We start from the raw sequence: 72,089 nt of genomic DNA on the forward strand, positions 1-72,089 counted from the left end.
TTATTCACCACTGCAGCTCCGTAACTAAGAGAGCATCTGATACATATGTGTGAAGGGAATTGGTTAAATATAGACCACTAGGTCCAGTGGAGTCCACAGCCTATTCACTTCATGTAGTTTCCAAGAAACAAATGCTTCTCAACATATATTAATGAATGAGATATGGGCCAGGGTATCTGGTCTGGCTGGAGATGGCTTAACTTTGAGTTCACTTGAGAGGGTATCAGTGTGAGCAGGAATGCTTTCACTCACTTCAAGAATTGCATGGTGTTGGCCGGGCGCGTTGGCTCTCGCTTGTAATCCCAGCACTTTGGGAGGCCGAGGCGGGCGGATCACGAGGGCAGAAGATCGAGACCACGGTGAAACCCCGTCTCCACTAAAAATACAAAAAAAATTAGCCAGTCGTGGTGTCGGACGCCTGTAGTCCCAGCTACTTCGAGAGGCTGAGGCAGGAGAACGGCGTGGACACAGGAGGCGGAGCTTGCAGTGAGCCGAGATTGCACCACTGCACTCCAGCCTGGGTGACAGAGCGAGACTCCGTCTCAAAAAAAAAAAAAAGAAGAAGAATTGCATGGTGTTTAGGGGGAAGAATCACCCCGCTTCTCTGGGGAGACATGAGGCCTCTGTGGCTCCTGTGGGCTCTCAAACTGTTGGAAGATGATTGCTGAACCTGAGTTTTCAGGTCTCCTAGTTATATTCATTTAAACTTATAGATGATTTGTCACTATTTTAAGTTGTTTTTCACTGAAAAGTCAGTCTGAATATAGAGCCTTATTTCATTCAGATCAGAAAACCTGGGTTTTGGTAAAATCTGTTTATCTATAATTTTTAAGTAAGTACAATTTTATAAACCAGTTATTCCTAACTTGAGAGGCCTGGAGGATTTATTACAATGTGTATTTCAGGGCCACATCTGCAGAAGTTTTGATACAACATTTCCTTACTAATACCCCTGACAGCACATTTTAGCAGGCATCCTGTGTTATTCAGAAGCAGAACGTTTATGCACTACACTTTGGGAGAGAGAAGTGCATGTTATGTTACCATTTAAAGATGGCTGGTTCTTGTGGGGCAAATTGGCAAATGATTTATCTGAACTAATGGCAGAGTGGAATTTTAATACTTTAGGGTTTTCAGGAATCTTAGAGCTGTTTTCATTTGTCTCACACATACAGCCTGAACCTTGAAGACATTAATGAATTTGTCACAGAAATTAAATTGGGCCAAAATTTACATTTGCAACCCATGTCTGTGCTCTTCATTCTAAAGCACAATGGCCTAGAGTCATATTTTAACCTCTAAGTTTCATCTTATTAAAAAATAAAATAAAATAAATAATTGTAAATACATGCATGTATTATACCTATATATACAATTTATATACATTACAATATTAATTTGAATTACACATGACATCACTAGTAAAGGCCAGTTACAGTTTAGACTGAGATAAGCCCTGTGAGAATTTACTAAGGTCAAAAAGACTCCTTTTAATAGTGACTCAGTGGCACCTACTCTAAGGACAAAGGCTCCAGTATGTATCCCAATCTAAGTTATTACTGAATGTGAGTCCTGTGATAGCTTCTAATGAAAATTTTCCATTGAAAAAAATCAATGTTAATAACTGGAACTCGAGAGCTGTAATGGGTTCTGCTGTGTTTTTCGGGCTTAGACTGTGTGCTATAATATGCTAAGAAGAGGAGTTGATGACCTGTGAGCTCTGGTCACTTCCTGATCTCATTTGACTCTTTGGTCTTTAGTTTTAAAAGGGTGATCAGAGAGGTTGCTTTATAATGGAGAAGTTGAACAAAAGGACCATCAACCTGCAGGCTCACTGGCACAGCGCAAGTTTCACCGGATAAGCATTTTAGTAAACAGGACTATTGCCAACAGCAATACTTGCAAGGAAGCTTTGTTACAGAGAGGATTTTTTTTTTTTTAAAGAAGCTGCTAGGAAAACTGACACTAGAAGCTAACTAGAGTCACTCTTTATAGATATCAATGAAATTGTAAGTCTGAAGACATTACTTACCTAGATACAGAAATGGACTTTATTTAAGAACCAACTTTATACATACCTAATATACCTAGGCTTGTTGATCAAGTTGGCTGGCTGGGGAAGAATAAAACCATCTAGAAGATCCACATGATGAGAGAAAGCATTCGGGGAGGGCAGACAGAGACATGATGCTGGCCACAGATAGAACCCAGAGACGCTCTGTGATTGAAGTGGTTCTAATACCTGGAAGCTTCGATTTGCTCTTATAACGTGTCTAAAGCCATTTAATTCAAGACTACCCTTCCTAGTTGGTACCTGTAGATGTAATGCATCTCCTAAGGTATTAGTCTAGGCTCCACCGGACAGAACAACTACCTGGAGGTAGGTGGTGGAGCCTCCGGACTCCGCGACACATTTCACAATGCTGTTTACTCCAAAACACTGGCCTTATTGAACTAATCTAGCTATTGGGTAAGACGAGAAGTAATACACGAACATTCTTAAAGTCTGTTCTCTTTTGCCTTGTGACCTTAAACATTTCAAAGACCAACATGAACACTATTGAATAGAATTGTGTTTCCATCGTCATAACTAATCTGAAAGCCTAAGTTATACCTCTTTCACTGCACATCCAATCTATTTTATGGGCAGAAGAGCACAATGGGCTCAGCTATGCAGGCTTTAGGAGTTATTTTAACCTTTAAAGAACAATAGACACAAGTAAAAGTACATACATAAAGTAGGCATTTTATATTTAATTTTTATTTTCATATGCATGAAAAGTGTGTTCCAAAAAAAGATTAGAGAAATCCATGGCATGTCTTTCTGGTTAATGTTACTTTATTTTTTGGTTCATCTACGCTACTACTTACAAGTTACTTGTTTTTTTTTTCATGGAAAATTTTTTTTAAATGAATTGATTTTACTTTTCGTCAGCACAGTTGTTGACTAATACCAAAGTTAGTTAGAAGGTTATGATTTTTACATTTATAGAATGTCAGGGGCAGCATTTAGACAATACATCATAGTAACTTGGCATTTATGAAATATTAGTTTTCCATAAACATGAACTCAGAGAGTAAGGTTACATTTTTTTAAATTATAATAACATTTTGAAAACCATCTGTCCTTTAAAATGTTACTAAAATATATATTGGAACTGGTGTTTTAGATGCCAGTCCTTCCTGAAGAGTGTTTTGAGATTTTTTTCAAATACTGCCTCAGTTCTATATAAAATAGAAAATATTCTGCCTTGTAAAATGACTACTGGATGTAGGTAAGAAGAAGTTAAGGAAATATTACATAAAAGTAGATTTGCAAAGATAATTTGCTGAAGGATTATTTACACTTTGATGAGTGGATCTGGATATTTTGATACTAAGTGAAAGTGGTTCCACTGGAATTAGAAGGGAATAGAGATCTGAAAGCAGGAGTGAAAAGAATGTGTGTAAGCCGGGCACGGTGGCTCATGCCTGACCTCAGGTGAGCCGCCCACCTCAGCCTCCCAAAGTGCTGGGATGACACGCTTGTTAAGTGGTACTCTAATTAATCAGTAACTTAAACCTCAAAAGAGATTCATTATGTACACAAAATTGATCTTGTGTAATCAAGTGTATAAGTAAAATTAATTGAAGAAATCAAAAAACGCAAGGTGGCTGACACCTGTAATCTCAGTGCTTTCGGAAGTCTAGGTGGGAGGATCCCTTGACTTAAGGAGGCTGAGACCAGTCAAGCAACACGGTGGGACCCCATCTCTGTAAAACAATTAGCCGGGGATGGTGGTGCGTGCCTGTAGTCCGAGCTACTTGAGAGGCTGAGGCAAAAGTATCGCTTGAGCCTAGGACTTGGAGTCTGCAGTGAGCTATGATCACACCACTGACTCCAGCCAGAGCAACAGAGGGAGACAATGAGAACACGTGGACACAGGAAGGGGAACATCACACTCTGGGGACTGTTGTGGGGTGGGGGGAGGGGGCAGGGACAGCATTAGGAGATACACCTAATGCTAAATGACGAGTTAATGGGTGCAGCACACCAACATGGCACATGGATACATATGTAACAAACCTGCACGTTGTGCACATGTACCCCAAAACTCAAAGTATAATAATAAATAAATAATAAACCACAAAACACTTGTAATTCCAAATCCAGATATATAAACCACAGGAATACTTAGATAAACACACGTTATACACACATATAGTATATGTATGATAAAATATACTTGTATGTTCAACTTGGGAAAGGTTGATGATTTTAGAAACAAACTAATAATTCTATTGCCTTGTGCTCTAATGATTTTCAATTTGAAGATTTATTTGGGATCAAATATATGAGGCTCCATATTCAAGACATCTTTCTTTCCCCTCTTCTCAGCACCATTTTTTGGCTGATTATTGGACTACAACTGGGAGATCTAGAACTAAATTCCTGCTTAGTGTTTACTTGTTCAGAGCATAGGCTTTGAAATCGTCCTGTTTTGCCTCAGTCTCCACAGTGGTACCTACTATCCTCATGACTAGGGGATCGTGTAGCATTTCTCTAAGCCTTGTTTTCTTAGCTGTGAAGTGGTAAATTTTGGAAGTGCTTTGTTCATAGGATTTCTGTGGAAACTGAATTGGGTAAAGAATGTAAGGCATTTAGCACAGTAAAATAACCTGGATTACAGTAACTTTTCAAGGAGTGTTTACTAGTACTTAAACTGCCATTGTCATCAAAATTCTGTTTTTACATATGAACTTAGAAATGCCATTGTAACCTTCTGAACTCATTTGGTCATTTAAAATAGAGAGGTTGAGTTAGGTGTTTCTTAAATTTCTCTTTAGCTCTGATACTATGTGTCTGACGTTAAGTAATGCAAAGTTGGTAATTAAATCTTCCCCCTTCGTGATGTAGGAGAAAGGCATAAAAAATTTCTGGGTGACTGGATTCCCTTGCAAGTTTATTAGAATTGTAATTACGTAGCATTTTGAATAAAGCGTTCATTCTGGAAATCATTAAGTTTATTTTTCTTAACTCCGTATTTTGTCAACTGTGGAAAAATTGGGATTTAGGAGTAACCTCTGATTTAAAATTCCACCTAGTAACCATCTAAATTGTAGTCTTGTAATTTCCTAACTTTGGTCTTGAAGGTGTTTATCATTCTTATGCGTTATTATACTGTATTATATATTTATGCAACATAAAATGTATAGTTTTAACTATTGCACATGTTTACATATGAAAGGTGTAGTTTTGAACTTATCATTATTAAATTTGCTAATTTTGCTTCACTATTCATTTTGGACACTTATCCATATTAGTACATGCAACTCAAGTTTATTCTTTTGAGCTACTGTATATCATTCAAATGTATGAATAAATAACCTTGCTTTGGTGGACATTTAAGTATTTTCATGTATCAGTATGAAAAACAGTTTCAAAATGAACATTCAAATATACATTGCATATATGTGTATAATATTTGTATATATGAAGGTTCCTGTGGGTCATATATCTGAAATCAAAATTACAAGTGTTTTGTACCTTCTATAATTAATTTTACTCTCAATTTTAAGTAAACAAGATTAGTTTTTGCACATGATGCATCTCTTTATTCAGTTAAAATTACTGACATAATTAGAATACCACTTAAAACTTGAGAATATTTTCAAGGGTATTTATGCAAAACTTACATAAATGTGTTGAAAAGTCCTTTTGTATATATGTAGAGATTACATGGTATGTTAAATTCATCAATTTGCCTAAATATCAAGTTATACTTAAGTAGTGTCCATACACCATGCTTTTGCTTGACTGAACTCCAATATGTATATCCGGAGTACTTTTTAAAATTCATAGGTTAAGTGGCCTGTTTTGGAAAATGATATTAAAAATGGAATTCAGATGAATGCTTAAAGATTAAAAATGAATGAGCTTTCGTATTAATCATCAATATGACAACCCTAAAGGGAAGCATGATTTTCAAATATACCTCCTTGTAGGCAGGATAATTCAGAAATGCACAGTGCATATTAGATATGGGATTTGAGTCATAGTGTATTTCTCTAAGAATGTAATTTATTGTACTTTCACATCCACCCCACTGAATATGCAGAGTTTAAGATGCAATGGCCAGAAGACATGAGCGTGTCACTAGAAGGATGTGGACGTGGGCTCCGGGGCTGTTGATGATGACGGTGGTCTTTTGGGGTCATCCGGGGAATGGACAAGGCCAAGGTAAGTGCAAGGATTTTCTAATTCTTTGCGAGTTGGATGCGAATTTCACTTTGTGATGAAATTATGTTTAGTGTTTGGTTTGATGTTTAAGCAATTTGTTACAATCTTCCGTCAGGTTTTTGTTACAGGGTATTGTAATATCTCTGCAACAGTTAAATTGAAATAGAATTAGGTGTGAGTAAATGCATCAAAATTGAAGCCATCTTTCTGAAATTGGCTTTTCTCTGTTGTAATTGATGATATGTATATATGTGAGGTTTTATGAAGCCATATATATGCGTGTGTCTCTGTTGTAGTTGGTGATATGTATATATATGTGAGGTGTTACGAGGCCATAAATATGCGTGTGTGTGGGTTTTGGGTGGGTGGGTGTGCCTGTGAGTTTGTGTGTGTGGTATTTTACAAGAACACGTAGCATATAAAGTTGTCGTGATTTTGAAGAAAAGTTTTTGGACGTTTGTCTGTTTAGGGTTTTTATGTTTTTGGATGTTTGTCTCTTTAGGGTTTTTATGTTTTACATTTTAAAATTTCAAGAACCTATTCTTAAAGGATGCGATGTTCTTTAGAAATTAAATGAAAAATGTGACGTTTCTCATTCTTCTGCCAAGTGTATTTAGGGGAAGTTAATGAGAGAGTGGAGCTGCAAGGTTGCGGCATCCTGAAATGTCTGTTGGAGCGTAGAAAAAGGCCATAGATTTTGTAATAAGGCTTTCAATACTGATTTCATCAATAGCTGTATGGAGTGGTTTGTGCCAAATCTAGTATCTGTGAATGTATTTTGTGATAAGTATTGTATTATTTTTGGAGGTGTGTTGCCTGCTCAGATACAAATTGCAATTCTGTATTTTATGTGATAAAACATCCTGACATCGCTGAAATTTTCTTTTCCTTTCGGGGCAAGTATATTCGGCATTGATTTCCTGCATTTTCAAGGCTTGAAATGAAATCTGTGAGCAGGAAGTTTACAGAGTTATTTCAAGGGATAGGTATATTTCTCCAGATAAAATTGAAAGTGTGCAGTGTTATTATATAATTGTGATGAAGTTGAGCTTTGCTAGTTTGAAGTATCTAATAAAGTTTAACACTTTTTAAAAGATCCTTCAAAAAAAGCAGTTTTCTTGCCATATGTAATATTGTTCAATGAAGTTTTGAAATGAAATAGATATTTTTCAAAACCACAAATGCATCTGTGCCTTTATATGAACAGTTGCATATACATGTAAGCAGATAATACATTTTGTTAATTAAGATCAGCTTTGATTTTAATTTTTCTTTCCTGTCATTCAGAATTTGTATTCGCATCTAATAGAATTCTCATTTTTCTTTTTTGTGATAAAACTAATGTAAAATATATTCAATACACATAGTAGTTTTTTTCACCAAAGGTCTGAAACAAGAATATGTAGACAGTAGCTACGTTGGATTTCTGTGGCTATAAGAGTTGTCTATTTCTCTGGTAATGTGTAGAATTACTAAAATGCAGCATGACAACTGTTTCTCTGTAATAGCCATCCAACATGACATGTAGTATTACACAGGGTTGCTAAAACCTTCCTCTGACCATCATTTCCAGTAATTGTGGCTTGTTTTAGATGAGGAATAGGTTATTAGATATTTAAAATATTTGAGAAAAATAGGTATCTTCTCTCTTATTTACCCAAACCCTTTTATTTACTCAATATTGATGGCTCAAGTATTCTATCTTTCACTAGGGACAATCATTTATTAAAAAATGGCCTGAAATCAATTCCAAGTCTAGCTGTAGTGAAGCTTCTAGTGGGAAATGCAAATTAAGTAATTTGTTTTCTTTCTAAAAGGATAAATTAAAATAGACAATGATTCAAAGAACAAAACAACTTAATAGAAAACATAATGGAATGCTTTGATATTATGATTCAGGGAATTTTGCTTCCTTTGTGGTAGCTAGATTGAGTGAAGGAGATTGCTTAGGTATAATGAGCAAATCTTATAATTGCAAGTATAACCCAAGCTGCATATCATCATTTAGCTCAATAAGCCTCATTAAATATTAAATATTACCTTTTAACTTTTATGCAATTAAGCAGAATTTAAAATTAAAAGTTTTAAAAATTAAAGTTTTTATTACTAAGTATCTTTTAAAATACAAATCTCACAGCTCCTTATTGTCAAGAAAAGAACACATGAAAATTTATAAATAAGGTTTTCTCTCTATTAAGTTTACAGTCTTGCATGAAATACTGGTTATTGGGACCCACCATATCCAAGATTATGATTAAGTATCAATGAATTATGACTCTTGCAGCAAATATGCATGCAAATGTTATAAGATTATTTTCACATTATTTCACATAATTTCTTAAGCATAATAGGATAAGTAAATTATAGTTTCTACACAAGCTCTTCATATTTATGAATAGACCATGTTCTAAATGTTTCAGTCATTGGGGAATCCCAATGTCATATTTATGAATGGACCATGTTCTAAATGTTTCAGTCATTGAGGAATCCCAATGTCATATTTATGAATGGACCATGTTCTAAAAGTTTCTGTCATTGGGGAATCCCAATGTCATATTTATGAATGGACCATGTTCTAAATGTTTCAGTCGTTGGGGAATCCCAATGTCTTATTTATGAATGGACCATGTTCTAAATGTTTCAGTCTTTGGGGAATCCCAATGTCATATTTATGAATGGACCATGTTCTAAATGTTTCAGTCGTTGGGGAATCCCAATGTCATATTTATGAATGGACCATGTTCTAAATGTTTCAGTCGTTGGGGAATCCCAATGTCATATTTATGAATGGACCATGTTCTAAATGTTTCAGTCGTTGGGGAATCCCAATGTCATATTTATGAATGGACCATGTTCTAAATGTTTCAGTCATTGGGGAATCTTCCTAGAGAAACCATGTGAGAAATTGTAGCTAAGCTCAAAAAATGGAAGGCAAAAATCGATTTAACGAGGAATGTAGATTAATGTCATAGTATTATCACAACTGTGTGCAACCACTACTTATAAACAATGATAGAAGAAATGCAGTCTGAAATCTGAATTCCAAATAAGAATGTAGGGCCATTATCCGTCTTGGACCCTTAGGGTCAAAATAAGAGAAAAGGGATGAATGGTGAGTTGGAAGTAAGTCAATGATCCTTGTCAATTTTTTGTATCGGTCAAGAAAAGCATCTGCTTGAGGACATCCATTTTCCTACTTCTGAATTACAGAATAATAGGTGCTTATCCTGAATGTGACATTCCCTGACGTGGACTCTGTGTCTTTGCTGCTTAGGTGGTGTGTGCATGAGAAAGTGCTTAACATCTGGAAACGGAGACAATCCTTAGAGAAAGATATATATGAATTTTAAAAGGAAATATACCTACGATGGAAATAAAACAAATAGCATAAATATCTAGCTGTATTTGGTCTTTTTGGTAACTATTACAATATATACATTTTCAAACAACTAAGTTCAGCACTGACTTTGGGAGAATCTAGATAAAACTGAACTGACATATAATAAGCATTGGTGTAATTAATAGCACAGCGGGCAGAACCATGAGGGTATTTCCTGAGGAAGAGGGACTATAGAGAGGCAAAAGAAAACCCAGCTCATTCTGGGGAGTGCCAGGAGCAGTTATTATATTCAGAACTGAGAACTTATTTCTAACTCACCAACCCATAGTTCTGGCTGAAGTGCAGTGGTGCAGTCATAGCTCATTCTCAGCCCCAAACTCCTGGGTTCATATGGTCCTCTCATCTCAGCCTCCTGGTAGCTATGACCACAGGTGTGCACTACTTTGTCCAGCCAGTTTATTTTATATTTTATTTTCATTTCATTTGTAAAGACTGGGTCTTGCTATGTTGCCCAGGCAGGTCACAAACTCCTATCCTCAAGCAGTCCTCTAACCTAGGCCTCCCAAAGTACTGACATTACAGGCATGAGCCATTGCATCTGGCTCAAAAATATTTCTGTCCTAATGGCTTTAACAAAGAAGTGCCGTTTTGGGGATATATACAATGGTGTGCTGCTTGGGAGTGACAAAAAAATAATTATAAGAAGAATGGAACGAATATATCAGTATGTTTTCAAAAGCAAGTTAGCCCAAGTTTTTAAACAAGCATAATTTTAGGGTTTTTGTAACTAACTTAGGGTTTAAATGTAGCAAAAATTTTAAACATTATCATGAATACACAGAAAATTTTAATCAATTTGGTTTCCATGATGAATTTACATGCTTAAATTCCTAATTTCAATTTGCTGCTAGATATGAGAAAGTTTGAGATTTTGAAGAAGCAAGTGGTTCTTACAAATGTAGCAAACTTAAATTTTGAGGACAATTTAATTTAACTTCCATTTTTATGACCAGATTTTGGGTCAGCTGTTAAGCATTCAAAAAATAAAATCTGATAATATCTGGCAATTCCAATTTTCAGTTTTATTGATCTTCACCATGAAATAATATATAAGGTAAGGGGCAAAATTTTGGAAAAGCATATCACTTTGTTGTCCTATTTAGCAGGTTCCCAAATTATGCCATCTTGGAATCATTACAAGTAATTATACGAAGACAGTATCTTGTGTTTTGTATTTCATTGTTACCCATCCAATTGTTCTCTAGAGATATCAGAGAAAACCCACTCAAGAAGGGAAGGTTAGATAAACAGCCCTCTCTCTCTCTCTCTCTGTCTTTGCCTCCATTTGGTTCCTTATGTTCATTTCTCAGTGCATTTCAGTTACTTTTATTGTTCCCTTCATTTTCTCTTTCATTCCAGAATTTTAAGTGATTGCATAATTCTTTTGACAGCTGAAAGTAGTATCCGACTTTGAATGAAAGGTTTACAGCTACAGCTTTTCAATTAGAAAATCTCAGATCATGTGATCTATGAGTTTTAATATCTTAGGATCTCGACCAGTAAGGAATAATCACTTTGAAAAACCTTGATGCTACCTAGAGTTTGTGTTTTGTGAGGTTGCTTGGTAAATTATTTTCCTTTGATAATTGAATATTGCTTCAAGAGAGGTGAGCTCAGACGTTTGGCAATGAATATTGAATGTGTATTCCAAGAGACATGACCTTAAAATATCATCAAGCTAAGTAGTAGTGAAATTGAACTCTGCTGTATAATAGAAGTCAGTGTTTCTTACATCTTTGTGATATATAAATATTTTTACATTGTGGTAGATAATAATTTGTATGGGAACATTTAATTGAATTTAATTTATCCTATGGCAGAATTATGTTGCATAGGTCATTTTAGTTTTTGATTTAAGCATCTTAAAATTACAAATGCAAATATTCAACACGTAAAACCCACATGAATACACACTCCCAAACATTTGAAATCCTAACAGTCATTTCCAACAGCTTTTTCCTACAAAAGAAGTCAGCTCTTCTTAGAGAAGACATGCATTCCCATAGCTTGAGAGGTGCACACTATAAGGTAAACAGAGAAAGGATTACAGCAGTTTAAGTATACCAGCGGATTTACTTTATAGACAATAGACTTTTGAATTACTTGTCTTCAAAATTTGGTTTCTTGAGAAAATTATCTGTGTAGATTAATCAAGCATTTCAGATACTTTCCAGACATCTGAATGTTGTTTTCTTAAAAGTAGCCAGCACGCCTTTTTATGCAGTCTGCATGGGAGATAGTAAGAGATGTGTATGCTGTATATCTACTAGTAGAGATTGGTTTTTGAGTGCTTCCTTAAAAAATTATTTTTTCTGAAGAAAGGGATTTCTTTTTTATAATTTAGATTAGATGATTTTAAATGTTTTTAGGTTTTAACCTCTCTGATCATCAGGGTCATTGCCATGGAAAAAATGCAAGTTATAGCATATTTCATTTTTATAAGGAAAGAAGTTGATAATTTAGACTTTTTTCTTTTACTAAATTGAATTACATCACTCAATATTTGGATGGCATTAATTCACAATAGCAACAAAAAAATCTTACTATTCAACAAAATAAAGTATGATTTCCTTCACATTTAACTTAATTTGTTCTTTAAAACATCTCCTAACGAAGGTTTTCTCATCCTCTGAAGCTGAATTTATTTAGGAAAAAATATTTTAAACACCATCCCAAGTGATATAACTATTTTTATTGAGCTTTGATGTTCTATTTGAACATATTTGAAGACTGTACAAGCACTCAATTTAGAATTAAGATTTTATTTGGAGATTTTGGTTGTATTTGAAATCTGTTGTGGAATTAAACATGAAGAATACGTCAATTTACTAGATGTCATTGTCTATGACACATTTTAGTCTTATCTTTCTGCCTATATGTAAAGAGGGATAGAAATAATTGGTATAAACAGGAAAAAAGAAGTAAAGTGGTAGGATCAGATGTGAGAAATATATAAGCTAAGATACTCTTTTTTTGTTTGTTTGTTTTTTGTTTTTGTGAGACAGAGTCTTGCTCTGTTGCCCAGGCTGGAGTGCAGTGACACAATCTTGGCTCACTGCGGCCTCCACTTCCCAGGCTCAATGGTTCTCCTGCCTCAGCCTCCTGCGTAGCTGGGATTACAGGTACGCATCACCACACCCGGCTAATTTTTGGATTTTTAGTAGAGACTAGGTTTGACCATGTTGGCTAGGCTAGTCTCAAACTCCTGACTTCAGTTGATCCGCCCACTTCAGCCTCCCAAAATTCTGGGATTTCAAGTGTGAGCCACCAGGGCCAGCCTAAGCTAAGATATTCTAGAAGCTATTAATAGTAAAATATAATGTAAATTGTTTAAAATTAATCTGTATATGAAATTTTTTCTAGGACTTTCCTGCCAGAAAAGTAGGAATAGAATGGCAAAAGGAACGAGGTTCCTTCTACAAGTAGGCACACATCCTATTTCACTTTATCCTGTGATCAGTCTCATAACCATCTCCTGGTGTGAAGTGCTAAAACTGTGCTTTAAGAATAACTTAAGTCCTTTATGTACAAACTAAAGTATGAGAGCCTGAACCTTGGAAACCAAGAGATTCCAAAAAGCCTTATGTGTGAGACTGGGTGTCACAGATCTTGGCAGAAATTACTGCTTATTCTTAATTCTTATTGTTCCTTTCTAACACTTCAACTTATAATGCCAATATCTACCTCAGCCTAAAGACAAGCTCTAGAATCACTTGTGTTACTTATTACATTTCTTTTAAAAAACTCATGAATTACACATGAATTTCAAAGTTGCCAACTGAGATTCCAAGTACTTGAAAAAAAATCCTGGCACCTTTCCATTATAAAGGCTGTACGCAGTCTTCATAGTGTTTGTCTTTAAGGGACGTGCCTCATCCATCAGCAACTTTTCTTCCTTAAATCATCATATCTTGCCTAAAAATGTTTTCTCAAAAGTTAGGAAGCACTAAGATTTGCAGATTGTTATATCACATCTTAATCTACGTATCAACTTTAGCATTATCAAAGCATGAACTGTTCTGGGTTTTCATAGTTAATTATGTTTGTGGTAATAACTGGGATGCAATTGTTTTTCTTCTGATGATTTTGTACTTGCTTTTCTTATGGTAACTTCTGATGCTTGTTTGTAAGATCTTCCTCTCTTTTCTCCATCTGGTTATCTTCTTACCTTCTGTCCTTTAACTCAGATGTCACCCACACTGTGTGTCTTTCTGGATTGCTTCTTATTTAACTGTTGCTTCTCATAGTTTACATACCTCCTCCTGTACCACACTATCAACATTTCTCAAGCTGCACTATATGCTGGGTTGTGTCTTTATTTATTTATAAGTTCCTTGATAATTCAGACTATATATTAGTATATTCAAAAAATACTTATGAAGTGTTTACTTTGGGTCAGGAATTATTGAGTGAAGGAAATTGACCAAAACTCTGCCATCATGAAGCTCGCATTCTAACTTAGAGAGACAGATAACAGACAATGAGCCACATAAATATGCAAAGTATCGTAAGTTAGATGGTGAAAAGTAATCCTGGATGGGGATCAGATAATTTTGATAGGATAATTTTTAACTGGGTAGTCAAGAAAGGCCGCACAGAGAAGATGGCAATTGGAAGAACAAGGTGGTGAGAACTGCTGAGTCTGGAGCAAACACACAATTTGGAGTAGTAGAAGATTCCAGAAGTAACAGAATAGAGGCGAAGAAGTGGGAATTGTGTGGAGTCTTTTACTTGCTGTTGTAATGACCTTGGCTATGCTTTGAAGTGAGGTGGAAAGTTGGCAGGGACCTTAGTTTTCTTTTTAATAATTCACTATGAATTTTGAACGGTCACTATTATAGACTCAATAATTTTGCTTTATTACTCTTGCAATTGACTACAAAAGAGCGTATTGAAGAAATGTTAAATTCTAATTTAAACTGATTGAAATAGGTTTTTATCTTTTTATATTTCTCATCACTGAATATCTCATTTTTAATTAGTTTGAAAGCATTCTAGGATAGTGAGCCAATGCAATTTAGCATAATGCATAACTTATTATTCATCAGATTTAGGTATTTAACCGAGGATGCTAATTAGGAAAGTAACTTGTTCTGTTGGATGATTTTGATAAAGCTACTTTCAAATGATTATCACATCCATTGATGTCATATTAAGTTGTGTTTCTGGAAACCAAATTTAGGCAGTGGTAATGAGTTAATATCTCTAAGTGGATACCTTTTATCTCTACAGTCAAGGATACTTGAAAGTGGAAAAACATACTGGCTTCAAGTCTTGGGAACTAGGACTTACCGGAAATGTGTGTGTTTGTTTTGTTTCCTGGTGGAATTGTCTTCTCGGAAAGATGGTGTTTCCTTTTCAATAGGAAAAAATTGATCCTATGCTGCTTTACTTTAATGCTTTGCTTTTGTCAAAATAGTGTTTTCTTAGGAAAATTAACCTATCATAATATAATGAAAAGAGAAATGCTGAAGACACAAAATGATGTCCATGTTAATATTGAGTAGGAAGCATCAAGGGACATGAGAAGAGGGAAGCGGAGAGAGGGAGAAGAGAAATTTATAGTGTAACAACAATTAGTAAAAAGGATTAGCATATACATGTAGTCAATAAGTCAATAAATGGCTGTTTATAGAAAGCCTACCAGGCACTAGGGGATATAGCAGTGAAGAAGGCAAAGACACAATTGGCTATACTGTAGTGAGGAGGGAAAGAGGAGGAAGACATACAAATACCTAAACAAAGCAATGGTGTGAAGGGCTATAAAGTACACTACTACGAAGAAGATTACATGTGATAACATGGCTGAGTAAAACTGTCAAGGAGGAAGGCACTGATCTGGCTGTAGGTATTTCAGAGCATTTTTCTCTCTGAGGAGGTAATATTTCATTTGAGAGTTGAGTGAAGACAAAGAGGAAGGTACTTTGAAGATCTGGGGTGCTCTGAGCAGAAAGAAGGGCAGATATAAAGATTCTGTAATTTAAAAAGAGAGCTTGATAGTTTCTTACAAAGAAAAGAAGGCCGGTTTGGCTGGAATGTCCATGAAGGAAGAGCATGGAGAGAGATTACATGAGTGTTCTCAGGGACCAAATCTAGATCTTATATCAAAGTGTGAATATAAATTAACTACATTGAGAATTGTATGATGGATGTGTGATACGATGAGGTTAGCCCTTAGGAGGGTGTACTATTGTGGAAGGGTACAGTAGTGAAGGAAGGGGGTTCATTTAGCTGACTATTGCACCTGTCCAGTTGAAGGATGATGGTAGTTGGGATTATGAGTGTAGCAATAAAGTTGGAGAAAATCAGTTGAGATTGGAAGTTGATTTGAAGATGATTGAATTTACTGAGCAAGAATTATATCAAGGTATTTGGATTTAGGGACATGGGGGATTATGGTCACTTTTAGTGATATGGCAAAGTCTTGATGACATGAGGCAGTTTGCAAGTGACAGAGGTGTGGGTAGGTGCGCATGTGTGATTGATTTTACATTTTTTAATCTTAAATTAAGACGCTAGTTAGAATCCAAGTGGAGACATCAAGTAGGCACTGACAAGTTGACTTGGCTAGAGATGTGAGTTAGATCATCGTAGCCTATAGAGCATGCCTAAAGTCATGAATCTAGGTGAGGGGTTGGAAAACTATTATAGCCCATGAGCCAGATCTGGTCTGCCACCTATTTTTGTATGGCTCATGAGTTATAAGTACGTGTGGCATTTATAAGTCTAAAATGTAAAATACAGGGAAATTTTTCAGCAGGGAAAGTTCCATAAATTTGCCTCTTGGCAACACAAAGCCTGCAATATTTACTATCTGGCTCTTTGTCAAAAATGTTACTGACTCCTGATCTGGATGAAACCCTGTGAGGAGAGAGTGTTGATAGAAGAGAGAGAAGCATCACAGTGGAAATTAAAATTATGTCAACTGAAGTGTGTAGGGTAGAGAATTTAAGCCTGAGTATAACAGTAAGAGATTAACAGTAAATTCATTATCAGCGTGATCAATGAAACCTTTGGGGGCAAAGAGGAACTATCTTCATCACACCTTTCACTCACTCATAGAAAGATCTTAGGCAGGAAATATAACTTGTTTGAAGATCTGAGATAAGGCTAATGTAGTTTGGACAAAGAAAGCCAATGGGAGGATGACATTACATCTGGCCAAAGATTTAGGGAAGAGCCAAATACTTCAGGCTTTTTAAAGTGATCTTTAGATAAAGAGGAGGTCATCAAGCCATTCCGAAGTTGGAGGATCAAATCACATCTGATGGGAAAAAATCTGGCTGTATGTGCATCTAGGATGTAAGGAAGCCAACATGGATGTGAAGTTAAAATTGTCCATTGCAAATAATAAAATGAAGGCCCCAGGTAGCCTTGGCAAGGGCAGATTTGGTATAAAATCCTTATTGGAATGGGCTTAAGCAGTAACGGGAATACGGATCTAGCTGTTGTGTTTAGTGGAATTTTATCAGTCTTTTTGTTGTGTATGATATATAGATGGTCAAAATAAGGAACTTCTACATTTTCGGTTTTTGTTTTATTTTAATTGAGATTTGAATTAAAAATAAGAAACTTTTATTTTGAAACTTGGAGACTGTGTTTAAAAAGTATAGAGTAGGGCTAGAAAAAAACCTAAAACTCTCCTGATGAGGAGAGTGCTAATCGTGACTCTAATAATAATAAAATACTTTTCTGATAATTTTTTGTGTGTTTCATTATTTATATATGTATGGGAAGTTGTACCCTAGCCACATGCCAATTCACCTGGTGAACTTGCTCTTCAACGTGGCACAAATATTTCCTTCTATCTTTAGCCTTCCGGGGTTTCTCACATGGACTATTGGCTCTTCCTACTTGAACCTGCTGGTAGTACCCTGTAGGAGACATGCTACTCCATGACAACAGGCACCACGCTGTAGGGGAATTACCATACCTGTCAATCACTATCTCTAGAATGTGGCCTTTCATGAGCCCTGAGATTTCATACTGTTTCTCTGAGCTGTAACAATATTTATATTGAAAAAATAAACATGTTCTTCTATCTTTAATATTTTATATCTTATAATTTGAATATCCCATTTTCATTATACTACTTAGCTGCTAAGTTATGTTATAAAAACAAGTTTTAATTATCTGCAAACACCTTCAAATCTAATCCTTACCGGTGAAGACTGATGTCTGGTTAACATCTGTTAGGACATTTATTTCCATAAAGTATTTATAGCGCCTTTTTGTTATTGATTGGTATGATAAATGTGTAACTCTTACACAAAGATAAAATTTTTAGATTTTTGTATTTAAAATACTGGTTATCAAAAGAAAAACCCAGATGTTATTTGTTTATGTTTCTGCTTGAGGTACTGAATCTATTTCAAGTCATATTTCTCAGTATTGATATACTTAATTTTGCTGAAATAATAACACACTAACTTTAGCTACTTTTTTTCTCAGTGTGTCTCCTTGTCGCTCACCATTTCCGCCTCATTTCACTTCTCATCTTTATTTCTTTTTCTTTGGTCTTCTTTTACTTTAGGGATTCTTTCAATTTAGAAGTGTTCTTGTTTTCTGTTAATTACTATTCTTCTTGGATGTACACAGATATCCTTTTCCATTTCATTTGTGAATTCATCTCAGAGGCATTTTGTGTGTGCCTTTTACTCATAGCTTCTCAGAAGTCCCTTTCGAGGTTACTGATTTAACATGTCATGTACTATAAGGTTTGCATGGCATGGTGGCAGCTGACTTTAGTCTTTACAAGGATTGAAATGTTCACTCAACATGGATTGGTAGAATTTTTTTTTTCCTTAAACATTTCATCGCCTTGTAAACAAACAAAAGCAAACCCAAGACTCAAAACTGACATTACTATTGGTGCCCCTGGAAATAGCTACCTTCTCACTAAAGTAGATTTTGTCATCCAACTTTATGTGTTGTTGAACACACATGGTGCTGTATGAGCACTCACTCACTAGTCTAGAAAACATTGCTGTGACCAGTTACCAGAAAAATAAATTCAGATTGCTCTTCACATGCCACAGATGACCCTTCTGAAAGCCATTTGAATTCATTATAAATTATAGTTATATTAGTGTGACTTTAATTCACTTGTAATCTGAACTTTATGTGCAATGCATTTTTTCCCGTGTTTAATCATTTTTGAATGCTAAATCATTTTTTTTTTTTTTTTTTTTCTTGAGACGGAGTCTTGCTCTGTCACCCAGGCTGGAGTGCAGTGGCGCAATCTCGGCTCACTGCAAGCTCCGCCTCCCGGGTTCAGGCCATTCTCCTGCCTCAGCCTCTCCAAGTAGCTGGGACTACAGGCGCCCGCCACCACGCCTGGCTAATTTTTTGTATTTTTAGTAGAGACGGGGTTTCACCATGGTCTCGATCTCCTGACCTCGTGATCCACCCACCTCGGCCCCCCAAAGTGCTGGGATTACAAGCGTGAGCCACCACGACCGGCCAAATGCTAAATCATTTGCAAACAAATGGCTTGTCCTTGAGAAAGAATTTAAGGCTGAAAGTACATTAAGTGCCATCTGGGTATCTGTGTCAATGGTTTTGTCACTACATATGTGTGTGTGTGTGCATATCACCTACTTTATCACATTTATTTGATAAAATTGATATGCAATCTCTAAATCATTGTGTCTCCAACTTGTGTTATACCACAAATACAAATTTTTGTCCTAAAATTGGTGGTACCCTTTGTAAAACTAGAAGTTCTCATTTGTGCAAAGGAAGGAAAAATAAAACAAGAAACAAATTCAATAAAAAAATTAAAGGTCAGATTTCTTTTATAGCTGCTGAGTTCCTTTATTTCCTTTCCATCATCCTCACATTCCCAAATCTCAACAAAGTTAAGAAATTAAAACACACATCATGAGATCATATGTTCACCTTGTTCAGGAACTGAAGGATTACATATACAAGACTATACCTTAATAAGTAGAGGGAGAAATAGGAAGATATAAATAGAATATGAAAATTTATTATAATGCAGTTCTATTCTAAAGTGTTTCCTAGGCAGGCTAAGAGTATGTTGCCAGGAAATTTTAAGAGACCCACTCCATTATATAGAAGAGGATGTGTGTAGATCCCTTAATTCTGAAATATTTAGAACTGAGTACAACAGGTCTTTGAATAACGACGTTTCATTCAATGTCATTTCATTATAATGTTGATGAGAAAAAACAAATTGATTCCAATTGGGGTTCACTGTCTGTGTAGAGCTTATATATTCTCCCCATGTCTGCATTGATATTCTCTGGATGCTCCAGTTTCCTCTCACTTCCGAAGGCTGTGCATGTGAGGTTGATTGACGTGTCTATGTGGTCCCAGTCTGAGTAACTGTGGGTATGTGTGAGTGCACCTGCAATGCGACGGCGCCCTGTCCAGGGCTGGTTCCCACATTGCGTCCTGAGCTGACAGGATAGGCTGCGGTCAACTGCAACCCCAAACTGAAATAAGTAGGTAAATAATGATTTTACTAGCTTTTATTAATCTTAAACGTATGAATAGCTGAAATTTATTTCAGCATTTAATATTAGAAGTGTTTTGATCTTTATTTACAAGTTTGTTGACGTTTTAGTTACCAAAAGCCATAGAAGCTTAACTCTTTTGATGTCAACCTATGGTAAAATGGGTTTCGCTTACTGTATTTTTGTACCAATTAACCATCCCCAATTTATCCCCCCGTATGCGTGTATCAAAACATCACGTGACCATAAATATATATACCTATGACCAGTTTTCAAGCACCTGTCGATGATGTTAAGTGAAGACTTATTGTAGTCCTTTTTTGGCATAACAAAAATGTGTGTGTTTTGTTCAAGATTGGAAAAGTTCTTTGTGTAAAGAACTAGACAGTAAATATTATAGGCTTTGCTGGCCATATGTAGTCTCTGTCTCTCCTTCATCTACTCATTCTTCTTCTCCCCTTCCTTCTCCTTCTTTAAACACTTCAAAAATGCCAAAACAATTTTTAGCTCTCAGCCATATGAAGCAAGCCATTGATTAAATTTGGCTTGTAGGCCCATAAAGTGTGAATTCCTTTACATCATCAGAATGCCGCATATATATGAAATGTTATCTATGAGAAATTAATGGTGCTCCCAGCAGAGAGAAATTAGCCTAAGTTAAGTTTGGGCTTTGGAATTCAGGGGAATGCCATGCACAAAAATGCTCTGCTTTTAAAACTAGTTACTAACAGTCCATTTCTGATATCAGAAATACATGAAAACTACCAATTGAATGGACATTATTCACTACTTTAGTGCTGCTACTCATGTGTGGTGGAAAAAGAATCCAGAAAGTTTTCCTGTCCATTTGAACATTCATGCAATAAAAATTTCCAAATCTTTTTTTGAACACATTTTTATCTGATAGTTCTCTTGTGTAATTTATAAGTACCTTTTGCTGCTTATTCTCAGTAACTGTATCGAAACAATCTGTTTTCCTTTATCAATCAAAATAAAATAAGAAATTTAGCTTAATACTAATATTAAGCTGAAGTGCAAGATATATGAAAAAGAGAGAAAAGAAGCAGGATAAACTGACCTTTTGATAACTGCAGAGGACAGCAGATCAAAGACTGGACTTTAACGTCTTACATTTTCAGAATCTATCACAGTAAGTCCACTGGGTCCAGAAATAGGTTTTAATCCTAGATTGAAATGACTCACAATGCTGTCATGACATTGAGTTTGATGGAAAAAGTGAAGTTAAAGTTTTTCTCAATATTTTTTTAAAATCAATGATTGATTTAACTATAAAATGGACTGATTCTGAAGAACTCATTCTGACGTTGGAGGTGAAAATGCTTTTACTCTAATCATTAAAATCAATTTCTCTAGATATCTGACTTTATTCTGCTTTATAACATAAAGAATGAAACTATATTTATTAATGAAGTGTAATCTAGCAAAGTGGCATAAGCATAATTATCAGTCACTTACTAAAGTTGTGTGTTTTTTTCCATTGCATGAAAACCCTGCCTTGTTTTAATTTTTATTGACTCTTTAAAAGCAATTTTAGGTTTGTAGAAAGAAGTGAATAAGCATTCACACGTCATCCTCAGCCTCTACCCCAATTTCCCCGATTTTTAACATCTTGCAATAGTGTGGTACATTTGTTATAGTTGATGAGTCAATATTGGTACATTATTATTGACTAAAGTATGTAGTTTGTATTAGAGTTTACTCCTTGTCTTATGAATTCTATAGGTTTTGTCAAATGTGTAATGACAAATAATCCTCATTACAGTGTCATACAGAAAAATGGATTCACTCTCCTAAAATTCTTCCTTGCTCCATCCGTTCATCGTTTCCTCTACTAATTTATGTAGAAGATAAATTAGTAGATTGAGTTGATGGTTATAGCAGTTTAAAGCACAGATAGAAAACTATATTGACCTACCTACCCAGACTGTGCTTCTCACTCTCACTGTGCCCTTTCTTAACCTTTGGAAATGCTTTTATTCATATATAAAATAGGCTATAACTTCATATAGTTGTATTACAAAAAGTTAATGCACAGAAAAAGACTTGTGCTAGGTATATGGTTTCTTCTCAGTTAAATGGAAGCCATTGCATGTGTTTGTCAATAGAATTCGTCATACTTTATCTCACATATCTTTACGTCATTGTTGGCACATGACATGTTTAGACTGCACAAATCTCCTCCAAATCCCTAATAGCCACTGATCTCTTTACTGTCTCCATAGTTTTGCTTTCTCCAGAAGGTCATGCAGTTGAATCATACGGTATGTAGACTTTTCAGACTGGCTTCTTTCACTTGGCAATATGCATTTAAAGGTTCTTGTGTGTCTTCTGTAGCTTGACAGAATACTATTCCATTGCCTGGATATACCACAGTTTATTTTTCCATTCACTTCCTGAAAGACATTTCGATTTTAGTGATCATGAATAAGGCTCCTGTAACATTCATGGGAAGAAGGCTTTTGTGTGCATGTAAGTTTTCAAATCCTTTAAGTAAATACCGGGAATGTAATTGCTGGGTTGTGTGGTAGGGTATGTTTAGTTTTATAAGAAACTGCCAAACTGACTCCCAAAGTAGCTGTACTATTCTGCATTCTCACCAGCAATGAATAAAAGTTCCTGTTTCTCCTCACATTTGCCAGCTTTTGGTATCATCAGACTTTTGGATATTGGTCATTTTAATAGTCATGTAATAATATCTCACGGTTGCTGTGACTTGCAGTTCCCTAATGATACATGACTAGTAACTTCAAAATCCCCATTTGACAGCTGTATTTAGACCTTTGGACTATTTTTTAAATGAGTTGTTTTCTTTCTTATTTTCGAGTTCTCTGTATACTTTAAATACCAGTAATTTATCTGATATGTTTTGAATATGTTTTGAATATGTTTTGAAAAGATTTTCTCCCAACCTGTGGCTTTTGTTTTCATTCTAAGCACAGTTTGAATAACAAAAGTCTTTAATTTTAATGATGCTCAATTTCTCAATTTTTTCTTTGTCTAACCCAATAAATCAGAAAGCTTTTTATCATTTCACATGACTTAACATTCAGGCAAGGTCTATATAGGCCCCTTTCAAACAGTCATAAAGTTTAGAAGCTCTGACCTCACAAACAATAACAACGACAACATAGAAACAAAAATGACAGCTTTTGATGTTGTCTCAGTAATTTCTCAATTCAAGAACAGATTACTGAGCTTTATAAGCAATACGTATAGATATCAATTTCACAATAAAATACCTTATGATATTTATCAAATCACCTTAGTTTTGGTCACTTATTACTATTAGACTAAAATGTAATTTGTCAGACATGAGAAATCTTTTTGTAGTATTTTTTAGAGAACCAAGTATTTATTTTAGCCTTTTCAGTTCTTCCCTTGCTATTTCTCCAGTATAGTCATTCCAATTGTCTCTATAGATGTATTAATACCAGGTACATAATAAACACAATTATCTCCCACGTGTACCCCAACCCCATTCCCTGTTCATGCAGTCAACATAAAGGAAGCAGGTCAAAAGGAAGCAGGTCATGTACCCTGTGATGTGCTGGGTTGTAAGGAAAGGTACACAATTAATGTACCATGTCTGAGTTTTCTTCTTCTCTGTATTTGTTCCATTTAATGCATGTATGTTTTTTATTCCTCAGGCCTCTCCAGTCCTAACACACTCAGGGATACTTGATACAGCTATAAGGCTGTGTCTTTATCAGGTACCTTTGGGTTACCCCCAGCCAGGTGTGGGAAATAGAGGAAGTGAATGTCTGTATGCTCATTAAGTATCACACAGAGCAGAAACATAAAGAAGCCTGTGCCATGAATGGGTCTCTTCTTTCTCCAAAAACCACCTACCCCTTCAACTCCCACTGCTTAAAGGAAAATCTTGTATTAGTCTCCCCATTTTCTCCTCAAACTTGCTTTAGCAAAGCAGTTCTTAAACCTCTGTTAATGTATGTCCCCACCCCTAACTCAACACACAGTCTCATGTCACATCACAGAAAAGAAGTTCAAAACAAAACAAAACAAAGCCACAGTCTTATAAGAAAAATAGGTAAGTTTTACAAAAGTTGTGTACTGTATCTCTGCTTTGAATTTTGTCATTGGCCAAGGATAGTAAAACTCTTGGAAAACTATAAAACAGGAACTTACTTAATATATTTTACCCAATATTTTTCAAACATTTTTGGAAGGATACTTATTAACATCTTGCAGAGGTAATGTTACATGAAAAACTTAGCATAAGACCAATCAGGTATTCTATGCAATAATGCAGATATATGAAAAAATAATATAATGAAATAAATGACTTTTCAAAAGGTATTGATCCTAGATCCACATTCTTTTTTTGGTTCAGGTGAGGCAATTAGAATGTGAAAAAAAGAAGCATAGAACAACTGTCTAATGAGAGGGACGAATGTTCCTGGGTGGAAAGTTATTAGAAGATAAATTAGTAGATTGACCCTTTTGCTGTCTACGCAGGTTTTTTTTTTTTTTTGCTAGTACCAATAGAAACAAATTCATTTTATGGTTTGTGTCACTGGAAATGTATAACTTAGTGGTAGCTATATAGCAAACTTTCAATATGTAATAATAAGAGATTAGATGTAGATTTAATATCATTATTTAATTTATTTGCTTGAATACCAGTGAGGAATTTCCACTTAAGCTCTCGTTTTCCAGATGAGTGTTTAATTGAATTCCAGAATTCATTTTGAAATAGAACTTTGTGTAGAATATGAATTTCTTTGCAAGAAGAATCATTTGTACACTTGGGTTTGAGAGCAGTTTAATGTCAATATAACTTCTTTCCAGGCTTTCATTTCCTACTTTTTGATATGGGAATAATCTCATGGCGTGATTGTGAAAGTCTTAAAAGATAATGTTTGGGGGGAGGGGAAGGGATAGCAATAGGAGATATACCTAATGTTAAATGATGAGTTAATGGGTGCAGCACACCTACATGGCACATGTATACATATGTAACAAACCTCCACGTTGTGCACATGTACCCTAAATCTTAAAGTATAATAAAAAAAGATAATGTTTGCAAAGATACTCTGTGCACTCAAAGCGTGCTCTATGAACTTCATTACCGTTCACACTTTGGGTTTATGAGGCTTCCATTTGCTGGCAATTGAAATGTGACTCTGAGTTAGATGCCGTGGTGTGGGAGATGATGTTTATTGGAGTTTAAAGCACAGATAGACAACTAGATTGTCCTGCCCACCCAGACTGTGCTTCTCACTCTCACCGTGCCCTTTCTTAACCTTTGGAAACACCTGTATTTATATATAAAATAGTTTCATATACTATTTTATACTATATACTTCATATAGTTGTATTATGAAAAGTTAATGCACAGAAAAAGACTTGTGCTAGGTATACGGTTTCTTCTCAATTAAATGGAAGCTATTGCCTGTATTTGTCAATAGAATTCATCATACTTTATCTCACATATTCAGTGCTTTACATCATTTTTGGCACATGGTATGTTTAGACTGTGCAAGGGTTAATTACGCCAAATTTATCTATCTACAGTTAATATAGCCCAAGGTACCTTGTTTAGCTGAGCCAAAGTTTGTATTTATTAAAAATGTAAATTTATCTTGAAGTGATGCCTGATCTCACAGAACTATGGGTTCCAATCTCTAAATCACTGTGATCAGTAGTAAAACTATGTACTCTGTGTCTGTCCTACTAGCTATATTGCCGGAATCTGGAGCATGACTTTTGGGTCTTTCTGTAATGCCTTACCTCTCATCAAAATTCACAAAATTCACAAGACCTGCTCTCTGGATTTTGAGACTTTTGCATTACAAAGAAAAAGGTACTGTCCTAATGGCATTCCAAAGCCATTTGAAATGAGTTGCTGTCGTTTCCAGGGAGTCATTTTTGTGTTGGTTATCATTACTTTACCATTACCTTTTAATTTGGAAATGTTAAAATCCATTGCCATGCTCCTTGGAATATAAAGATCATATAGGGTCATTGAGATGAGTCTGAAAGTATGAGTCACTGGAGACCTTCTAGTGGGATAATGTTGTTAATATTGCTGGTATTCTATTCTTCACGTTTCCTCCAGTAAAATGTAAAGTGACCAAAATATAAGCGTCACGCAGGCAAAGATTCTTTTATTTGTTCAACGAACACTGCCTTCACATAGTAGTCAGTTAATATTCACTACTAGAATGCATGTTGAATGGCATCTCTTTTATTTGCCATTAGCGTTGGTCCACTTTATAGCAGTTGGACAAAAAAATTGGACAAAGTGTGTTGATCTTTTATGAAAAAATAGATATCGCTTTCTTTCTTTCATTGTTGCATTTTCTGTGGGCAAGTTGATAGACACTGTAGTCCTGATGTTATTTTAGGGCATACAGTTGAAGTTACTAGATCTTTTAGAGTTTATTTAATTATAATATGAAGCTTTGAGTTTCTGTTTCGTTATTAAATAATTTATTTTATGATAGTGTTGCTTAACTTAGTGTGCAAGGCCTACAAATAAACCTAATAAATATCTTACAAACTACCTTAAAATAAATCTAACATTTTTTACTGAAATATTTTTAAACATGTTGAAGTTGGAATGCCACGTAATTGTATACACACACACACAAAACACACACACACACACACACATTAGGTTTTCATTTGGTTTCTTTGTTCCTATTATTGAAATTCCTATGCTAATAACCATATCAATTTATGAAACTCATTTTGAGAAAAAAGGCCTAAAATATAACTCATTTTTAAAATGATTTTCTCTTAATTTATAATGTAATACTTTAATAAAATATGGTAGGGCAATTTTGTATAAATATTTATGCTAAGTTTTCTACATAAGTTACTGCATATAGTCTAGTTTTTAATAGAAGGGTTTTTTTTTTTGCTTCAGTATCCACTTTAAAGTCAATGACATTTAGTGTTTTCTACTTTACAGTTCTAAGTTACTTTTGCTTAAAAAGTCATCTGACTTTTAAGTTAATGTCCAACTTGATTACTATCTCTCTGTATCTCATCGATGTGTTCTTGAAAGTAGTTAGATTTTGAAAGACATTACTAAGAGGGCTTTTTCTCATCTTTGGAGAGTAACTTGGGGTAAATGGTTGTCTTTCGTCTTTGTCCTCCCCTCTACCCGCAACTCCCTATCCCAGATCATTAGCTGAACTTGTGTGCTCAGGTTAATGTTCTGTTTCACCTTTCTTGTCAAATTGCTAGAGACAACTCTCTTCAGTTATATAATGTACACACAGAATCTCATCTTTTTAATCTCTCTCTTTTAAACAAATGTGTTCACCCTCAGATTTGCTGTCATTTAGAACAGGACTTCCTATTAGAAATATAATAATTTTCATTCATGTGGAATCTTCAATACAAAAAAAACCAGAAAAACACATATCAATGGTTTGCTTGTGTCATGCTGATAGTTGGGGGACAGCTGATATTAGAAAAAGTGACACTATATTTCTGAACACAAACCTTGTTTCATCTTAGAATGTGGTGTTGAACCAATTTTGTACCTCAGTGCTATAAACCTTAATGAGTTGTTAATGTGTGATTAACTGCCTTGGCCAAACTCAAAATCTTATTCACACATACAATACACACAGAGAACTTATTTTTATTTGTTCAGTCACTCCTTTAGTCCTTCATTTATTTCACAAACATTCATTGACACTTACGTGGCAGCACTCTTAGAAGAATAGAATATACCCTGTTAAATCAGACATGATACTTGCTTTTGTGGAGCTTATGCTTTAATGGAGAAACAGAAAGTCAAGCAAAACCTCAAACTATATAACTTTAAATTGGATATGTGCTAATGAAGGAAAATGTGGCACTGTAAGAAAAAATAATAGGGAGTTAAAGGATAAATAGGAGTTTGGTGGATGAAATTTATGAAGGGCTGAAGATTTAAAACAAAAGAAACTGATGCAGGAGGGTGCAGCTTTGGAGTCAAGAATGAAGTTCTAGGAAATAGCAAGGAAATGGTAGGAGAGGAGGTCAAAGTAGGTAGGATTTTATATATTATCAATGGGAAAATATTGAACAACCCTAAGCAGAAACGCAATGATATATGTTCATCTTCATTACAAATTCTTCTATCTTTAGTAGACCTGTTTTCAGGCAAAATTTCATGAGAGAATAGTAACAAAGAGAAAAAAAGTGGTGTTCTCAGGTTATCTCTAACTCACCTGATGACTTGAAGTTAAATGACCTCAACATTTTGTGAGGCTTTTCCTTCTTATAAAGTAAGGAGTTTAGATGAGGTGAGGTGTCCAATTTCATTTAGCTTCAATTTCCTGTAATTTGACAGCTGTCAAGTCATGCTTTGATTTGTTCTGTTTGTGAGCCAGAGTAACTTTAAGGCAGTATATTAACTAGGAGAACTATTTCTTTACTTTTAAACTTCAAAATTATGATGACATAAGTATTTTAAAGAGCATTTAGAAAGTAGACAAATGAAAAATTTTTAACATTTTGGAATGCTTCTTTTATTTCTTTTTGAAACCTAGGTTTTTGGTGGTAGTGGTGATATTTATTTTTGCCAAACTAACCATTCCATGTAATTTTGTAGCATTTTGGGTTGATGACCACCGTAAGTCTAGTATTCCTATATGTGTTAAAACTTATCTTTACAATTAATGTATTTTCACTGAATTATTTAATTAAAAATTAAACTACGATTTCTAATACATGTTCAGTGAGATATTATTAGGCATTACCTGAAAGGGATTTCTGGAGAAAGAAAGAATTTCTGGTTAAAAGGAGTTGAGCAGATTTTCCTAGAGCGATTCTCTCGGTCTCTAGGATGGAGCTACAGCATAAAATATCCTCCTAATTTACTTCACAAATTAGCCCTTAGATTTCATGAATTACTTATAATTCTTTTTGTAGACCACAGTTTCTTTGCTCTTCAGTATTTCACTTGCTTATGTGAGTTTCTAAAACTAAGTTTAATTTTGGAAATTCTTAATTTTATGTTTATATTTTGAATTTTGTTTAAAATTAAGTTTAGTAAAAAGCTAGGTTTTTATTTCTACCTACAAATTCAGTGTCCCGTCAATAGAAAAAAAATTCTCAATAATATTTTGAAGTTACTTTAGTCTTTGTCATTAAAGAATAAAAATTTACCAGGCAGAAATGCCCCAGAAGCTACCTATGGAGGAAATATAAATATTATTATTACCTACTAATATTAATATACAAAATAGTCAATTATGTGTATAGAAGTTAAATGTATATAAAAGTTAAATATTTATAAATGATACAGGACTCACGTGTTTGTATTCTCTGACTGCTGTGCAGTCACAGTCTTATAAATTGATAAACAGAGTTTGCAGTAAAGAAGGAGTTTAATGATTGCAGGACAGCTGAGTGAGGAGATGCGAGCACCCTCAAATCTGTCTTTCCAGAGAGTACTTGGTTGGGGTGAAGGGATTGTAGAGGGCCACGGGCTGGATAAATGGGGTCACTGACTGGTTTGGGTTAGGGGGTTTAAATCACCAGGATGTGGAAACTTCGCCCTTTAGTGAGTCAGCTTCTCCTGGAGCCCTTCGGAGGAGCTGATGTCAGTAGTTTCACTGGTATGTAGGATCTGAAAGAATACCTCAGAGAGAAAACTTAACACTTCACAATGCTCAAGTTGTTATCTATGAGTAGTTAAGTTTAACTATAATCTTGTGACAGGATATAAATGATTGTGGGGCTGTACCTAATAAACAATTATGAGGAAGCAGGACAGATAGCAAGTTAACTTAATGTTTAAGACTGGATGTGTTGGAAGCTTATTTTTATTTCATCCCCTCCCTCCTTTCCCAAATAATTTTATAAAGATTATAGGGGTGGTTTATATATATATGTATAAATAACTTCTAATATTTTATCAGTTAATAAAAGCTCACATTTTCTAGACATTTTTGTTGATTAAGCTAATAAGATGGCTTTTACCAATGGATCTTGAAATGTGGTATGCTAAATGAATTTCTGTTTTCAAAAAGAATTGTGCATGATCAATAATTCACTAAAACAGTAGGCAAGTAAACTATATCACTAAGACAGTAGGCAAGTAAACTATATTTTTAAATTTACTAGTGGTGTAATCTTGAGCAAGTCACCTGACACTTCATGCCTTAATTTATAAAAGAAAAAAGAGAACTTCCTAAATTACAGAGTTGGGTTCAAATATGAATGAGAAATATAAATATGAAGGTATTGGAAATATTAGAAATAGGAATATGAAGGTATCTGCTATAGTGTTAGTGACTGACATGTACTTAACTATCATTGACAAAATTATTATTCTTTTCTTTTTTGAAATAATGGAGACATAGTAGAGAAGATTTTGTTAATTTGAGGTGTTTTAACTCTTTATTCAGTAAGTTCTTTGTAAAAATTTATAGGAAGAACTGAAGGGATATAAAGGGTTCATAATAAACACAGCAGATGATTTCTGATCCTTAAATCCAGAAACTCGGCCCTAGTTTATTTTACTTTCTTATTTCTTGCAAACTACCTAGAAAAAGTTGGAGAATGGCACTATTTTTTTTATTGATCTCAGCTTCAAAAATTTCAAAATGTAGTTTTTCATTAGTAGTAATTCAAGCTAGAACATATAATATATTCAACATTACACTAAGTGATTTACTTTTATATAAGTTATTTCATTTAACCTTAAGAATACTTCGTGGATATATTTATATTTACTTTTACAGATTAATAGACTGTTATTAGCAGAGGTTGGGTAACTTGCCGAACTCTGATACATTGCTAAGGAGTGATTCACCTATAATTGAGCCAGGTTTCTTCTAAATACTATGCTCCACTGTAAATATATGAGATTACAGGTTAAAGTTTGAGAATTACTTCTAAGTAATAAATAGCTCACTCAATTTTAATATCGATTCTGGTAAAATTCTTTATAAAGGGTTTAGCATTCTTTATAATGTTTGGGGTTGGGTCAGGGAGAAGATAATGAAAAGAGAACAGAGCAGATAAGAAACATTTTGCACATCTGACTTCCAAACTGATCCTCTAAATAGATTTTTTTATGCTATCTCATCAAATTGAAACTTTTTGATGGATATAGAAACAAAAAATATTGTATTAAAAATATTGAGAAAGATTGAGGAGAAAGAAAATTTTTTTGAAGAGAATCAAACTATATTATTTTAGGTATATTTCTGTGTGAATCTTGAAAGTAGGGAAAGAAATATGTCAGCAAAAATACTAGAAGTAATTTATTATTTGATTGTCACAAAAACATTGATTGAACTTGCAATCACTAATCTAGGATGCTCTTGCTCTGACTTATATTCCTTTCCCAAATATTCCAAACCATGACCTTGTATTAATAAAAGAAGACATTCAAGTAGTATATTGATAGTTTACAAGCACTTAGAATGTATATTTTGAAATTTTCTGGTGATCTGACGAGTGACTTTGAGTCTCAAAATTAGAGAAGTTTCTAATAATTCTGGATTAAATAAAATGTGAGGGAGTTAATCTTGAAACAAAAGGAAAAGAACTCATCCATACAAGGAAAGGACTTTGTGATTAACACCTGACTTTTCATCAGAAACAATGATAGTCAGAACACAATGGGATAGCACATCCAAAGTGCTGAAAGAAAGAATAAGTGTCTTGTTCTGTTTATGTTACCAAAGTTGTAATGTGCGTAGGATTTATATTTAAAGGGGAAAAACTTTAAGGGGAATTAGACATAGTCAATGGAAAGAATATGACCAATAATGTGTTCTAGATCTGGCTTGGTTAGATATAACACGTTTAACTTTGGATAATTCAGGAATCCTTTGCAAATCTTTGTTTCTTTGCCTCCAATATAACTGGGCTGGAGTCAACACTAAAAAGCTTGAACTCTCAATATTGTGTATATCTGTTATTTCAAGTTATCTTTGCCTCCGATATAACTGGGCTGGAGTCAACACTAAAAGCTTGGACTCCAAATATAGTGTATATCTGTTATTTCAAGTTAGTATATTTTATGTTTCCTTCTTGATGGAAGCTTGTCTTATTTTGTTCTCTACAGTCTGTATTTTTTTCTTTTCATAGTTCTGCAGCAATTGTTTTTGAAATATAAAAATAATTCTTTTGTGCTGTGTGAAAATATGCATCCTTTTATTGAAGCTGCCAGACAGATGTGTTATTTCAAGTGGGAGACTATGATTTTTCTCTATAGATGATGGGTGGGGTTTTGTTGTTGTTGTTGCCATTTGTTTGTTTGTCTAACTTTACTAGTAGGTAGATTATTTGAATGACTGATCTGATTAACCATCATTCCTTCTAAATCTGTCTCCTTTCCTTCAGGTCTCTCATCCGAACACATTAGAAATTCTCAATACAGTTGGTATTGTGCCCAGCTAAATCCATCTGATTTTTGTTTTTAAAAATGGCAAGTTGATATAACATTTCATCATACTATATAAAATAGAAAAATCAGAACAAAATGTAATTGACAGTTTTCTGAGTGTCTTTTAGCTTAAGTTTTGAAATTGTTTTTGTCTATTTTTATTTAGGGTCTCACTCTGTCACCCAGGGTGGAGTGCAGTGGTGCAATTATGGCTCACTGTACTCTTGATCTCCTGGGCTCAAGCAGTCCTCTCAACTCAGCCCCCAAGTAGCTAGAACTACAGGTGTGTGCCACCACACCCAGCTTTATTTTTTATTAAAGAAAAACAATTGTAGACCTTAGCTTTCATTATGTTGCTCTGGCTGGTCTTGAACTTCCAACCTCAAGTGATCCTCCCACCTTTGCCTCCCAAGGTGCTGGGATTAAAAGTGTGAACCACCTCACAAAACTGTTTTTTTAAATTATCATTAGAATACTTGATAAAATAAAATAAAATAAATATCTGAAAATGATTCTGACATAGTTGGGTGCTGGCTTTAAAAAGTCCATTATGTCCGTTTTCTAAGGTGGCACTTAAACACATGCACACACGCACAGACTGGGTGGCTTAAACAACAGATATTTATTTTCTCACAGTTCTAGGGGCTGTAAATCCAAGGTCAAAGTGCTCCTCTGAGGACCATGATGGAAGGATCTGTTTTAGGCCTCTCTTCTTGGCTTGTAGGTGTCTGCCTTCATGCAGTTGTACTTCTGTGCATGCATGTAGCTGATTTTTACCCCTTTCCAAATTTTATTTTATATGGACTTCATTTTTGTTGGATTGGAACCCACCCTGAGGGCCTCATTTTAACTGAATTCTTATTTAAAACATCCAAATATGGTTACTTTCAGAAATACTAGGCTTTAGAATTTCACCATATGAATTTGGAGAGAGGGGAGCACAGTTCAGCCCATAACTAACACACGGTAAGTAACTATTGACCAAGTTACTCATGTTACTCAAGAGAGATAATTCACTTTTTTAATACAAAGCAATTTTTTTCCTCAGTAGGTGTAAGAGTGTGTCACACAGAAGTAGCATTTTAACATATAAGATACGTAGCTGAGCTGTAAATATAGGAGACAGTATGATAATTTTTACATTTCAAATTCTCTGCCTGCATTAGAATATTTTTGCAGAATGTGTAAAACAATCTAATGAATTGATTGGAATGTGTGGGAACAAGAAATATGGTTGTGGTTTTTACATAAAGCTTTTATATAGTTCCTTTAAAAATATAATTCTCATTTACCGATTTCCCTAAGGTAATGGGTATATTTTGTTTAATTATTTTTGATCCCTTGATTTTTCTGACTATGGTTCACAAAAAAACCATAAGATAAAGTACCATCCTGTACCTTATTTTCATTCGACAGTTTTTTTCTGCTAAATTAATATTTTGTATATTTTTATTTTGTATATATTTGGTATAATTCTGTTAATATTTTATATATTTTGCATATTTGTATATGAGATGCAGATGCCTTAGACAACATGAAAATATCTTTGAACATCCCTATTTTACCAAGGAAGAAAGATAAGCAAAGAACATGATTTAATAGATTTTAGGATTAACTGGTAAGTTACACGAGTTTCAATTTCCCAGAACTCTAATATATATCCCTGCATTCTTATTATGAAATATACAGAAAACACCATTTTGTTGCCCATTGTTACATTTATTTATATTGTACACATAATCTCAAAGTTTATATTTTGCCACCATTTATGCATGAATTTTTCATGACAAATATTCCTAAGTATTCCCATTATAGGTATATGTTTCCCAGAATAGTGGTTTCAGGATGTCGTACTATTATCCAACTGTCAATTTACTTATTTATTTTATTTATTTTTTCTGTTTATTTTTAAGGCTAAGTGCGAGTGGAAAAGAAAACAAGAAATCTGTAACTGGTTGTGATTAATTAGTTTTGAACACCACTACATTTGGACTAGCCTGCTAATTTATTTTTCATCTATACTTACCTCATCAGCACTCCCTAATTCTTGCTTATCTTAAGCAATTGAAATTTTCACCCAAGCTTTAACCTAGTTAGAAATATATTTTTCTAAAATTCAAACTCCATACTGTTGAGGCCATACCTTTCTGAAATGCAGTAATATTTTCACTACTGTTTAAATCCAAACATTTCTAACTCTGTGTTGCAGATATGGATATGAAGAGGCTACTGCTACAAGTTTATACAGGCTGGGTATTTTGCACTTTAGTGACTGATTACTGTTTCTTTAGGAATGGACATATTTGTCTTGTTCTATAGTTGCCATTCATTGAATTGTTAAATGTGCGGTCAATATTGTATATGAGCTATTCAGATATGTGTGACGTGCACGTGCACAGAGATCTTTGTCCTTTGTGATTAGTATAACTGTGCATACCCATCTTTTTGTGAGTCTCTTGGTCATTCAAATTCAGCTACTCATCCTGTACTTTATCTTCATGCAACAGTTTTTTTTCTGCTAAATTAATATTTTGTATATTTTTATTTTGTATATATTTGGCATAATTCTGTTAATATTTTATATATTTTGTATACTTGCATATGAGATGCAGATGCTTTAGACAACAAGAAAATATCTTTGAACATCCCTATTTTACCAAGGAAGAAAGATAAGCAAAGCACATGATTAATAGATTTTAGAATTAACTGGTAAGTTACACAAATTTCAATTTCCCAGAACTCCAATATATATCCCTGCATTCTTATCGTGAAATATACAGTAACAAGGAATGAAATTAATGTATTAAAGTATCTTAATCTATCTAATTAAATGGTATTTTGAAAAGGACTTTAATGCTCTTTTGACATTGAAATAAAGTGAGTTTATCTTGAGATTCCATAAGATAATGAAGAGCTGGTAATTACATCTTTACATTTTATTGCTCTTTAAATGGCAGAATCTTCATTATTTCTGCAACAGGTCACAAACATGTTCATCTTAACTTGACTATTATACAAATAAGGCTTTATTAATACATCTATAGAAGTAGCCAAATCACTTTGCCTAAATAACTTTTTTTTTAAAGAGACATATGCAAAAAAACATGAATGTATCATGAATTAATTTGTGCATGGTTTCCCTATAAAATAGTCACAGTAGCAACCACAATTATGGTAAATTAAAAGTTGTAAAACTAAATGTTTTTACATCAACAGTTTTCTCTTTAATGCTGTTTTCAGTTTAATGCTGGCCTATTTTTCTGGGCTTCCATACAGACTTTATAATTAGTTGGATACAGTGGTTGTATGATTAATAAAATATAGACTGGTGCTGCCATGTTTGCATTTGAATCCTGCCTCAGCCACCCAATATGGTATGAATGACGTCAAGTCAGAACCTGCGTTTTCTCATACAGAAAAATAGTCATAGAAACAGCAATCTCATAATGTTGTGTGTTGGTTAAATAAGAAAGTTATGTAAAACTGTCAAAGCACAATAGCTACACATAACAGGCATTCAAGTATTAGTGCCTATATTCTGATCTCTGTTTCCCTCACTTTTCTATTCCCCCAAGTGATAACAGAAGCTACATTTAAAATCACTATTCCACTCTACGATTTCTGTTGTAGAAAAATAGAGAAATCTGTGTTTTCTTATGTAGTAACTTTTATCTGTATATCTTCTTGAGTCTCTGGAGTTGTATAATTTTCATATATATAATTAATTTGACCTCCGGTCTCTACAGATAGTTTATCAACACACTGCTACACATAGACCCAGGTCTTTGATTTCCACAATGTGTGTGTCTGCATGTGTATTTATTAATATGCTTTATTTTCTGGCTGTTGAGTTGATGGGAGAAAAGTGAAGAAATCATAAGTAAAATTTTTACTCCACGCTAAGGTGCTGATTTTTCTTTTAAGGAGTATACCAATATAACTATTTAAACTTGGAACTATTAAGGTATCTTTTTTCTCTTTTTTGTAAGTATCTCAAGCTGAAATGACTGTCAGCAGGATGAGGCACATGCCAGTATATGCTGCCAATTTGAGATAGTTCATATCCCAGGACTTTTTTAGAATTGTCTATGTGCCAGTCTTGACAAAATTTCAGTTACTTGCAGAGTTTTCCTTTGTGCAGAAGTGAACTCAGTTCAGATATTTTGACTTCACTACTAAAAGTGTGTAAGTCAATTTTCTATAACTGGAGACAACTGACTCAACTTTTAAAATAATCCTAGGTGTCTCTAGGATTACTATATATTAACACAAAAAGGGTTATAACCACATACTACAATAATTAAAATAACATAAAATTACAAACAAATTCATGGCACTCAGACTTAATAGGTATGTATGGCCCTTACACATTTATTTACCCTAACAATTTGTTCTGATGGCAAAAACGTACCCAAGTAGGAAGAATAATGTTAGAAGGCATGGAGTAATCTTGCATTTTTCATTATAATTTCATATATAATTTCATTTTTCATATATAATTTTGTTTTTAATGCATAGTTACCATGCATTAAAAACCAACTTTCTTTTTAGCCTCTTTAAATAAACACATTTAACACAATCAAGATGGCAGAGATTTTCAGGGATCACCTTATCAAGTTGCCCATTTCTAAGAGTATTTGGAAGCAGATATTACTAAAAACAGTAGTTAGGGTGCCATAATTGCCTTGAGGTAATATTGACTGTAAGTATCTTCAGTGTCCAGAAGTTTTCCTGAAAAATAACTTCAAATATAAACTTCACGTGATAATTTACTTTCTTAAATTACAATAGTTTATTTTTGTTTCGTTGTTTTCGAAAATGGTTGCGATCAAGGTGACACATGCATACATGATCAGAGAGGCAGTTAATTAGGACGATAGATGCCTGAATCAAGATTTGCTGTTCTGTTTGTGTTTCATATGTTGCAAAAATAATATATTCACAGCAAAGTTACTGATGGTTTGGCTGTCAACGCTATGGATGTTATTACTGTCCCTCAGGCTTTGCTGATGAGTCTACATGTATCAGGTTGTCTCCTTCCTCTACTTATCTTCCGTCTTTGCCGCTCTAATAGGATCGAAGTAATTGTAAATCTCTCCCATTGAGTTATTTTTTCAAGTTTTGAAATTTTTAGTGTATAAATTGTTAAGTTTTGATAACCTACATTTTAGTTTATTTACTTATTTTCATGGTACATATTTAAGGCATACATATATGCCATGAAACTATTACTAAAATCAAGCCAGTTAACATATCCATCACCTTTGATAGTTTTATTTTTATGTGATTGGCAAGAGCACCTAAAAAATATACTTTTAGAAAATTTTCAGTATAGAATACAATATTATTAACTATTGGTATCATACTATACGTTAGATACAACTTACTCATCCTACATGACTGCCAGTTTGTACCCTTTGATCTGCTTTTTTTCATTTCCTCTTAATCCTTATCCCTGATGACCACCATTCTACTGTTTCTGTATACTTGGCTTGTTTTTAGATAGCACATAGAAGTGAGATCATGAAGCATTTTTCTTTCCATGTCTGGTTTTATTTTACTTAGCATAATGCCATCCAGGTTCATCCATATCATCAAAAATGGCAATTTTAATCTTTTTTTAAGATTGAATACTATATACATAATATTTATACTATTATTACAGAGTTTATAAGATTATAATATATATTATAACTAGATATCATAATTTGTTTATCCAATTGTTTTCATAGCTTGGCTATTGTGAACTATACTGCAATAAACATGGGAACACAGATGTATCTTTCATAGACTGATTTCAGTTCCTTTGGGTGTATACCCAGCAGGGGGATTGTGGAGTCATACAGTAACTCTAGTTTAAATTTTTGAGGAACCATCATACCGTTTCCCAAAATGGATGTATCAGTTTACATTCCCACCAGCAGTGAACATGGGTTTCCTTTTTCCACACCCTCATCACACTTCTCTCTTTTTTATATAACAACCATCCTAACAGTTGTGAAATGATATATTTGTTTTGATTAACATTTTTCTGATTAATGATGTTGAGCACCTTTTCATACACTTGTTGCCCTTCGTATGTGTTTTTTAAATAACGTCTATTCAGATACTTTGGCTATTTATCAGTCGGATTGTTTTTTGACATTGAGTTGTGTGAGATTTTTATTTCACATGTCAACCCCTATCTGACATATGGTTTGTAAATATTCTCTCCCATTCTGCAGGCTGTCTTTTCATTTTGTTGAGTGTTTGCTGTGCAGAAGCTTTTTATGCACTGCATTTTGATGCAGTCTCACTTGTTTATTTTTGCTTTTGTTGCCTGAGCTTTTGGTGTGATAGCTAAAAAACCATTGTCAAGGCCCATATCAAGGAGTTGTTTTCTCTGTGTTTTCTTCTGGGAATTTTATACTTTCAGGTCTTACACGTGGGCCTTTAATCCACCTTGAGTTGGTTTTGTGTACAGTCTAAGATAAGGGTCCAGTTTTATTCTTTTATATGTAGATAACCAGACTCTCACTGTTGCTTCTTCACAGGAACCATTCTTTGCCCCAATTTTGGCCAAGTGCCTTCTACACCACCTTCAAGTCTAAGTGCAACAGAAAATGCACCTTCTCAGGAAAGACATTTATTGTTCACTCATAATTCGGTCTTTAATAGACATATCCAATAGAATATACAGTTCGCAAGATTAAAAACAAGGTTTATATTGCTTCATAAGAAGCAAGCACATTTTTGAAGCACACGGTAATTCTTGACAATGAAACCTGCAACTCATTATGATTTTTAAGTTGTGTGAGATGTGGATACCCAGCATTTTCATGATGAGGCTGTGCTTTCTTACATTTTCAGTGATGAAGAAGACATGCCAACATAGGGTTAGTTCCAGATAAAATGAAATGTTCCAAACAGTATGTATTGTTTATTTGAATCATCTGTGGGGGAAGGAAAGATAATTTTCCAAAGGACATTCCTCCTAAATTCTGTCTTAAAGTTGTTTGTAAGTAGAAGATTGAGTTTATATTACATTACAAGACCATAATGTCTTTATTAAATTCACTGTGCAATCTTTAATCAAATAAGTAAATGCATTATTTATTTCCAAGTTTGAAGCACACATTCTCTTCAGCTGAAATGCCAATTCTGGAGGAAAACATATCGAATTATATATGAAACTGAAGGCCATTTTTACTTTTTATTATTCTTGTAGCATTTAAAGACCAAAAGCCTGTCTTATATCTAGTTGCATGTTTTCAGGAAATATGCTTTTGGAAACTATTCTCATGAATATGAAATTAACCTCAATAAATAATTTATTTTTGAACTCTTATTTCTTGCTAATTAAATATCTTTGGCCAAAACATTTTTAATCCTCCTATTTGTTCTTTGAGAAATTTTGACAATAAATTCAAAACTTTTAATGGAGAATATTTAAAAGGTCTTCTTAGAATAAAAAGAAATTTTACTTTTTTTCTTCATCAAAGTTGTGTATCCCTATATTTCTAATGTTTAGGACATAAACAATTAGGTGTGGTTATGACCACTAAATAACTAAGAACAATATACATTTTTAGATTTCAGGCTTTAAAAGTAAAACACTAGTTAGAATTTTATGGTTAAATCATGTTCTTTGTACCATGAAAGAAAAGAAAATCATCGTGTTGTATATCAAAATATAATAATGAGGTATCATCTCTCTCAGAGATCTCTGAACAACATCATAAAACCTGAACATGTTTCTTTTCAGTAATATTTGAGTGATGAAGGCATCAAAAACTTGGAACAAAATAAGATTAAAGCAGAATAATAGCTTAAAAATTAGGTCTAAATTCTAGTTCTCTTGCTTGTGGCAAAACTTTGGTCAAGTAAGTAACCTCTGATTTCTCATTGTCTTCATCGATAAAGACAGAAAAATTCAATTCATCCTACTTTGCCAAACTCTGTGAGAAAGCTGCATAACTTTGAAATTTTGTGGTAGCATAGAATTTCTTAACCATCTAGATTATTAAAAATTCATTTAAAAATTAGCTATTTTTTGAAGTACAAATTCTAATAAATTCTATAACATTGAAAAAATAATTTTTCAAGTTTGGAAAACTTCAGGCTATGTGGCTAAATCAGAGGGCAATAGAGCATGTATACACCAATATATATCAAATTTTTCTTGTAACATTTTAGAGATTCTTAACTTTTACAGAAGCTTATTCACAAAAAGTGTTGCTACAAATTCAGAAATATATCCTTCAGCCTCTTCCATTAATTAGAAAACATTATATAATCAGTCACACCTGTCCAAAGTACATAATAAAATATAGCATCCTAAATAAGTATTTGTTACTTTTATTGCTTATGTTGTGAAATCGAAGCTTATTGCAAAGTAAATCAAATAAATTATTCTGTTCTGTGCTTATAAAAGTGAGATTTCAGACCCAATTTTAGATAATTTGCCATCATCATGGAAACGGAAAAGGTTGCTAAGTCAGTTATTTGTTCTTTCTTTCCCGTCTCCTGGGGGTCCAGTAAATGATTATTGAAAAAGTGCTTATCAAAAAACTATTTTGAGCAACATAATTTAGAAGAAATATTATTAAGACACAAGCATTTTTAAGAGAGTTGTGAAATATTCATAGAAATGATCAATAAAATCAAAATGTGTGAAATACCACACAATAGTATACTTGATTGTTATGGGGGTGCAAAGTTAAAGTATTCTAAGGTGAGCGTGAAGTTCTGGAAAGTACTTTTTGGCCATTGACGAGGACTTTGTTTCAATGAAGGAAGCAAGAAGGGAGTGTTGAGGCAGGGACACTGGGCATCATGTTGAACAAATAGTAAAGACCAAAGACAGATTCTGGAAAATGGATGGCCTCTTGAGAGAAAAATTATGTTTGTGATACCAGCTTGACTTATTACTCTTATATAAGCAACTTCTAAATAAATGAAACCAAATTTGATTATGTTAGGGATTGCCTGGACAGAGACTTGGATTTTGGAGAAATTCAGGGCATAATTTTCTTGAATTCAAATCATGTAGATCATTGATTCTCAAAGAGTGGTCTTTGATCCAACAACATCGGTGTTACATTGAGACGTCAATTCTTGGACCCCCAGATCTGTTGAATCAGAAACTCAGGAAATCTCAGCAGTCTCTTTTGCAGCACGTCCCCTGGGTGACTCCATTGCACAGTGGAGTTTGAAAACCACTGCTGTGGACAAATAACCGAAGTCCCTCGAAGGCCGTCTGGCACTAGCTGTGGCAGCCTGTTAAGTGTGGCTCCTGCAGGACCATCCCTTGTTCACTCTATCTATTAAAGTTTAGTGGCAGATGGAAAGATAACAAATGATAGGGTACAATTTTGTATGTAAACCATAATCCGCGAAATAATCTATTTTCAATCTTCTAACTAGAAGGTACTTCACTCGAATTTAAGCTATTCTAAATAACAACATTTTTCTGAATTAAGAAGACATAGAGTCAAAGGACCAGGCAATCAATTACTAATTAGTGGTTAGTTAACAAGAAATAAATAAAACTATTATCAGAATGTCATTTACATAAGCAAAGCATAGCCAGGTAGGTAGATCCTATTAGAAGGATTATAAGATGAATAACTACACATCTATTCTGTAACACTAGAAATTATAAAAATGAAAAAAATTTAATTATCAAATGAACAAATATTGTAAGATTCCTTCACAGTGGTTTATCTTCATTATTGGAAGAGTGCTTTAGTACAAACTTTCTAGGCTCAGTTTGGCAGAATTTATCAAGAATTTAAAAAATATGGCCATTGACACAATAATACGGTTAAACAATCACCTTAAGGGAATAGAAATCTAATCCAAGAACTAAAGAACCAGGAACTGATAAGGCAAAAGGGACTAAGGGATGGAAAGAGCAAGAGGGAGAGATGTGAGACCTTGCACCAAAGATAAAACTTAAAACTACAACAACGAAAATTATGGATAGACACTGTTACCTGTATATGAACATTAAGGAAAAGTAACAGTCAAAATTTTGTCTGGAATAATAGAAATGTTGTAAAAACAGGAGAGTAAGAAAAGGAAACTGATTGTATAGAATGTGAAGTGTGATTGTGGATTCCTCTCTGATACAGAGGGTTCATCAAGCACTGACAAATAATTGTGTGTGTGTGGATAGACTTAAATTCCCACAAATCAGCACCATTTATTTTATGGCTACATGATGCCATAATATATAGACATAAAACCATGAAATCACAAAGCAAGAAATGAAATTCTACATGGAATTGTCAACTTTGTCAAAATAAAAACATGTCTAGAAAAAATGAAAAGTTAATTCAGCAAAACAATGCATAAGGCTGATTATCTCACACTGGCAGATTCATTGGTAATTACATAATAATAAATATTATTAGTATCATTATTGATTTGCAGCATAGTGTTGAACAGAGCACTCTCTAGAGCCTGACTAACTCACATGAACCTTGATCCCGTCACTTTGTGGTGAACTCAAGTAATTTAGCCTCTCAGAACCTCAGTTTTTCCATCTCTAAAATAGTGATAAGGTAATGCCTATCTTTAATCAGGGCTAAATGGATAAATTATTTATAGGGGTTGGGAAGGTGCTTGGTGTTGTAATTACTCAATAAATAAAATATCCAATAATTTTTTTAAAATAAAAGTATAAAAATTATGTAAGGTTTATAATCATAAAAATACTCGAATCCAAAGATATTTACAACACAACGATATATTCTTTTTAAAAAATACTAACATTTAGGTTAGCTAATATTTGGTGTCCTATATATGAACAACAACAACATAAGGCTACATGTGAAAGAACCAAGTGGATGTCCACTTCAATAAGAGTGAGGGGTCAGAGGAAGGTAAGTTTGTGCTTCGTGATAAATAGTGTTGCACGGAGGCAAGTTCAGGGACGTTTCTTAGAGGAAGTAATTTGGGCTATATGGAAGACTAATTGTAAAGTAAGGTTGAGAGCAAGGGTATTCAAATGCTGAAATATGATCCATGCAAAGTATGAAAATGTAAAGGGTTGTCAAGGTGGCAATGTGCAGATTTGTGGCCATTCGTGATGGCAGATATGGTTTTGTTTGCCATCTCTAGTTGAGTCTAGTACTGCTGATTTTGGCCAGACTATCCAGGAATTTGATGATCCAATTAATGAATCTGGTGTCGGAGTATAAAGATAGAATTAGGCTTTTAGGAAGACTAACGTGGCAATAGTGTGTGTTATGAGCGACAGGAAAGAGGAATTGCCCTACAGAAGGCCTAAAAGCCCAGAAACTAAAAAGGCAAGGAATAGTGATGGAAGGAGCAAGAGGGAGAGATGTGAGACCTCGCACCAAAAATAAAAATTAAAACAACAAAAAAAGTATAGATAGACTCTGTTACCTGAAAGCAACAGTGAAAATTTTGTCTGGAATAATAGAAATTTTGAAAAAACAGGAGAGTAAGAAAAGGAAACTAATTTTATAGAAAGAATGTTAATTTGATTTTGGATTACTGAAATGACAGCAGGCCATGGAAATGAAAGGTGCTAAGTAGCAGAGGGAATTGGTGATAGGAAGTTTTAGATGGAGTGGCTTCCGATTCATCAAATAAAAATAATAGTTGAGATTTCAGAGGTAGAAGAAAAGAGAAAATTTGAAGGCAGAAGATTAAAATTAATTACCCAGGGTTAGAAAAAAATCGTAAAAAAGAAGCCAGTAAAGATGGCGGGAAAGGGCTCATGAGTAGTTAAGGTAGGGATGAGGGAGGAGAAAAACCATGGTAATGTGGTTATATAACATGAGAATAATATGGAAGGAAGGGGTAATTATTTTAAAGAAGAAAGTGAAGGAAAACAGCAATAGGTAATGGTGAGGACCAAATACTGCGAACAGCTTACAGTTTGCTGAAACTGAAGGGACATTGGGATTGACCATTGTGAGGTGATTATGATTGCTAAATATAGTGCATATGGTGAATACAAAATGGAGAGGGTGAAAGAAGCAATGTATGAAAATATTTCAACGCAAGAAAGAATAGATTCAGGCATTTGGTAAATGTAAAATATAGTAGGCACAAAATGCATAGCAGTGCATAGAAACAGATAAGTATTAATTTTTTGTTCAGAGGCACTCAGTTACAAAAGAAATTATGTTCGCTGTTGCAATTATTATCAGCATAATAGGAGGAAATATTATGCACCCTGTATTTTGAAAGATAGGTGCATTTGAACAGTTAAGAGTAGCTATACTTCAAAGTAGCTATCATGGGAATGTTTCGGGGGTTAAAATCATTAATTAAGTAAAATTTATCGAAAATTTGTCAAAGTATTGTTGGCATTAACAGACAATTTAATTTTATGAATTATGGCTTGTCTTGTAATTCTATGTACTGCGTCAAATGTAAATTTGGCTAAACAATGTTTCGGATTTTACTGTTAGCAGTTATTCTCTAATGTTAGGTAAACATTTATAATGTTTTCAATTATTTGAGTTTAATTTTGCAAGAGATCTATTGAAAAGTTTAGTGAGTTGTAAATTTCCATATTGCACAATAAGAGGCAGTTTTGAGAGGCTAAAATATGTAGATACATTTACTTTCACAACTTTTTAGACTTAAGTCACATTATATTTATTCGATGGCAGCAGGAAAATAGTTGTTGATGCCATGTAAAACATAGAGAGATGTGTGTTTATACAGATAGTGTTTTTGATAAATTGATGAGCTTTATTTTATTTTTGTCAGGCTATAACATATTTTTAACCTGTCCTCAAAATATAAATAATAACAAGTAAAATGAACTTGTTAACAAGTATAATAATCTTTTTCACAATGGCTGAAAAAGATTGAATTATTTTTGAGATTCATAATGTATGCTTAAAATTTGGAAGAAGATACATACTTTGGGATTAGAATTGGCTAGACATAAAATAGTTGGCAGATATCTAGACAATTATCACTGTCATATATTGGTTTATTTTGTAATTGGGTACAATACATGAATATTGGCAAATTGGGTAAATAAGGTCTTCCACAGATACAAATTTAAACATATTTGTACAAATTTAATAGTTTGTTGGCCTCTTTATAGGTACTTTTGCAAGGCCAAATTCTTTATCAAATTATTTATATTAAAATGAATAATTTTTATAAATGACTAAGATATTCGAATATTTGAAGAGCAATTTCGTCTACCCTTTATTTATATGTACTAATATATTTTGGTAGCCTCTGTTTAGATCAATTTCATCTACTCTTTATATATACTCTTTATTTATATATATATACTTTATATATACTCTATTTATATATACTTTATATATATATATTAAATATACTTTATTTGTATATATATAAACTCTTTTTTTCCCATTATTTGGCTATCACTAGTTACCAATGTTTATTTTTTGAAGTAATATGATCCTTGATATCAACAATTATGACATTCAATCAACAATGTGGTTGATAGAAGCCTTAAGAAAATTACCTGCTCTGATTACTTCTCAGTGAACAGGAGATGCTAACATGACCATATAGAAATAGTGTGTGAGAATTAAATCAAAGATTATGTGTGAATCTGTGATCTATAATTTATTAGCATAAAATCACTAAACAGCAAAATCCCATCTGGCTATAATTGGGAGAGATACTCACTAATGGAAGACAGGAAGTAGTATTAATCTGATTTCTACAGGACCAGGGGGCTTTTTATTGGTTGAGCCTAAGTTGGGCCATAGAACTCCAGTCACTGCCATGAAATTCTGAAAATCATTGAATAGCAACTCTCAGTGTACATGAAGCAGAAGTCCCATTGCCAGGTAATAGAGGTCTTTGGCTTGTGCCTATGAGCTTTCATTGGAGAGGAGAGAATAGTGTCAATATCCATGCAAATGGGAACAGCAGAAGCACAAGTTATAAAACTTAATTAAAAAGAAACTCTGCCAAAAATTTACATGTGACTATGCATATACCATGACCCAGAAACTCAATAAAAATGTGTACATGTGTTTAAAAAACCGTACTGAAATGTTTGTGTTAGCAGTATTCAAAATAGCCACACACTGGAGATCACTCAAATGCCCAGAAAATGTAGAAGAGATAAATTAATTATTGCACATTCATGCAGTGTAATACTATTAAGCAATAAGATTGAACTACAACCGTGGGCTGTAGTTAAATGACTCTCCAAAATACAGTGTTGAGTGAAGAAATCTAGACACAGAAGATACATACTGTTTAATTCCACTTATACAAAGTAGAAAGGAAGGAAATTTTTTGTGACTCTTGGAGTGGAAGAGACGAATTTCAAAGACATTAGCAATATTTCTTATCTGATTTGACTATTGGCTACATGGGTATTGACGTATAATACATTCTCCAAATGTATTACATGTTAATAAAAGTTTAAAAATCAATTTTTCATTGTCACAAAGAAAGAATGGTTATTTTCAATAATTCATATTAAAAACAAAATCTAAGGAAGTTCCATTGTGACACAGAGCATTGTAAGACAAGGACTATGTAATATACGGAAGAGGAATTAGAAACAAAAAGAAGACTCGGAGGAAATAAAAGGGAGGGAAATCCACTTATGAATGGCACAAACCATGTTTCTTTGCCACACGTCTGTGGAAAGGGTTACTCCATACCATAGAATGGAATAATTAAAGACTCATTATCTATATGGTGTGTTTTATTTTTAGCTGGTTGCCTCAAAAGTTACGTTACCTATCAAGGAAATGGCTTAGTGTTTGCTTCCCATTATGTAGCTTAGGTATTCTCAATTATCCCTCTGTTCTTTATAATGTGTTGTGTGGATCACTCTTTCATATAGTATCAAAGAATTGCAAAATAATACTTTTGTGCATAGAGTTCTACAATATGATTAAAAGCAACCAATTCAGGAAAACATGCTAATTAACAGATCAAACACTTAACGAAAGGAATTCTCGCCTGGCCTTACTCTGTCTCACAAATGTGCCTGGCAACGTAATAGACACTTGATAGGTTCTGATACGACTAGAGAACAGATCACAAGAAAGGTCCAAACATACACCAAACACATAGCTGAAAAGTAAAGTTGAAAAAAAATTCATGGTCTGTGCTTGGTACAATGGATTATCTCAACCTACTACTACTTGTTGGAAATATCTAACTTAAAGTCAAATAGCTAATTGTAGACATAAAAAAGTTGCGTCTCCATATTTGGTTTTCAGTTGATTCAATGGAGAACAATTTTAGTTTTGAATCCATAAAGTTGAAAACTCTTCCTTTTTGAAAATGCTTAAAAAGGCTTTTCTGCCACAAGCAACACTTTCTACATGCCATATTTTATACTAGTTAGAGCCATTATTTGAGTTTACTTAAAATATAAGGATATGAATTTAGCTAAATAAATGAGTAGGGGTATGCTAGTTGCAAGTTAACTAGGATGGATCAATGTTCATGATAAGGAAATTTGAAAAGCGTCAACTGCCATATTGATACATACACATCAGCATATACTTTGTACTCAAAGATCCAGAAAAGGTAGAGTGACAAAGATAAATTGCACTATACATTCCTTTCTGCTATTGATTATTTTCACTATTTACAACTTGTGGTATTTTGGGTAACAATGAGACATTCTTGTATATCACATGAACAATTTTGAAAACAATGAGTAAATTATTATAGCTTTAACATTTTCTCATTGAACTTGTCAATTTAGAGACACTATCCTGAAACCAGCTCTATGGAAAGATGTTATAATGTAAAGGAAGTTAAATGAGCAAGAAGTAATACAACGTTAGTTCAAATATGTCCCAATTTTTCAAAATAGTGATATATTACACATCAAAACAGTTTGTAAAGCTATATCTGAAAAAATCAGCAATAGTAGTTTTCTGTAGATATTAAATTTTACCATCGTAAATATGGTGTAGAGAATTATAGTTCAGAGTAACTTGAATTGGAATCATGGTGCTTCCACTTAAAAACTGGTTGGCTTTTGTTAAACATTTCACTTCTTTGTTTTTCTGTTTTTTCATAAGTCTAGTGAATATAATAATGGGCTCTCTTTTTGCAGGGTTTTGTAGAGTAGTCAATAATTTTAAAAAAGTACTTAGAATGCCAAAATTATTCAATAAGGTTTAGTTATTATTTTACTAATATTTTATCTTAGCTAGTATTTCAAACTTCAAGATCTTTCATTTTTAATTTAATATGCTATTGATGGTGTTCAACAAAATTTTACCTATGTTTTACAAAAATAATATATTTTCTTTTTTTTTTATTATACTTTAGGTTTTAGGGTACATGTGCACAATGTGCATGTTTGTTACATATGTATCCATGTGCCATGTTGATTTCCCGAACCCATTAACTTGTCATTTAGCATTAGGTATATCTCCTAATGCTGTCCCTCCCCCCTTCCTCCACCGCACAACAGTCCCCGGAGTGTGATGTTCCCCTTCCTGTGTCCATGAGTTCTCATTGTTCAATTCCCACCTATGAGTGAGAACATGCGGTGTTTGGTTTTTTGTCCTTGTGATAGTTTACTGAGAATGATGTTTTCCAATTTCATCCATGTCCCTACAAAGGACATGAACTCATCCTTTTTTATGGCTGCATAGTATTCCACGGTGTATATGTGCCACATTTTCTTAATCCAGTCTATTGTTGTTGGACATTTGGGTTGGTTCCAAGTCTTTGCTATTGTGAATAGTGCCGCAATAAACATACGTGTGCATGTGTCTTTATAGCAGCATGATTTATAGTCCTTTGGGTATATACCCAGTAATGGGATGGCTGGGTCAAATGGTATTTCTAGTTCTAGATCCCTGAGGAATCGCCACACTGACTTCCACAATGGTTGAACTAGTTTACAGTCCCACCAACAGTGTAAAAGTGTTCCTATTTCTCCACATCCTCTCCAGCACATGTTGTTTCCTGATTTTTTAATGATGGCCATTCTAACTGGTGTGAGATGTTATCTCACTGTGGTTTTGATTTGCATTTCTCTGATGGCCAGTGATGATGAGCATTTCTTCATGTGTTTTTTGGCTGCATGAATGTCTTCTTTTGAGAAGTGTCTGTTCATGTCCTTCGCCCACTTTTTGATGGGGTTGTTTGTTTTTTTCTTGTAAATTTGTTTGAGTTCATTGTAGATTCTGGATATTAGCCCTTTGTCAGATGAGTAGGTTGCAAAAATTTTCTCCCATTCTGTAGGTTGCCTGTTCACACTGATGGTAGTTTCTTTTGCTGTGCAGAAGCTCTTTAATTGGATCCCATTTGTCAATTTTGGCTTTTGTTGCCATTGCTTTTGGAGTTTTAGACATGAAGTCCTTGCCCACGCCTATGTCCTGAATGGTATTGCCTAGGTTTTCTTGTAGGATTTTAATGGTTTTAGGTCTAACATTTAAGTCTTTAATCCATCTTGAATTAATTTTTGTATAAGGGATAAGGAAGGGATCCAGTTTCAGCTTTCTATATATGGCTAGCCAGTTTTCCCAGCACCATTTATTAAATAGGGAATCCTTTCTCCATTTCTTGTTTTTGTCAGGTTTGTCAAAGATCAGATAGTTGTAGATATGCGGCATCATTTCTGAGGGCTCTGTTCTGTTCCATTGATCTATGTCTCTGTTGTGGTACCAGTACCATGCTGTTTTGGTTACTGTAGCCTTGTAGTATAGCTTGAAGTCAGGTAGCGTGATGCCTCCAGCTTTGTTCTTTTGGCTTAGGATTGACTTGGCGATGCGGGCTCTTTTTTGGTTCCATATGAACTTTAAAGTAGTTTTTTCCAATTCTGTGAAGAAAGTCATTGGTAGCTTGATGGGGATGCCATTGAATCTATAAATTACCTTGGGCAGTATGGCCATTTTCACGATATTGATTCTTCCAATCCATGAGCATGGAATGTTCTTCCATTTGTTTGTATCCTCTTTTATTTCATTGAGCAGTGGTTTGTAGTTCTTGAAGAGGTCCTTCATGTCCCTTGTAAGTTGGATTCCTAGGTATTTTATTCTCTTTGAAGCAATTGTGAATGGGAGTTCACTCATGATTTGGCTCTCTGTCTGTCTGTGATTGGTGTACAAGAATGCTTGTGATTTTTGTACATTGATTTTGTATCCTGAGACTTTGCTGAAGTTGCTAATCAGCTTAAGGAGATTTTGGGCTGAGACAATGGTGTTTTCTAGATATACAATCATGTCATCTGCAAACAGGGACAATTTGACTTCCTCTTTTCCTAACTGAATACCCTTTATTTCCTTCTCCTGCCTGATTGCTCTGGCCAGAACTTCCAACACTATGTTGAATAGGAGTGGTGAGAGAGGGCATCCCTGTCTTGTGCCAGTTTTCAGAGGGAATGCTTCCAGTTTTTGACCATTCAGTATGATATTGGCTGTGGGTTTGTCGTAGATAGCTCTTATTATTTTGAGATACGTCCCATCAATACCTAATTTATTGAGAGTTTTCAGCATGAAGGGTTGTTGAATTTTGTCAAAGGCCTTTTCTGCATCTATTGAGATAAACATGTGGTTTTTGTCTTTGGTTCTGTTTATATGCTGGATTACATTTATTGATTTGTGTATGTTGAACCAGCCTTGCATCCCAGGGATGAAGCCCACTTGATTATGGTGGATAAGCTTTTTGATGTGCTGCTGGATTCGGTTTGCCAGTATTTTATTGAGGATTTTTGCATCAATGTTCATCAAGGATATTGGTCTGAAATTCTCTTTTGTGGTTATGTCTCTGCCAGGCTTTGGTATCAGGACGATGCTCGCTTCATAAAATGTGTTAGGGAGGATTCCCTCTTTTTCTATCGATTGGAATAGTTTCAGAAGGAATGGTACCAGTTCCTCCTTTTACCTCTGGTAGAATTCGGCTGTGAATCCATCAGGACCTGGACTCTTTTTGGTTGGTAAGCTATTGATTATTGCCACAATTTCAGAACCTGTTATTGGTCTATTCAGAGATTCAACTTCTTCCTGATTTAGTCTTGGGAGGGTGTATTTGTCGAGGAATTTATCCATTTCTTCTAGATTTTCTAGTTTATTTGCATAGAGGTGTTTGTAGTATTCTCTGATGGTAGATTGTATTTCTGTGGGATCGGTGGTGATATCCCCTTTTTCATTTTTTATTGCATCTATTTGATTCTTCTCTCTTTTCTTCTTTATTCGTCTTGCTAGCGGTCTATCAATTTTGTTGATCTTTTCAAATAAGCAGCTCCTGGATTCATTAATTTTTTGAAGGGTTTTTTGTGTCTCTATTTCCTTCAGTTCTGCTCTGATTTTAGTTATTTCTAGCCTTCTGCTAGCTTTTGAATGTGTTTGCTCTTGCTTTTCTAGTTCTTTTAATTGTGATGTTAGGGTGTCAGTTTTGGATCTTTCCTGCTTTCTCTTGTGGGCATTTAGTGCTATAAATTTCCCTCTACACACTGCTTTGAACGTGTCCCAGAGATTCTGGTATGTTGTGTCTTTGTTCTCGTTGGTTTCAAAGAACATCTTTATTTCTGCCTTCATTTCATTATGTACCCAGTAGTCATTCAGGAGCAGGTTGTTCAGTTTCCATGTACTTGAGCGGTCTTGAGTGAATTTCTTAATCCTGAGTTCTAGTTTGATTGCACTGTGGTCTGAGAGAGAGTTTGTTATAATTACTGTTCTTTTACATTTGCTGAGGAGAGCTTTACTTCCAACGATGTGGTCAATTTTGGAATAGGTGTGGTGTGGTGCTGAAAAAAATGTATATTCTGTTGATTTGGGGTGGAGAATTCTGTAGATGTCTATTAGGTCCACTTTATGTAGAGCTGAGTTCAATTCCTGGATATCCTTTTTAACTTTCTGTCTCATTGATCTGTCTAATGTTGACAGTGGGGTGTTAAAATCTCCCATTATTATTGTGTGGGAGTTTAAGTCCCTTTGTAGGTCACTCAGGACTTGCTTTATGAATCTGGGTGCTCCTGTGTTGGCTGCATATATATTTAGGATAGTTAGCTCTTCTTTTTGAATTGATCCCTTTACCATTATGTAATGGCCTTCTTTGTCTCTTTTGATCTTTGTTGGTTTAAAGTCTATTTTATCAGAGACTAGGATTGCAACCCCTGCCTTTTTTTGTTTTCCATTTACTTGATAGATCTTCCTCCATCCCTTTATTTTGAGTCTATTTGTGTCTCTGCACGTGAGATGGGTTTCCTGAATACAGCACACTGATGGGTCCTGACTCCTTATCCAGTTTGCTGGTCTATGTCTTTTAACTGGAGCATTTAGCCCATTTACATTTAACGTGAATATTGTTATGTGTGAATCTGATCCTGTCATTATGATGTTAGTTCGTTACTTTGCTCGTTAGTTGCTGCAGTTTCTTCCTAGCCTCGATGGTCTTTACAATTTGGCGTGTTTTTGCAGGGGCTGGTACCGGTTGTTCCTTTCCATATTTAGTACTTCCTTCAGGAGCTCTTTTAGGGCAGGCCTGGTGGTGACAAAATCACTCAGCGTTTGCTTGTCTGTAAAGTATTTTATTTCTCCTTCACTTATGAAGCTTAGTTTGGCTGGATAGGAAATTCTGGGCTGAAAATTCTTTTCTTTAAGAATGTTGAATATTGGCCCCCACTCTGTTCTGGCTTGTAGAGTTTCTGCTGAGAGATCAGCTCTTAGTCTGATGGGCTTCCCTTTGTGGGGAACCCAACCTTTCTCACTGGCTGCCCTTAACATTTTTTCCTTCATTTCAACTTTGGTGAATCTGACAATTATGTGTCTTGGAGTTGTTATTCTCAAGGAGTATCCTTGTGGCATTCTCTGTATTTCCTGAATCTGAATGTTGGCCTGCCTTGCTAGATTGGGGAAGGTCTCCTGGATAATATCTTGCAGAGTGTTTTCCAACTTGGTTCCATTCTCCCCATCATTTTCAGGTACACCAATCAGACGTAGGTTTGGTCTTTTCACATAGTCCCAAATTTCTTGGAGGCTTTGTTCATTTCTTTTTATTCTTTTTTCTCTAAACTTCCCTTCTCTCTTCATTTCATTCATTTCATCTTCCATCAGCGATACCCTTTCTTCCAGTTGATCGCATCTGCTACTGAGACTTCTGCAATCTTCGCTTAGTTCCCGATACTTGGCTTTCAGCTCCATTAGCTCCTTTAAGCCCTTCTCTCCATTGGTTATTCTAGTTATCCAGTCTTCTAATTTTTTTTTCAAAGTTTTTAACTTCTTTGCTATTGTTTTGAATTTCCTCTCGTAGCTCAGAGTAGTTTGATCGTCTGAAGCCTTCTTCTCTCAACTCGTCAAAGTCATCCTCCATCCAGCTTTGTTCTGTTGCTGGTGAGGAACTGTGTTCCTTTGGAGGAGGAGAGGTGCTCTGTTTTTTAGAGTTTCCAGTTTTTCTGCTCTGTTTTTTCCCCATCTTTGTGGTTTTATCTACTTTTTGTCTTTGATGATGGTGATGTACAGATGCGTTTTTGGTGTGGATGTCCTTTCTGTTTGTTAGTTTTCCTTCTACCAGACGGGACCCTCAGCTGCAGGTCTGTTGGAGTTTGCTAGAGGTCCACTCCAGACCCTGCTTGGCTGGGTGTCAGCAGTGGTGGCTGCAGAACAGCGGATTTTCGTGAGACCACAAATTCAGCTGTCTGATAGTTCCTCTGGAAGTTTTGTCTCAGAGGAGTACCTGGCCGTGTGAGGTGTCATTCTGTCCCTACTGGGGGGGTGCCTCCCAGTTAGGCTGCTCAGGGGTGAGGGACCCACTTTAGAAGGCAGTCTGTCCGTTCTCAGATCTCCAGCTGTGTGCTGGGAGAACCACTACTCACTTCAAAGCTGTCAGTCAGACAGGGACATTTAAGTGTGAGGAGGTTCCTGCTGACTTTTTGTTTGTCTGTGTCCTGCCCCCAGAGGTGGAGCCTACAGAGGCAGGCTGGCCTCCTTGAGCTGTGATGGGCTCCACCCAGTTCGAGCTTCCTGGCTGCTTTGTTTACCTAAGCAAGCCTGGGCAATGGCGGGCGGCCCTCCCCCAGCGTCGCTGCTGCCTTGCAGCTTGATCTCAGACTGCTGTGCTAGCCATCAGTGAGACTCCGTGGGCATAGGACCCTCCGAGCCAGGTGCGGGACACAATCTCCTAGTGTGCCATTTTCCAGGCCCGTTGGAAAAGCGCAGTATTAGGATGGGACAGACCCGATATTCCAGGTGCCGTCTGTTACCCCTTTCTTTGACTAGGAAAGGGAACTCCTTGACCCCTTGCGCTTCCCGAGTGAGGCAATGCCTCGCCCTGCTTCGGCTTGCGCACAGTGTGCTTCACCGACTGTCCTGCACCCACTGTTTGGCACTCCCTAGTGAGATGAAACCGGTACCTCAAGCAGAAATGCAGAAATCACCCGTCTTCTGTGTCGCTGGGGCTGGGAGCTGGAGACCGGAGCTGTTCTTATTCGGCCATCTTGGCTCCACCCCCCAAAAACAAAATATTTTCTAAATGCTTCACAATTTTAAAATAAAGGAAAATATTTAAAAAATTGATTAAAGGAAGTGAGACAAAAAAGTAAAAATCTGTCTGAAAATTTTAAAATTACTGTAGTTATATATATTTAATATGCAGTATTTGGTATTCAGCTTATTAACTGATATCCGTCCTTAAGAGTTAATAATTGATCTGAACTCTCAACAGTAGTAAAACTGCACTGTGTGGTAAAGACACATGCAAGTTCCATGAAAATTTTACCAACCAAGTGAATAACTTTACAGAATACATAGACACAGTGATTTATACCAGTAATCTCTTTAAAGTGAGGTTTTGCTAGGAAACTATGCCATTTTCTTGACAAGCCCCCATCTTGTTATTGAGTATCACTGGAATGGGGCAGAGCACATGTGGGATGGAGCGGGAGTAAGTGCTTGTGCATTTTTGCTTCCTCACTGGCTCCTCTCCCTCCACCGTGAGATCATACCTGGGTTAGTGTGCTAAAGAATGAGAGATTAGAACACAGGTGAATACTTTCAGCTGAGGGCAAACTATGTCAACCAATGTCTGCCTGACCCACCAGCTGAAAACCGATGCATGTGTAAGATCCACTGCTCCCAGCTCAGATAGGCAGAACCAGTTAACTAATCTATAGACATTTGAAAAATAATAAGTGATTGTTTTAAGCTATTAAATTTGGAGGTGGTATGTTATAAAAAGTTATGGCAGTGATAACTAACAGATGCTCTATCATACTAGGATGGCATGATAAAGATATGTGGGACAGTAACAGGCTAGGGATAAAGGGATGAGTGAACCTTATATTTTTAAAGGAAGGGAATATACACACATATACAGAGAGAGATAATAATAGACTTGCTTATTTAATTGTATACTAATTATCTTATCCAAGACAGGCAGGGGAAGTGCTGTACAATGTCTTGAATAGAAAGCAGAGAGTAGGATCAGCCCAAGTGGATAGTGTTGAACCCCACAAGAATGGATATAAGTTTATCTAGTAAGTGATTACATTGGAAAAATGGTTCCGAGGACAGGTTTTTTTTCACACTCTAACCTATCGGGAGCACATGGAAATTCTCTTCTGGCACATAATTTTTAGAGTTGTTAATGGAAATTTAGGACATAACATGCGTTAAAATGCCTTGTCTACTAGTGTCCAAAATAAGTTGGGTGCTTTGTGTGTTTCTTGTGTCCCTTCAATGTCTATATAAACTTCTTAAGAGCCTCAGCATTCTGAAATTCAGATAATGACCAGTAAAACACAACCTTTATTTCTTCTAAGCCTGAAAGCTACACATTGTTTTAGTTAATTCTTAATTTCTTCCAAAGTATAAATTTTGTAGAGATGTTGATATCCTTTAATCCAGTATTTAGGAAGTATGCCATTTAATTTTATGTAAGTTGCTTAGTTTATTTTTTCAGACTTTTTTTCAAGAAATTCCATTTCCTAAAAAATACCCATGGGAGCCTTGGATAAGGATGAAAATGCTAAATTATATGCATAAAATACAAAATTAAAAATCAGTGACGTTTTTCAAGTTACATAAACTTGTCTTCCATTTGTAGTAGGTGTTTCGTGTTACTATTAGCTGGATGAGTAGTAATACCAGTTAAAGTCCTCACGTTCCACATTTCCAAGTGATACAGGGCAAAGTATTTTGCCATCATGGACTTCAGATTTCATAAAGAAAGTGCTTCCATTTCTCTTATTAAATGAATTCTCTGAACTCCTAAAATGTATAAACTTTATGAGTATGTGGAACATGAGCCTCCCTCTCTGCCTTCTGCTTTCAGAATGATGTCAGTGCTTGAAAACGGAAAACAGTTCAGTGTCTTTAGGGGTTCCTGATCCAACAATTACTTATTCCGTTCATCTTCTATAGAAGCATTTCTGATGATGTTTGAATTTGACTTTCAGTCTGAGCCAAATGTATATGGCTTTTTTTTCTGCTTAGTATTCATTATCACACTTACTCTTGAAATTATAAAAAACTGTTGTGAAGAAAACAGAAGTGAGTAAGTTACCTCAAATCTTTTCATGCGTCAGCATCCATGACTGTGGAAGAGGCAGCAGTTTATTTTCGCATGAAATATGTCAAGTTTCTGTAGTCAAACTATACAAAGCTGGGCTGCACCTAATTATTGGTATAAATTACATAAGTCATCTAAACAGTGATAATTTAGAAGACTCAAAGCACTGCTATTCACTTAAATCTGAAGAGGATCTGACTGGACACATGTATCTCTGACAAAAAGTCCGAGTGCCATGTAGATGTTTATGTTGGCTTTCCTTGATTCTCGGCCAGTAACTTCTGTGAGGTCCGATAAGGCAAGCAATGAATTCTCTCTTAGCCTCATCTTCTTCATTTGTAAAATTGTTAAATATTTTGCAGGACTTCTTCATACTCAGACTTTAATTGTGGTTGGCTTAGAACTCTTTCTCTTTCAACATTGTCTTCATTTCTCCACCGTTTTACTAAACCTTAGTCGTGATTGTTGATATGTCCTCAAGTATCATATACGCACCACGTTCCTTGGAGGTGGTAGAGTGTAGTGAATAGTCAAACAGGTTCTGGGTTTAAATCCTGCATCTTCTGCTTCCTAGCTGTGTGATTTGGGTCAGGCTAGTTGCTATCTGAGCCTCATTTTCCTCATCTGGTTGTTTTAAAGACAAAATAGTATATAAGACAAAAGAGATAAACAATATGTGAAAATATTCCAGCCTCTGACACATCGAAATTCTCAAGAAATATTTACTGTTCTCAGAAAAATATTCTATTCTATTCACAATAACAATTGTTAAAATTTTTATGCCTGTTCTAAGCTAAAATCTCTACAAGTCCAAGGGTTAATCAAGAAACATTAAATGTCCCCCAAATAATTATTTCTATTTAACATACTTTAATTTTAAAACAGTTTTAGGTTCACAGCAAAACTGAGCATTGACGTGTAAAAGCTTTAAGATAATTTTTTGCCCTTTCAGTATTTAATTTATTTTATTTAGACCTGATTAATTATAAAATTATTTTTCCTTAGCCATGGGAATTCAATATTACGTTATAAAGATATTTCAACTGGAAAGCGTTTTTTTTTTTTTTTTTTTTTTTTTTTTTTTTTTTTTTTTGAGACGGAGTCTGGCTCTGTCGCCCAGGCTGGAGTGCAGGGGCACGATTTCGGCTCACTGCAAGCTCCGCCTCCCAGGTTCACCCTGTTCTCCTGCCTCAGCCTCCCTAGTAGCTGGGACTACAGGCGCCTGCCACCGTGCCTGGCTAATTTTTTGTATTTTTAGTAGAGACGGTATTTCACCATGTTAGCCAGGATGGTCTCGATCTCCTGACCTCGTGATCCACCCACCTCGGGCTCCCAAAGTTAATTTTTGAATATATTTCAGGTTTTGCTCTAGCATATTTAATGAGATATTAATGTCACTATACAATCTAAATTTTGGCATATCATTTTATGTCCCTCAGCATTTAAAAATCCTTTGTCATTATAGCTTGTACTCTCTGTCTTTTAATAGTGAAGTTAATCTATTCATACTAAATATGATTTTGACACATATGGATATATTTCTGCATCTTTAATAAAATTTCACTTTATTTTTACTTCTTTACTTTTTTCGTTTCTTTTCTGCTTTTCATTGACTTGATTGCATATTTTTGGGGGGTGTGTTGTTTGTATATTTCCTTTTCCATTTAATCTGTGTCGCTTTTCATTGCTCTTTAGTTATTAAATGTTGAACAAAGTGCATTAGCACTAATGAAGCAGAAGGTTGCATTAACAAAGTACAACTTGAATCAATCATCTCCTTCTACCTGAACAATTTAAGGGCTATAGAAAATTTTAGATATGATCATCTCTTCCAGTTTTTATATTATTGCAATTTGTAAATATAATTATGTATTGTTTTTTAAGTTCCAAGCTAAATAGTCATTATCCTTAATGTTATTATTGCTGTTACTTTGGTTATTGATTATTTAGATACACCAACGTGTTTTCAAGTTTCTGTATAACTCAGTGACACTTAGATCTCACTCTTTTCTTCTCATTGAAGCATATGTTTTGGTGCTCTTTGGTATGTAAACTCAATCATTTATTTGAATGTGTGTGTGTGTGTGTGTGTCTGTGGCAGGGTCTCAGGCTTTCACCCAGGCTGCAGTGCTGTGGTGCAATCATGGTTCACTGCAGCCTTGACTTTCTGGGCTCAAGGAGGTCTCCCACCTCAGCCTCCTGGGTAACTGGGACTACAGGCATTTGCCACCACGCCCACCCCAGGATAATTGTTTGTATTTTTAGTAGAAATGAAGTTTCGCCATCTTGTCCAGGCTGGTCTTGAACTCTTGAGCTCAAGCAGTCTGCTCTCCCCAGCCTCCCAAAGTGCTGAGATTACAGGCATGAACAACCATGGCTGTCCTGAAAATTATCTTATTTTATATATCTTACTCTTAATAATTTAGAAAGGTTTAAAATAATAGATTGATGGATATTTTCTCTTAGCACTTTGAAGAGTTTAAAATCATAGGTTGATGGAAATTTTCTCTTAGCACTATTGTCTTTTATAATTTCAAGATACTTTCATTTTAAATTATGAGTGGAAAACAGAAATTACCTAAAAGGGCACAATTACTAGACTGACAGTATTATGGGTTGAATTGTGTACCTTCAGCAAATAATGAGGCGGTAATTCCAGTAGCTGTGAATGTGACCTTGTATGGCAATACAGCCTTTGCAGATGACCAAGTCAGGATGAGGTCATTAGGATGGGTCCAATCCAATATGACTCTGTCCTTTCAAAAAGGAGAAATGTGGACACAGGGAAAGATAGGCATACAGAGAAGGCGATGTGAAGACACAGGAAGAATGCCATTGATAAGCCAAGCGATATGGTCTGGCTTAGCTCCCGTAACTCCCATGTGTTGTGGGAGGGATCTGGGGGAGGTAATTGAATCATGGTTGTAGCTTCCATAACTCCCATATGTTGTGGGAGGGACCTGGTGAGAGATCATTGAATCACGGTGTTTTTTTCCCCATGCTGTTCTTGTGGTGGTGAATGAGTCTCACAAGATCTGTTGGTTTGATAAGGGGTCTCCTCTTTGCTTGGTTCTCATTCTCTCTTGCCTGCCGCCATGTGAAATGAGCCTTTCGTCTTCTGCCATGACTATGAGGCCTTCCCAGCACATGGAACTGTGAGTTCAGTAAGCCTCTTTTTCTGTATAAATTACCCAGTCTCTGGTATGTCTTCATGAGCAGCAGGAGAACAGACTAAAACACCAAGAAACACCCAAAGCTGCAAGACATTAGGAGAGAGACTTCTCTGGAAAGCTTTTTCCTTTTGGCTCTCAGAAAGAGCCACCTTTTCAACACCATGATTTTAGACTTCTACCCTCCAGAACTCTGAGACAGTACACTTCTGATTAAGCCACCCACTGTGCGCTGTTTTGTTAGGGCAGTCCCAGGAAAGTACTACAGCTACAAATCGTAAACAGAAACAAGAGCCAGGAGAAACCAGAACCTTCAACCCTCCATGTAGTACTCTATCCTTTCTTTCTGGAGGTTTTCAGAAGGCATTTCAAGGATTCAGCAGGGGGTTGGTAGACCATGCTGGGCCCACTGTGTCCCATTCCTGCCAGATTCCTGCAGGAACTGCACGGTTTACTAGGTTACACTTTCTGTTTATGGCTTCTCAGGATGCACACTTGACCCTATGCCCTCTCTTAATCCTGGCAGCCCCCCATACTCTGCCTAAATAAATACCAGTGGACATAACTACCAACATGCCAAAGTCCTCAACATCTCATATTCCATGCAAGAATACGTAGAGAGGCTCTTTATACTGTCATAGATTATACCAGCCGGGTATCCAAGTGATGTCAACAGGGCCCCAGTGTTTTTAGACATTTTAATAAAAATTCCTTTTTAAAAAATCAGATTTTGCTATAAAGTCATGCTTATAATCCCTATGTTCTTTTCTTGACAGTATGTTTTTCCAAAAGAATCCTCAGCCATCCACATAAAAACAGTTTCCATATATGCGAACTGGAAATTTTTATAACTGGTAGAAACAGACTAAAAACTGGACTTTCAAAAAATACAGTTGGCCTTTCATGTGTACAAGCTCCACATTCACAGATTCAACCAACTATGGATAGAAAATACAGTATTCCCAGATTGGGCAGCCCAAGGATGCAGAGGGCTCAGTTTTAATTTTCCCAGGTTATACAGGACCAATGTTGGAATTTTAGCATTTCTGGATTTTGGCATCCATCAGGGTTCTAGAACTATTCCCTCATGGAGAACGTGGAAGCACTGTATATACCAATGGCAAATAAGCAGTGAAAATTTGCTTTACGCCACTAGTCATTAGGAAAACGCAATTAAAACTGCAATGAGATGCCCTATACAGCTACTAGGATGGCTATAATAAAATCACAGAAGACGGAGTACTGATGAGGATATGTAGAAACATCAGTGGTATAGTTGCTTTGGAAAACAATAGGGAAGTTTCTTTTAAATTTAAATATACATTTATCACATGACTCAACTATCAATTCCTGGATGTTTACCCAAGAGAAATAAAAGCATATTCATACAGAGACCCATTTGCTAATGTTTATAGCAACTTTATTTGCATGGCCTTAAACTAGAAATAATCCAGAGGCCCATGTATTAGTAAAGGTATAATCAAATGGAACACTAGTTTGCGATAAAAAAAAATACAATATAGACATATGTAACAGCATGAATAAATCTCCAACGCATTAAGTAAACTCAATAAAAAACAATCAAGGCTACATAGTATATGATTCAATTTTTGTGACATTATTTAATAGCCAAAACTGTAGCCACCCAAATCTGAGTGGGGTAGACAGGGGCTAGGTGTCAGGTTGGGGGTGAGGACTGATTACTAAGGGGCACTAGGTAACATAGTACTTTAGGTTGCTGTAACAGAATATCATAGACTGGGTAGTTTATAAACAACCAAAATTTATTTTTCACAGTTTTGGAGACTAGAAGTTCAAATTCAAGTTACTGACAGATTCAGTGCCTGGTAATGACTCACTTCCTGATTCAGAGGTGGCTGTCATTCTTTGGTCTCCTCACATTGTAGAAGGACGGGATATGTCCAGGGTCTCTTATAAAAAGCACTATCTCCTTTGATTAAGTCTCTGTTCTTATGACCTAATCACCCTCCATAGCCTCCAACTCCCAATACCGTTATATTGGGTATTAGATTTCAGCATAAAATTTCAGAAGAAATAAAAATTGAATCTATAGAAGAAGGGAATTTTTAGGATGAAATGTCTCCATTGAAGTGGTTGTTACACTACTGTAAACATTTGTCAAAAATCATCAAAATGAACACTTAGAAAATGCTGTTATATATAATTATCGTTTGGTTGTGTCCCTCCAAAAGGCATGTGTTGGAACATAATCCAATGAACCACTGTTGGGAGGTGGGGCCCAATGGGAGGTGTTTAGGTCATGAAGGCAGAAGCCTTGTGAACAGATTCATGCTGATTTAAAATAACTTAAGGCTGGGAGTTCAATCTCTTGCTGTCTCACCTTCCACCATGAGATGACACAGAAAGAAGGTCCTCACCAGACACTTGCCTTTGCATCTTGGATTTTCCAGTTTCCAGAACCATGAAGAATCTCTACAAATTGCCCAGTCTCTTATATTCCATTATAGCAGCACAGACTGAATGGAACTATACATGCATTGCATTTGAATGAATATTAGTAAGAAATTAAACTTTCACCACAATAAAGGAATCTTTGAATGAGCACTGGGTCCCTCTGAGCAAGGACATTGACAGATGTTATGTAAGAGAAAGGACTGGATCAGAACTTTGAGAGCAGAAAGCATCAAATATTCTACAGCTTGAGCCTTCTGTAATGGTAGCAGTAGGAACTGAAGATTCCTATGTTTTTGTTATCTTACATGGTGAATTGGACTCCACTAATGGAGGGGCTTAAGATATGAGCAGCCATTTATTTTGTATAAACAGTTGTGCAAAATGAATGTGCCAATAAACCATAATAAAATAAATTGGGAGAGCTTCAAATCTAATCCACCTTTTAGGAAGTCTATGATGGATAGACTTGACCTACAGAATCTAGGCACACTTTTGATAAGCCAATAATTTCCTCTCTATATAGATACCCCTAATTCAGGCTTCAGGGGCTAAAAAGTGTTTCCAGAGTTGCAACAAAATCATCAATACTTGAACAACATAACACACACTACAAGATTCCTTACTTTGAATGTTGAATATGTGTAGATATAGAGATACTAACTGAAGAAATTAAAGTTTGGCAGCTTTTGAAAATGTAGTCATTCAAATATGTAAGGCATTGTTTGATGACACAACCAAAAATAAAGTTTTCATATTTCTTTATTCAGTATTTTACATAATCTAGGGAGATATAAACTTCTGGCTAACAACAAAATAAATGTTCGCTTAGGAAACAAGACTCCCAGACTTAAACATCGTTACAAAAATACATATGTGACCAGCTATGTTTGGTTTCTCCACTGTCTTTTGGTTGCACTCTAATTTTTCCAGCTTGAAGTATCTTGTCCTTACGCATTTTTAGACATCCAATACAGAGGTAATATTTATTTATTCAGTATTTGTCACTTTGAGAGTACTATGTTTTCTCAGATCTGAATCATCAAGTTGTTCTTGAATATTATACATTTCATTTTCAGGGTAGAATAAACTTTGTACTGATTATATTTGAATTTGTTACTTGAAGTGGAAATTGTAAGTGATAGCAGAAAGCCTGAGTGCTTTGAAATGAGGAATACTGGATAGTGAAATATTGGTTTAAATTCTGGATCTTCCAGTGATAGCTGCCATCAAGGACACAATTTCTTATCATTTTTAGCTTTAAATCACTCAATTTGGACATAGAAATAATAAACACATTTTACAAAGTTATGCTGGTGTGATGAGATCAGCATTCAGTAAAGGGAAGCTGATACGACTGTCAGTCAACGGATTCATCTAGCTATTTACCTACCCTTCTTTTGTTTTCCTCTCTGCAGCCAAAAGATTTAAGTTCAAATTCTGGATTGATGGTTTATTACATCTGTGACTTTTAGCAAGTTATGTACTTTGCAGTCTAAAATTTCACACTTATAAAGTATGATATTAACATTAAAGAGTCTATAAGAATCTAGTTTAGTGCCTGAAATATAGTAGGTGCTCATTTAATGACAGCTACTGCTATTTTAACTTTTAGACATCACTATTACTACAAAACTGGCTTTGATATTTTACCTTTCTAAAATCTATTTTTTTGCTTCCTAAAATGCAGACTGTCCTGCATCCAAACTATATTGGAAATTAAATATTTTAATGGAAAATAAAAATCACACACAGGTCAAGTAAGTTATAGTGGTTTTGAACAAAAGGCATACAATTTCTTTTTAAAAAAATATAAAAAGTATTAAAACTATGTTCAACACGAATATACTTATATGTGTATTATATACATGCTGGAAATATCAGTTTTTAAGGGACTACATAGCAGCTACATGTTTTGATAATTGACATTATTCAGCAAATTTTTCTAATACATGAAGTATGTCAAATGATGAGTTCAGTATAACATTTTTATCTGCATTGCTTTGTTACTTTTGTGCATTACTATTAAATGCATTGTTATATGTTGCTGTAAGTTGTATTATTGCATATTAAAATCATTCTTAGATAAAATAAAAATCAACAAGGTCATTTGCACAGCTCGAGAAAATGTTTTTATCATACAGAGATTACGCATTTTTCTTTTAGCACTTTTTTTTGCATGAAATCAATTATTTCAGGTTTTTTTTTTTAAAAAACAGCTTCCAGGTAAAGTAAATATTTTCACTTTTAGCTACACATGGATATCCTCCGTTATTTATGTTGTCATATACTTATCTTAGTAAAAGGTTTGACTAAAAATAACTGCTTATCCAAAGTGTACTTATGTTAAGTGTAGATATATTTTGAGTAAATAAAAAGCAGGTATTTTTTTCAGAGATAATCTTAAAAATGCTTTTTCATGAATCTGGAAGTTAAATAGCTGGAAATGAAATTCAGAAGTAAATGATACCACTTGTAAACATACCTCTGACATTAGGAGTATACAGGAAATTATGACAAGTGTCTGTTATCATAGATAAGTAAGGGTATCCCATGGGTAACTAAAAATCAGCATATTTAATGGGAGCCAAGTTTCGTATTTTTAAAAGACATGGAGAAATTTATTTCATAAGAAAAATCTGTTTAAAATGGAAAATCTTTGTAAAAAAACTACTCTTTTTAAAATCCTTTGCTAATGGCCTTCTTGAACTTTATCTTAATGTATATAAGAATTCTTCAAAAATCACATTATATAATTAATTAAGGATTTTAGAGAAAATTAGAAAGATACTGCAATATGTCAACAATGTTTAAAACTGATGTTAAATAAGTGTGGGCGCAGTGCCTCACTCCTGTAATCCCAGCACTTTTGTAGGCGGGTCACCTGAGGTCAGGAGTTCAAGACCAGCCTGGCCAACATGGTGATACCCCAACTCCACTAAAAATATGCAAATTACCTGTGTGTGGTGGTGGATACCTCTAGTTACAACTACTCTGGGAGGCTGAGGCAGGAGAATTGCTTGAACCTGGGAGGTGGAGGTTACAGTGAGCCGAGATCACGCCACTGCACTCCAGCCTGAGAGACAGAGCAAGACTGTTAAAAAAAAAAAAAAAGAAAAAAATATCGCTGCTAAATACGTTTCTGGCTATTACTAATTTCTATTTGTGATGGTCTAGTTTGTGCTTTTCTTTTTTAATAAAGACTTGTTTTTTAAAAGAAAGCACAGTGATCTGGATGATGTCTTATGGTAAAGCCTTGGGGTAAACTCCAAAGGGTAAGTATTAGCAGTGTCGATGCCACCTCATTACAGTAACCACAATACCACATTTAAAGTGAAAAAAAAATCAGACTTTTGTGAAGTGTCTTGCAAATTCAAATCCTTTCTATGATGGCAAATAAAACAGGAATTTGGAGCACCAAACTTGCCCCTTCCTCTGCAATAAACTAAACACAAAAGTTTCAAACATGTTTTAGAATGAATTCCTAATTTGATACATCAAATGACCACCCTCTCATCACATTGAATACCTATGGTAAGAAATTAGAATTCTCTCTCTCGTCCTTCCTTGTTAGTGTAGGGTAGAAGGGATTTTTTTTTCTCATCCATCACTAGGTTCATGGCTGAAGCACCTATAACAAAAGACAGTTTAACAACAGAAAAGCGTACGTATTTATTTAATGTAAATTTTATGTGACATGTGGACCTTCAGAAATGAAGACCCAAAGAAATGGCGAAATCTATGTATATTTATGCTTAGGTTGGATGGGGAGTAGACAGTCATGAGGAAGCATGATTGAACAGAGGGAGTATGATCTAATGATAATAAGCTGGGGGAACTTAGCAAGGCCTGTTTGTTCATATTACTTTCTGTGTCCCAGTGTGACATTCCTTGTCTCCAGATATGAGGCACATGAGGCTCTTATCACATACTTCAGAGGAAGATCAGATTTTTTTTTTTTTTTTGAGACAGTGTCTCCTCTGTCACCCAGGCTGGAGGGCAGTGGCGTGATCTCCACTCACTGCAAGCTGCACCTCCCGGGTTCACACCGTTTTCCTGCCTCAGCCTCCCGAGTAGCTGGGACTACAAGCACTGCCACCACACCCGGATAATTTTTTGTATTTTTAGTAGAGACGAGGTTTCACCGTGTTAGCCAGGATGGTCTCGATCTCCTGACCTCGTGATCCACCCACCTCGGCCTCCCAAAGTGCTGGGATTACAGGCGTGAGCCACCGCACCCAGGTGAAGATCAGATTCTTTTACAGCTTGCTTCAGAGAAGAAGGATTGGAGAAGGTCAGAGACCTTTGTCCTTTGTGATTTTCTCAAATGTGAAGGTGCCATCTTCTGGGGTAGCACGTTCTGAACCCAATGCTCTGGGGTAGCGTGTTTTTATTTATAGAATATCAAGAGAATGGTGTTGCATCTTTCAGAAAACCCAGTCTAGAAAATCTTAGGAATGAAATATACAACCTAATTTTATACATTTTTCTAATTTCTATTTATGGTTAATATTTGAAGAAACATTCCCTCATGCATATATAGTTTTAGTTTAATGTAAGTGGATAAGATACATAATAATGCTGGTTGCAAAGATTTTGTGTTCCAGAAGAGTTCAATAATATTTTCCTTAAAGGTTGGCTTGTAAGAAGAAAATTTATTTCCAACATTTTAATCTTTGACTCTGCATTAGCCATTTTCAAGTAGATAAATTAATTTTTTTCACTTGAGTTATTTACTGAAAATTCGTGAACTTAATTGCTGAAAAGCTTCAGCTTTTGCTGTTTTTTTTTTTTCGCTAATCAGTGATTCAGTGATTACTATTTCTTTTCTATTTTCTTTATATGTACTGTAATTTCTCAATGGCATTCAAAAAACCCTGGAAAGCACATTGAAAGTGGAATTATTTGAGCTGGACATATACTTGTGCATTAAAAAATTCTCCAAATATGTCTTTAAAACTTAATTAAAAATGTCAACTTAGAAACTTAATGTGCCTGGGTCTTAGTCCAGAGGACAGTGGTATCAGCTCAAACAGGAAGATAATGGAAGGGGATTTGAACTTTATGATAAGGACTCCTGGTCAGTTTAAGAAAGACAATGACAGGATCAGAATATACGTTACTGCCTGCTGTGTATATGCAGCAATAGCGGTTATACCTGGTTCTTTGTCTCCAAATCAGAGCACAGGCCCAACAAGAACAATCCTCGGTCCACTTATGAGGGAGTCTTATCCACTCAGTTGGAGGGATGGTTTCCCTGTATATTGCTGCAAACTTCCTGTCACTGCACCAGAGGTTTAGAATTAGCATTAATGACCTTCAAACAGCTTAATTTCCCCAGAGTCATTGAACACAGCTAGTTGGCCCTACTAGGCTGAAAGCCATATGGCATCAATTGTAAATGTTTTGCTACCATTTCCCAACATAACCACCTGCCTGATTTACTGTTTGCTGGATGTTCACCTTGAATGTGAATATGTCCACATAATTTTTTTCTTTAAATTAAGAAATGTAGTTTAAAATTATGATTCATTTTATCCTATTAAGATGTTGAAGGGGGATGCTGAAGAAGATTCACATTGTCAGTTTTGTATAAATCCACTTGTTGGAGAAAAGTGTTGAAATGAAATTAACAAAACCATCATATAAATATAAACGTGTAGATTGTTAAAATTACAGTTTTAGGAAATTTGCAACATAAAGTACAAGGTAAATAAATATCTCATTTTGAACTCACATATTTAGTACAAAATATTGCCCAAAATCCATCCTAGGGCTTGGGGATATTTAGAAAAGAGAAGACCCCCAGAGCTATAAATCATTAAAAAACCAGATAGCTTAACTTCAAAATGCATTTTATTTTTCTTAATCTTGGGTTTCAAGATAAAACCTTGAAGAAAACTGTAGAAGCCTTTACTCTTAGCCATAAAATAAACTCCATTTCCCCCCCTTTCCTACCATGTATACTCCCTTCACATTTATCTAATTGTATGCTGTCGTCTATATGCCTTCTTAGAAGTTGCAGGGGCTAATCTTGAGTCTGACAAAGGAAGCTTGGAGACTCAGCTGCAAAATTCCCAAGATTACTGCAAGGTGGCTGGCTAGTCAACAACCCCGCCATTGTTGAGATGCTGCCAGCTCGTGATTCAGGAGGACTGAGACACAAAATAGCCACCAGAGCAAAACACACAGACACTGTACTCAGCACAATTCTTGCGCGCCTTCCTTATCAATTTTTCCACACTTAAACCCCTACCCTCACCCCCAAAATTGAAGTGGTTGGTTTGAATGGGAATCCGGCCACATCCCCTTTACTAGTTTTGTTTAGTAAAATCCCTTTCTTTCTACCAGACCTCACTCTTGTGAATTGGACTCTGCAAGTGGTAAGCATTCAGATCTGTATTCAGTTACAACGAAGTGATCTCTCTGCAATGGATACAGAAAAGATAGGTTCAAGGGGAAATATAGGGGAAGAGGGAGCGGGAACTTAAATATTGGGGATAAATGAATTTGGGATAATTAAAAGCAGACATAGAGAAAATTCTGAAGGGAAACTGGTAATAGTGTATATGGAGACATTGTGCTCCTCAATGGAAATGTTGAGGATACAATATTGCTTCCATGCATCTCCCTTTCAGCAATTCAGCCCAGTGACTTGATGCAATGACATCACCCGTTCTCTTCTGAGGAAACAGTTTTAGACATTCAAAGCCCAGTTGTTCAATGTAGCCGAGATTCTTTAATTTCTATTTCAGCTAATTAGTAGCAATACAAACTCTTGCCAAACAAGAAATGTGAATTCTTAAATATTAAATTTTATTTTATCTCTATCTAGAGGTAGGAAACCAATCTTTTGGGAGGCACAAATTAGGATGACAGCCAAAATTCATTTATTCATTCCAAAATAAAGCCTTTATGTGTAGCGAATTATTTTTCATAATTCTAGAAAGTGGCATGTTCCAGCAATTATAATTATAAAGTGTACTGTTTTTGGAGGGTAAAATAGTAAGTCACATCATTAAGGTCAAAATGATGTTTAAAGGAAAACTATAACTATGCCTTTAGTATATTAAAATTAGATAATATTTTGTACATCTGTCCCTGCAAAATAAAACACTTTTTATATGTTTTCTTTGGCTCACACACAACTAAATTTGATGAGATAAAATATACAAATATTTGACAGGGTCAATTTCCTTTTCAAGTTGGATTTTAATTAATTCAATAAGCATGTATTGATGACCTACTGTATGCAATACATTTGGCTATATTTAGCATATCTGATTTTGCTCTATCATCATGGATCGTGATGTTTGTGACGGGGGATGTTTGCGACTGGAAGCTTTTTTTTCCCATTAGCCAAATAAATAAGTAGGTAAATGCTTAAATATTTTTTTAAAAATCCACGTGGTGTTATTTTGAGAGGTATAGAATTTATCTAAGCTCCAGTTCCTTCCATTGGAAAAATGAGTATTTAAATGAGGTAATATATATAAGGGCAATGGCGGCTGGGCACGGTGGCTTGTGCGTGTAATCCCCGCAATTTGGGAGGCCCAGGTGGGACGATCGCTTTAGCCCGGGAGTTCAAGATCAGCCTGGGCAACAGGGAAAGACCCAGTTTCTACAAAATATTTTTAAAGTTAGCTGGGTGCAGTGGCACGTGCCTGTAGTCCCAGCTACTTGGGAGGCTGTGGCAGAAGGATTGCTTAGGCCTGAGAGGTTAAGGTTGCAGTGAGCTGTGATCGCACTACTGCACTCCAATCTGAACCACACAGTGAGACCCTGTCTCTAAAAATAAATACAGAAATAAAGACATACATACATACTTACATAAAAAATAAGGCAAAGAGTAGGCCCTCAATAACATGAGCTAATATCAATCTGTATTTCCATAAATTGGTATCATTCTATGTATCCATAGCCTCCAAACCTGTTATAGTCCAGTCTTTGGCTCCTTTTCCTGTGGCTTTAAAAATTTATATTAGATAAGGAAAAGAATCACACTATATACTTATCCTTAACTGTTTTATAGTTATTTTCAGATTTACATTTCCTGTGGTTACCAAATTACAAATGGCTACATGTAAAAACATACCTTTCTGGACAGTTTAGTTTCTCAAAGTTCAGAGCAACTCATATGCACTTACATGTAAAAATTATATAAAATATGCATATGTTAACTTCTCATATATACTTAAAAGATACCTAACAAAATTGAGAGTTCGCAATGGTGTTACACACATATTTGAAGTTGCAAATAGAAAAAAACAGATATCCAGAAATCAGGCTGAGTTTATACCCTAGAGATATTTGCAATTCCTCCATAATAAAGTGACAGAATTTGTGACTTTGAAGCTAAAAATTATGCATAACTGCATTTTACACCATTTTAGCCATCAACAACTTATATTAACAACTAAATTAAGTTATACATCAAGCCAGAAAAGATCGCAAATTTCTTATGTTCTAGTATTGGAAGAAGAAAGGCATTTTTAGTTTAAAATTTAGTATGTGACACAAAATGGCCAGATGGTGCACACAATCCATTTGTTGCAGGGCTTCTAGTTCTTTCCATGCATTGGAAGAAAACCAGGTGACAAGTTAGGCAGCAGTTTTTATGTAGGACATTTCCAAATTGCATATAATCAGAGAATAAGGATCTAGAAGGTAACTTCCAACTAAAACAAGCCATTCTGACTCAAAGTCACAAGAATTCAGTCTTAATAATCACAAATGCTTTCTGTTCTCAAGCTTAAAAATCTATTCTCTATTTTCTTTGGACTCACAGTGTCTTAGAATTTTTGCACACATAGTCTTACATTTTCCTCTTCACAGAATGGGATTGGCAGAAAAAATGAGAGAACTTTTTGCAGTTAGTGATTTTTTCCAAGATCACAGAGCTAGTCAATACACCATGTGATTCACATAAAACATGAGAATAGCCAGTATGGGGTACCTAGAAATGAGGAGCATTGCAATTATAATACAAACAAAAATTATACCCCATTTTACTAGTTTGAATCATTACCACAATAAACATGGATTCATAAGTTAGGCTGTGATAGAACCAAAAGAAGACATTTATGTGATTTTTTTTTAATGGCATGCATCTGCTCAGGACAGGCTGTACTTTTTAGAGGAACAACTTTATCCTTCAGTAAAAAATTCTGAAGAAGTGTGATATCAAAGCTCAATTAAACTTGATATTTAAAGTCTTTATACCAAAATAATGAATCTATTCATGAACAATACAAGAATGAGATTTGGCAGGAAAGCTATGTCAGTATATCTCATGTCAGTGCCTAGCTAGGATGCTAATTCACAAGAAAAAATATTGTCATTCTCCAATGTCGGACAGTTATTTGAAGCCTGTCTGCTTTTTTTGGTAGAGATACTTTAAATAAGGAACCTGGGGAAAGAGTTACAGATATCTACTGGCATGAAGAGGAAGACCGTTTACTGAATATAATTGAATGGATATTTTTATGAGTATTGGTATTATTTCAATTTTCAATTAAAAAAATAAACTGGTATA

This window comes from Symphalangus syndactylus, chromosome 14 (genome assembly GCF_028878055.3).
Source record: "Symphalangus syndactylus isolate Jambi chromosome 14, NHGRI_mSymSyn1-v2.1_pri, whole genome shotgun sequence".
NCBI classification, from domain to species: domain Eukaryota; kingdom Metazoa; phylum Chordata; class Mammalia; order Primates; family Hylobatidae; genus Symphalangus; species Symphalangus syndactylus.